The following is a 72,089-nucleotide window of genomic DNA, read 5'->3' on the forward strand; positions in this document are numbered from 1 at the left end:
CTCCTCGTTGGGATCGACATTCTTACTTATCGAAGATACTACGATACACCCCCTATACTTGTGGGTCATCAAGACTATTTTCCGGCGCCGTTGCCTGGGAGTGAAGCGCTATTGGTAAGTGGAATTGGTAAGGAAAACCTTTACTTGTTGTGCTGATTTTATTTCACGCTCGTTGCTATAAGTCATTATGGAGAGATCTTCTCTTCATTTTCTATTTGGGAAATCTACTACTACCGCAACGGTAGTGGATGAGGCGCCGAGTGAGGAAGTAATACCATATAAAATACCTATGAAAATTATTGAACGTGTTATGGATAACCGCTATGAGGGGGATGGAACTGTCCACCCCGGTGATCATTTACTGTTTTTGCATGAATTATGTGGGTTATTCAAATTTACAGGTATTGCTATGGATGAAGTGAGGAAGAAATTATTCTCTTTATCGCTGTCCGGTAAGGCGGCGCATTGGTATAAATTACTGGATAATGGGGATTCTCTTGAATGGAATGATATTGTGCCCCGGTTTTATTCTAAGTTCTATCCTCCAAGTGAAATTCATAAGGATCGGAATCGCATATATAATTTTTGGCCTCATGATGGAGAGAGTATTGCCCAAGCTTGGGGGAGATTGAAGTCTTTAATGCTCAAATGCCCCATTCATGAGCTTCCCGGTAATGTTATTATTGATAATTTCTATGCAAGACTTTCTTTTCAAGACAAGACCTTGCTGGATACTTCTTGTTCTGGATCATTTACACGCAACAAAGAAGAGTTTAAAAGGGACCTTCTTGATCGAATCCAAGAAAATACTAAAGGTTGGGAGAACGACAAGGATAGAGAATCAGGTATAATTTATGATTATAAATGCATTGAAACTTTTATGGATACTGATAAATTTCGTAATATGAGTGCTACATATGGTCTTGATTCTCAAGTTGCTGCAAATCTTTATAAAGCTTTTGCCTCTCATTATGAATTGCCTAAGAAGAATTTTGATAAGTATCATGAACCATATAAAGATAAAATTGATTCATCTATTAATAAATGCGTTGTAGTTGAAACTGCTGATCATGTTATTCCTGAAGCTTATATTGAAAAAACTCCTTTCCCTGCTAAAATGAAAGAGTACTCTGTTATAAATAGTGCGGTTCATAAAAGTGAAAAGAAACCTAGAGAACCCGAAGAACAAATAAAAATTGAACCTCGCTATTGCAATAGTTAAAGATCTTGTGATCGAAAATGTGGAGGATGGTCATATTATTTTCTGTGAAGATGCTTCTAATATTGTTTCACATCCTAATAAACCCAAACAAGCTAGTGTTCCTATGATGTCTCGTTAAAATTGGTGATCATTGCTATTATGGATTATGTGATATTGGTGCAAGTGTTAGTGCTATTCCGTATGAGCTTTACACGGAGATTATGCACGAAATTGATTCTTGTGAACTTGAAGATATTGATGTGGTTATTCAGCTGGCTAATAGAGAAACTATTTCACCAATTGGTATTGTCCGAGATGTGGAAGTTTTATGCGGTAAGATTAAATATCCTCGCTGACTTTTTGGTACTTGGTTCTGTCGCTAGTGATTATTGTCCTATTATTTTTGGTAGACCTTTTCTAAATACTTGTGGAGCTATTATAGATTGCAAGAAAGAGAAAATTTTGACTAAATTTGCTGGTGAATCTTATGAGTTTAACTTCTCTAAATTTACTAAAACTCCTTATAAAGCTGATTTGCCTAGTAATGATTTTAAAATGGAGCAGTGTGCATCTATTGCTCTTGTTCCTAACAATCCTTTGCAGCAACATTTGGAGGATAGTGAGAGTGAAATTTTTAGGAAAGAAAGAGAGGAACTTGAGGAGATTTTTCTTCGCCAACCTATTCTCAAGCATGATTTACCGGTGGAAGACTTGGGTACAACACCGCCACCAAAGGAAGATCCTGTTTTTGATTTAAAGCCTTTACCTGATAATCTTAAATATGCTCATATTGATGATAAGAAAATATATCCTGTTATTATTAGTTCTAAGCTTACAGAGTTTGAAGAAGAAAGATTATTGCAAATATTGAAGAAGCACCGAGGAGCTATTGGCTACACTCTTGATGATTTGAAGGGGATTTCTCCGTCTATTTGCCAACATGCTATTAATATGGAAGATGATGCAAAGCCTCGTTGTTGAACCTCGGCGTCGTCTAATCCGAAGATGAAGGAAGTGGTAAGGAATGAGGTATTACGACTTCTTGAAGTCTGGTATTATATATCCTATTGCCGATAGTAGATGGGTTAGTCCTCGTGCACTGCGTTCCCAAGAAAGGAGGTATGACTCGTTGTGCCTAATGATAATGATGAGCTTATTCCTCAAAGAGTAGTTGTAGGGTATAGAATGTGCATTGATTTTCGAAAAGTTAATAAAGTTACTAAGAAAGATCATTACCCTTTACCGTTTATTGATCAAATGCTAGAAAGATTGTCTAAAAATACTCATTTTTGCTTTCTTGATGGCTATTCTGGATTTTCACAAATTGCTGTTAAAGCTAAAGATCAAGAGAAAACCACTTTTACTTGTCCCTATGGAACTTATGCTTATAGGCGTATGCCTTTTGGTTTATGTAATGCTCCCGCTACTTTTCAAAGATGCATGTCTGCTATTTTTCATGGTTTTTGTGAAAGTATTGTAGAGGTATTCATGGATGATTTTTCCGTTTATGGGAATTCTTTTGATAGTTGCTTGCGAAACCTTGATAAAGTTTTGCGGAGATGTGAAGAAACTAACCTTGTTCTTAATTGGGAGAAATGCCACTTTATGGTTAATGAAGGAATTGTATTGGGACATAAAATTTCTGAGAGAGGTATCGAAGTTGATAGAGCTAAAGTTGAAGCAATTGAGAAGATGCCCTATCCGAGGGACGTTAAAGGTATTCGTAGTGTTCTTGGTCATGCTGGGTTTTATAGGAGGTTTATTAAAGATTTCTCCAAGATTTCAAAACCTCTTACTAATCTTCTTCAAAAAGATGTACCATTTGTTTTTGATGATGATTGTAAGGAAGCTTTTGAAACTCTTAAGAAAGCCTTAACAACCGCTCCTATAGTTGAACCTCCTGATTGGAATTTACCATTTGAAATTATGTGTGATGCTAGTGATTTTGTCGTAGGCGCTGTTCTTGGACAACGAGTAGATAAAAAATTGAATGTTATTCATTATGCTAGTAAAACTCTTGATGCTGCTCAAAGAAATTATGCTACAACCGAAAAGGAATTATTAGCTGTAGTCTTTGCTTGTGATAAATTTAGATCTTATATTGTTGATTCAAAAGTTACTATTCATACTGATCATGCTGCAATTAGATACCTAATGACAAAGAAAGATGCTAAGCCGAGGCTTATTAGATGGGTACTTCTTCTGCAAGAATTTGATTTACATATTGTAGATAGGAAAGGTGCTGATAATCCTGTTGCTGACAATTTGTCTAGATTGGAAAATATTGCTTATGATCCTCGTTCCGTTAATGATAGTTTTCCAAATGAACAATTGGCTGTAATAAAGGTGAGCTCGCGAGACAGTCCTTGGTATGTCGATTATGCTAACTTTATTGTTTCCAAGTACTTGCCTCCAACCTTTTCAGCTCAGCAAAGAAGGAAATTCTTTTATGACTTGAGGCATTATTTCTGGGATGACCCACACTTATATAAAGAAGGAGTAGATGGTATTATGCGAAGATGTGTTCCCGAATATGAACAACAAGAGATATTGAGTAAATGTCATGGCAGTGCTTATGGAGGACATCACGGCGGAGATAGAACCGCGCAAAAGGTTCTACAATCAGGTTTTTATTGGCCAACTCTCTTCAAAGATGCAAGGAAGTTTATTTTATCTTGTGATGAATGCCAAAGGGTTGGTAATATCTCCAGACGCAATGAAATGCCTATGAATTATACTCTTGTTATTGAACCGTTTGATTGTTGGGGATTTGACTTCATGGGACCTTTTCCCTCTTCAAAAGGTAACACTCATATACTTGTTGCTGTTGATTACGTTACTAAATGGGTGGAAGCTATACCTACAAAAAGTGCTGATGGTGAGACCTCTTTAAAAATGCTTTTAGATATTATTTTTCCTAGATTTGGAGTACCTAGATATATTATGACTGATGGAGGTTCACATTTTATTCATGGAGGTTTTAGAAAAACTCTTGCTAAGTATGGTATTAATCATAGAATTGCTTCCGCTTATCACCCTCAAAGTAGTGGTCAAGTAGAACTATCAAATAGAGAAATTAAATCTATCTTGCAGAAAACCGTTAATAAATCTAGAAAGAATTGGGCTAGTAAATTGAAGGATGCACTTTGGGCTTATAGAACTGCTTATAAAAACCCCATGGGAATGTCACCTTATAAAATGGTTTACGGAAAAGCTTGTCATTTACCTTTAGAGCTAGAACACAAAGCTTATAGGGCTGTTAGAGAATTAAATAAAGATCCTAAACTTGCCGGTGATTAGAGGTTGCTACAATTGAGTTCTCTAGATGAATGGAGAAGTGAAGCTTATGAAAATGCTAAACTCTTTAAAGAAAAAGTTAAAAAATGGCATGATAGAAGGATCATCAAAAGAGAGTTTAATATTGGGGATAAAGTCCTATTGTATCGGTCTCGTCTCGCATTCTTTGCAGGGAAATTACTCTCGAAATGGGAAGGACCATATGTTGTCGAGGAGGTGTATCGTTCGAGAGCAATCAAAATTAGCTCTCTCCAAGGCAATGCTACGCAAGTGGTGAATGGACAAAGACTCAAGCATTATATCTCGGGTGATTCTTATAATGTTGATGTTGATATTATTCAAGTGGAAACACCGGAAGCCTTCATTAAAGGGCAAATTGACAGCCCGCCAGAACTCGACTTTGAATAGGTAACAGTACTGGTAATGAAAAGTACGCAATTTACTTTCCGAACTATATTTTTGCTGTTTTTGGAAAATATGAGAAATTACGAGTTCGAAACGGAGTGGAAAGGACGCACGAGGGCGTGGCACCATAGGCCGGCGCGGCCTGACCAGGGCCCGCGCCGACCTAGGGTTTGGCCGCCCCGTCGCCCCTTTCCGACTCTGGTTCGATCTGGTGCTTTCCTTTTGTCGAGAAATTTTTTGCTATATAATCCCCGGACCCTCGGAGGTCCGTATATCGTGTTTTCGACGTGTTTTGTTTCGAGCCGTTTCTGCCAGGATCTGTTTTCAGTTTAGAAGCACCATGGTCTCCAAGAACAAGGGCAAGGAGTTTCCGGATGAAGAAGATCGAGATCTTGGGTGGAAAGAGGAAGACAAGGACGTCAAGGAAGAGGATGAAGAAGAGGTGGAGGAAGATTCGCGCGCACACCCGCGTGCTACCATTGCAAGCATCAAGGTGGTGGACAACACTTTTAGTGCAAACAAGAGCGCAAGAATTCGCACCGGAGGAGCGGTTCCACGTCATTATCTAGCTCCGAAAACATCTCCATCGTGCACTCATCACCCCTTCCGCAATCTAATTTTCAATAATCAAATTGAAGGGACTCCCAAGGCAGCATTGCCTAGCCGAATGGGATATAGATCGTTCTAACACCGCAGGAGAGAAGGAGCCTCGAAGCCGAAGAGTGGGGAAATAACTCCAAGAGCTGGAACTCGCCATTAGACGGACTCTCTAACCGCGTCGAGCACAATTCGGAGATGATTCGCAATCTCATATACGGGATTGACGAGCTTCAGGAGCTTATTGAGAAGCTTGTCGGAATTCATCACCACCATCGCCGAAGGAGTAATTCATCATCGGTATTGGCATCCCCTTGGTTTGTTCCAAGCTTGGGGGAGTGTCGCGGTATCACATTATCACTACCTTTTACTTTTTATTGTCAAGTAGTGTCATATCATGAGTAGGGAAGTTATCGTATAAGATGGGTTGCGTTTGGAAGTATCTCTCCTTTAGTTGTCTATGTATCCCTTGGTGTGAGTTATCGATAAGGAATATTAATGAGAAGTCTTATCATTTACATATTGCACATCTTATTTTAGTTTGCAATCTCTATGATTCATCTTGTTGTTAGTATTGGTATCACTTTGGGAGCATTGAATAAATCTATTTAGTTTTGGCAAACTTAGCATTGGTCAATAGCAACAACACTTTGAGGTTTAAATAGAAAAGAGAAATACATGTAGATGTTTCATTGTCTTTCTTGTTAGCTCATAGCTTATTATTCTGAAGTTAAAATTGTTTATGCTTACAAGGAAGATGCATGATTGTTCCTATCATATGTATATTTGTTTGTTTCCCTCGACTCTTATGCTTGCTAATTAACCTTGCTAGCCAAAGACCTGTACTGAGAGGGAATACTTCTCGTGCATCCAAACCTTAACTCAAACCTATGTCATTTGTGTCCACCATACCTACCTATTACATGGTATTTTCTACCATTCCAAGTAAATACTTCATGTGCTACCTTTAAATAATTCAAAACTTAGTATCTCTTATTTGTGTTAATGTTTTATAGCTCATGAGGAAGTATGTGGTGTTTTATCTTTCAATCTTGTTGGGCAACTTCCACCAATGGACTAGTGGCTTCATCCGCTTATCCAATAATTTTGCAAAAAGAGCCGGCAATGGGATTCCTGCGTCCCAAATTAATTAAACTAAATAGACACTCCTCCATGGTATGTGATTGATGGACGGCACCCGAAGGATTCGGTTAGCCATGGCTTGTGTAAGCAAAGGTTGGGGGAGTGTCATCATCATCATAAAGCTAAAATAAAAAGGCACTCCTTCGTGGTATGAGATTGTTGGCGGTGCACCCGAGGATTCGGTTAGCCATGGTTTGTGAAAGAAAGGTTGGAAGGAGTGCCACACAAAATGAAAATAATATGGGAGCCGCTCTTAGAAGGTTGTCCGGCAAGGGGGTTAGAGTACCCGCTACTAGATCGTTGACAACAACAAACACCTCTCAAAATGTTACTTTTATTATCTTTACATGATTTCAAAACTCGAAAAAGCTCTAGCACATGATTTAATCCCTGCTTCCCTCTGCGAAGGGCCTGTCTTTTACTTTATGTTGAGTCGGTAAACCTATTTCCCTCCATCTCAAGCAAGCATTTGAGTAGTTGTGATCAAACCATTATATTGTGATTTGCTTCATCATGTCTTTTATTCTTCCTTGTTTAGTACAAGTTTTATCTGAATGAATATAGCTTTGCAAGTTATCAATGATTATGAGAAGACCATTATGATTGAGTATGCAAGTTGTGCCTTATAAACTTTAACATGAGAGCGCTGCTCAATAAGATAAATATAATATATTAATTGTTCTCTGACCAAGAACGAAGTTTGCCATCACCAATTATGATTTCTCATGCACCTTTACTTGTGATTACCTTATACTTGTTTCAATATGAGTTATAAGAGGTTGTTTACTATAATGTCCTGTGTGAATGAATATGATGCTTCTTGTCCGTATTTTATTTATCGACTCTTCACTCCATAAACATGTGGTCCTGTCTATCGAGCTCAGTTTCGCTTGGGGACAAGCGAAGCCTAAGCTTGGGGGGAGTTGATACGTCCAATTTGCATCACTATTTTATATCATAATTTGCTGTTATTCATTGATATATTTCATATTGGGACACAATACTTATGTTATTTCATCTATTTTGCATGTTTCATCATTATTGGAGGATCGAACACCGGAGCCGGATTCTACTGGAAAAAGCACCGTCGAACGCAATATTTCGGAAGATCAACTGCTGGAAGGAAATTATACCAAAAATCCTATTTTTCAAGATGACGGAGGAAGCCGGAAGGAGGAGCCGGGAGGAGCCGGGGTGGGCCCACACCCTAGGGCGGCGCGGCCCGGCCCCGGCCGCGCCGGCCTATGGTCCGGGGGCCCACGACCCTTTCGCCTCCTTTTCTTCGCCAAACCCTTCGTCCCGAAAACCTAAGCCGGAGGGGTACCTCACGAAGAGTTACAGCCGCCTCGCGGGGCGGAGAACACCAGAGAGAAAAGAGCTCTCCGGCGGGCGAGGAATCCGCCGGGAAATTCCCTCCGGGAGGGGGAAATCGACGCCATCGTCACCGTCATCGAGCTGGACATCATCGCCATCACCATCATCATCATCTCCACCATCATCACCGCCATCTTCTCCGCAGCACACCGTCATCGCCGTAGCAATTTGGGTTTGATCTTGATTGTTTGATAGGGGAAACTCTCCCGGTATCGATCTATACTTGTTGTTGATGCTATTGAGTGAAACCATTGAACCAAGTTTATGTTCAGATTGTTATTCATCATCATATCACCTCTGATCATGTTCCATATGATGTCTCGTGAGTAATTCGTTTAGTTCTTGAGGACATGGGTGAAGTCTAAATGTTAGTAGTGAACTATGGTTGAGTAATATTCAATGGTGTGATATTTAAGTTGTGGTGTTATTCTTCTAGTGGTGTCATGTGAACGTCGACTACATGACACTTCACCATTTATGGGCCTAGGGGAATGCATCTTGTATTCGTTTGCTAATTGCGGGGTTGCCGGAGTGACGAAACCTAAACCCCGTTGGTATATCGATGCAGGAGGGATCGCAGGATCTCGCAGTTTAAGGTCTGTGGTTAGATTTATTCTTAATTACTTTCTTGTAGTTGCGGATGCTTGCAAGGGGTATAATCATAAGTATGTATTTAGTCCTAGGAAGGGCGGTACATTAGCATAGGTTCACCCACACAACACTTATCACAACAATGAAGATTATTTAGCCGTATGTAGCGAAAGCACTAGACTAAAATCCCGTGTGTCCTCGAGAACGTTTGGTCATTATAAGTAAACAAACCGGCTTGTCCTTTGTGCTAAAAAGGATTGGGCCACTCGCCGCAATTGTTACTCTCGCACTTTACTTACTCGTACTTTATTCAACTGTTACATCAAAACCCCCCGAATACTTGTCTGTGAGCATTTACAGTGAATCCTTCATCGAAACTGCTTGTCAACACCTTCTGCTCCTCGTTGGGATCGACATTCTTACTTATCGAAGATACTACGATACACCCCCTATACTTGTGGGTCATCAATGTTTTATCCCTAGTGGCAACAACACGTCCACAACCTTAGAACTTTCTGTCACTGTCCCAGATTCAATGGAGGCATGAACCCACTATTGAGCATAAATACTCCCTCTTGGAGTCACAAGTATCAATTTGGCCAGAGCCTCTATTAGCAACGAAAAGCATGCAAGAACATAAACAACACATATATGATAGATTGATAATCAACTTGACATAGTATTCCATATTCATCGGATCCCAACAAACACAACATGTAGCATTACAAATAGATGATCTTGATCATGATAGGCAGCTCACAAGATCTAAACATGATAGCACAAGAGGAGAAGACAACCATCTAGCTACTGATATGGACCCATAGTCCAAGAATGAACTACTCACACATCAATCCGGAGGCGATCATGGTGATGAAGAGTCCTCCAGGAGATGATTCCCCTCTCCGGCAGGGTGCCGGAGGTGATCTCCTGAATCCCCCGAGATGGGATTGGCGGCGGCTGCGTCTTTGGAAGTATTTCCGTATCGTGGCTCTCGGTAATAGGGTTTTCGCGACGGAGGGAATAAATAGGCGGAAGGGCAGCGTCGGTGGAGGCACGAGGGCCCCACACCATAGGGCGGCGCGGGCCCCACCCAGGCCGCGCGACCCTGTGGTGTCGGCGCCTCGTCGCCTCACTTCGTATCCCCTTCGGTCTTCTGGAAGCTCCGTGAAAAAATAAGACCCTGGACGTTGATTTCGTCCAATTCCGAGAATATTTCCTTTGCAGGATTTCTGAAACCAAAAACAACGAAAACAACGAATCGGCTCTTCGGCATCTCGTCAATAGGTTAGTGCCGGAAAATGCATAATAATGACATAAAGTGTGTATAAAACATGTGAGTATCATCATAAAAATAGCATGGAACATAAGAAATTATAGATACGTTTGAGACATATCAATCTGTTCATCCACAAAGTCCTGAAAGAGCAACTTACAGGGTGCATGTTCTGGACCTTCTAATGAACAAGCTATTCAAGAGCTGCAACCAGATCCATGGCAAATGAAAGCTTCGGTGGTAATTAGAACCTGCAGGCACTGCATCAGCAGCATCATCTTAGAAAAAAAATAAATCACATTCTAGTATACAATAGAAAGAAGAAAAACACAAACTAACATGTAAGATCTAACAATCCAGAACATTGTGAAGAGAAGGGAAGTTGTTGATTGGCTACCAGGGATGAGGAGGGAGATGAGACTCACCTTTGTCCGAGGAGATCCACGGAGGGAGAAGAAGGGGTGGGTGTGGCAGCAGCAGTTGGGGACAATGACGCCGTCGGCGGCGCTCCTGGTGGCATCCAGCGGAGGTTGGGGCTGCGAATCCGGAACAGCACGCCACGATTGAAGTCGGGGCAGAGGAGGCCGCCGTCGTGCTCGGGACGTCAGTGCGTCGTATACCGTGAGGCGTGGCCCTTCCTGTCCATCCGCCGTTGCCCTGCAACGATCTCAAAGGTTGTGGCTGAGGCGGCCGCGATGGGGAAGAAAGCAACGCCCGGCGCCGGCGCAGAGGAGGAGCCGGAGCAGGAATCGGCATCCGCGCGGGGGCGGAGAAGCGCGCCGCCGTTGCCCTGCAACGATCTCCTGCAGCAAAAGCTGCGGCTGAGGCGACCGCGATGGGGAAGAAAGCAACGCCCGGCGCCGGCGCAGAGGAGGAGCCGGAGCAGGAACCGGCAGCCGCGTGGGGGCGAAGAAGCGCGCCGCCGTTGCCCTGCAACGATCTCCTGCAGCAAAAGCTGCGGCTGAGGCGACCGCGATGGGGAAGAAAGCAACGCCCGGCGCCGGCGCAGAGGAGGAGCCGGAGCAGGAACCGGCAGCCGCGTGGGGCGGAGAAGCACAGGAGGTAGCGGCGGGGACATCAGGAGGCGTACGACTTGGAAGTCCGCCGGTGCAGAGGTGAGGGGAGGCCAGGGCCGCCGCCGGCAGTAGTCACACGCGAGAAGCAATGTGGATAGGGTTTCGCTAGTTCGGGACCTTTTCTTGACCTCGTTCTGATATTTTTTTTTTCCTCTCTTAGATTAGCCAATCAGGTTATGACACGTTGACCAATCGCTGTAGATGAATGGAGGATAGCGCCCAGCCCCTGCTCGGCTCGTGGCTATCGTGGAGAGCCCTGAGATAGGGCAAAGGGGTATGCACTTGCTTGTTCTCAATGATACTAGTACTACATGATACTACCCACTATGATCAGCCTAATAGAGTGTTAAAGTAAACTGAGAAAAAAATTCCCTTTTTACTCTGTCCGCGCCGACCGAAACGTCTTTGGGTGGGCCCGTTAGGGCTCGTTTGGTTAGTTGAATCCCGGCGGGTTCCCGGCCTTTTCCCGGGGAGATTTTTCCCCTAGTCCGGAGGTCGGGAATAGAATCCCGGAATTTTGCTCCTGTTTCAGTCTATTCCCGGTCGGGAATATTTTCCCGGGGAATTTCAGTCCCAACAGCCAAACGAGCCCTTAGAGATGCCCTTGGCTCCGCTGCGGAATCGCATCATCAGAAAACAATACCCTTGTTTGCACGAACGAGAGTAGACGAGCGTGCGGAGCGTAGGGTTTGCCGCCACCGCCAATTCAGGCCGTCCTCCGGCGAGGACGCCGGAGTAATCGGTCCGTCCCCAGCTTCTCCAGGGACCTCTCGCTCCATCCCATCTCCGACCGCCGCCGAGGTAGCTCCTCCTCCGGCAGCGCCTCGTTGCTCCGTCACCGGATCTGCACGACGCCGCGCCGCTCCCTGCTACTCGTCCTTCCCACGGTTCCAGCCCATCCGATGATTCCTCTCGAACGGTAGCCCCTGTGGGTCTGGGCCTCCCCACGGTTCCCCCGCCCTTGCAACTTGTCTCTGCCCCCGTCTCCACCCAGCTCTTTCTCAATCGAAGGTAAAGACAGTTGCTTTTACTTCTATATACTACTGTAGTTTGTTTCATACCCATCAATAGAATTGATTTGGGATATGCAAACAGACAGTTTTCTTCTTCTGTATTGGTTGTTCATGTGTGGTGACTATTGTATGCACAACAGGAATTGATGGGTGATAACTATTGTATATGCAGTAGGAATTGAATGTCTGATGACTATTTGCATGCAATAGGAATTGATGCGTGATGAATTTTTTTTGTATGCAATAGGAATTGATGCAATGCCCTGCCATAGAACACTATTCACACTATTTGATGCCATGCCATAGCACACTATTCACATTGTTTGATGCCATGCCATGCCATAGATGCATACAATTTGATACCAAATCATTACATTAGTTTAATCTTCTTTGTATCATTGACTGAACCATGACACAGAATTATACTCTACTTGCCTGCAGTCTGCATGAATTTCAATAAAACACTTTATTGACATAACATGAATGGTGATTAAAATTACCCGACCAACCTTCGAGCAAACATGAAAATTCTGGGGAAGGGAGAAGAATATGGAGCATCTGGCAATCAATTAGACAGCGATTAATTTCTTCTCTTTTCCTTCCATGCCAAAAAACCCTACACATAAAAATTGGCTCAAGTGTTTCCTTAGTGCCTGTTTGGATGTAGATATTCAGGCTTGGAATTCAGAATTGTTATTTATTATGGACGGCTGTTTGGATGGCTGTGGACTTGAGAGCTGGAAACCGACCCAAATACCAAACAGTATTCACAATGCTTGCGAGCCTAGCTCTACTTTTCCGAGGTCACACCCTCTGCATTTGCTAGTCACAACATGTTACAGAGCGTGCCGAGTGAGAGAATACCTGTTAATGACAGTGAAACTTCTGGAGAGGCGGTGGGGAAATAGGGAGTATTGGCTGCACGCTAGGTCATGTTCGCTCGACCTTGGAGTCGGCGGAGCTGCTGGTCGACCGTGGCGTGAGTGTGGGGTTAAACCATACGATCTGCTGGGGCTTCCAAAGGAATCGTAAGGAGGCTGGGGAGGCGTAGGAGGCGTGGTGGTTGGAGTCGGGGACGACATATGTTGTCAGCCGGAGTTGATGGTGAATCGAAGAGGGCTTGGGTGTTGAGAATGGAGAGAATATAGAGGCAGTTAACACTTGGGAGCATCAGAATGTGACAGCAGCTTAAGTATCCACCCTTATAGCTCCCTCTCTTAGCACGCTCTCCAGAGCCTAAACATCCTCCTCCAAGGAAAGGTCCATCTGCCGCTTGACTGGAGTCAAGAATTGCTCAAGTCCTTCTGAGCCAGTGGAGATCGGCCTGGTAACCCTGATTTTCAATTGCTCTTTTAGGAGGTAGTGCTTTAGGTTCCTCAAAGCCTACTTGGTATAGAGATGGCACCTTCTCAACAGAATAAGAGCCCTAATTTGGACCTTTAGCCTGCGTGCTTGTGCTTCAATCGTATCTTTCTATTCTCGTTTGCCCGTTTCTTCTCACCGTTGGTGATTTCATATCTGTTTTGCTCTGGGTATTAAGGTTAGCAGCAGCGAATTGGGTATTTGGTCCCTTCTATTTTCCTCCAAACCTAGTCGATTTCTGGTTTAACCTTTTTCCAGATTGGACCAGGCCGGCCTTAGGGATTTGATTGTGTAATTGTGTTTCCCAAGTCAAATTCTACTGTTTACAACAGCTGAAAGTTAGGATTTCCTTCCACATTTTCAGGGTTTGAAAGATGCAGAACGTAAAAAAAGCTGGTCTCACTAGAAGCTCAAATCAGGGGCAGCAAACATGCAAAGGAGGCAGACAGGCCAGTGAGTCACTGATTTCAATCATTTCACCTCTTTCTCTAGTTTATAAAGTTCTTTTCAAATCGCTCACAACTGTGACGTATAATGCTGACGTAACTAGGAATGAGCTCAAGTGATTTGGGTGAAGATGGATGGTGTGAACTTAGTCAAGAACTTGCTTCCAAGTTGTCTCCAAACATCGTCTCACTTGCTTCATTTCATGGTAATTGTACTGTTGTATGCGAATGTCATTTCCATTTTTGTATTTAATCATTAGTAGTTAACGACTGAAATTTTGACCTTATGTAGATGGGGCGATGTATTCACAATGCACAGGCATAGTCATAAGAAACAAGCAATCTGGTGCATCTTTCCTGACATCGTCAGATTTGCTTACTATGAACGGCAGGTTTAAACATTCATTAAAGGTGGGTGCTACCAAATTTACTCGTCTTCTTTGCTGGCTTATTTTTTAAGAGCATGCACTTAAGCGCATATTCATGACTGTGACTGAAATAAAACGAAGAGGTCTAGTGACATAAAAAAGAAAAGCTACTGGATATATCCTTGCTTCCTGATTTAGGCTGTTTGTAACCATCTGCTAATCATTATGTATACCTCTTGTCTTATTGCGTTGTCACAGATCAAAGTGCGTCTACCAAATTGCAGACTGCTTGATGGAGTTGTGCAACATTACAGATTGCCTTACAATATGCTTGTTATCACAACCGAGTACTTCCCTGATCTTCGCAAAGCATGCCTCAGTGACAGCGTGCAAGTTGAGTCGCTCACTGAGTTATTAGCTGTCAGGCGTTGCTATAACTCAAGCAAATTAATGGCCAGAAGTGGGGTAATGATGGAGGGTTCACATGGAGTTGAAAGCGAAGGATTCAAGTTTTCCACATGCCAAATCACTGCGGTGTGATGTCCATTTATCTCCTTCTCTAATTCTTTCTTTTGATTTTTCACAATTTATAACTTTCGTTTGTTATACTTCATTTCATGCTAGACTGGAAGCGGTGGACCTCTTGTTGATCCTGATGGGAATGTTATTGGGCTTAACTGGTATAACGATAGGGAAATAACCACATTTGTACCAACAAATCAGATTCTTGAGTGCTTGGTCGCTTGCGGATTCCGGTATGTCATCTAGACTTAAATCATTTAATCATACTGATGAAAATGCAGATTGCATTATGCTAGACTAGTAAGTTATTTCCGTGAAAGGTTGATCATATTTATCAAAACACTGTTTGCCTTAAGATGAGTTTATACACTCTGTTTCAGGTCCTCTATGCGAAAAAAATCCACACCCTCCAACTTCTGTTCAGAAGGTGATCTAAGAACAATCATTCCTTTGCAATTATTGTGCTAACTTCGATTTGTTTATCATTTCACAGCAAAGTACAAAGGCATACTGTATGAGATGTATTCCAACATATAGCTCAGTGTGCTTAAATAACGTCTCTTTTTCATTATAGGTAGCTATTGTCGAGATAGCTCAAGTCGGGGAAGTGAAAATGAGAAACAGGAACCTGGTGGCGTATGGTGTGAGCTTGATCAAGAACTTGCTTCAAAGTTGTCTCCAAGTGTCATCTCCCTTGCTTCATTTGATGGTGATTATTAATTCTAGCACATTTTTCATGTTTTATTTAACCACGGGTAGCTAATAACTCAAAATAATGATCCTGTGCAGGAGAGACATTGCATTCTGAATGCACAGGCATAGTTACTGATAGCAAACTATCTTCTCCCACTTTTCTGACTTCAAGAAGTTTGTTTAGATCTGTGTACGGTGAACACATCCTCACAATGACGGTTTGTACTGGCAGTTTTTCTGTACTTTGCCTGCTTATTTAAGATATTGATAATCATTTGTGTAACTCTTTATCTTGCTTTGCTCTGGTATTGTAGATCAAAGTGCGCCTTCCAAATGACAAAGTGGTTGATGGGTCGTTGCAGGATTATATGGGTTCTTATAATTTGGTTCTTGTCACCACTGACCCCTTGCCAGCCTTACCTGATCTTCGTCTAGCATGTCTCAGCAAAAGCATGCAAGTAGAGTCGGCTGCTAAGGTATTGGCTATAAGGCGGTGCTTCAAGTCAGGCAAATTAATGACCACCACTGGGGTGCTGATTGACAGTCCAAGTGGAGTTGTTAGCAATGAGCTTAAGTTGTCCACTTGCAAAATCACTGAGGTGTGTTGTTGGTTTCATCCCCCATTTTTCTACATGGACAAAATCAATGATTGTGCTGTGAATTCATGATATTAGCGGGTTATGTGCACTGAGCATGCGGGGTTCACCCAAGGTTGCATTTTCCCAGTATGTAGAATTGATTCATTTGTGCCAGACTGAGTTTAAATTATTTTTGTGCTAGGCTGCCAGTGGAGGACCACTTGTTGATTTTGATGGGAATATTGTTGGCATGAATTACTATGATACAGAAACAACTTCATATGTACCAACTAATTTTATTTCTGAATGCGTGGGGCCTGCTGTTTTCTGGTAAGATTATGCCCACATTTATGGTGCAACTTCTCCAGTTGCCTTGCTGTCTTCGTTGTTTTATATTCTGTAATATAGTACGACAGTATGCTAATTGGTTGAGAAAACATGATGTCTGCATTAGGGTCTTTGTGCCTATTAGCACCCATTCCTTCTGAGCTTGCTCTTCTCCTCACTATGCAGTATCTGTCCGGTTGCAAGTTCAGCATGCAGGGCCGAGCCAGGGCAACCTGTTTCTCCTGTGTTTCTCTCCCTACTGCTCTTCGTGATTACACAAACACAACCTAACTGGTGTAGAGAATAAACCAGTATAACACAAGTTATTCCTTGTAAACCATAAATTGGTGCTGATTCCCAACTAGAAATGAGTGCTTAGATGAGAGACCAAAGATAGGATCTGAAATAGTAGGAGTCATTACATAACCTAAACCTCCTATTCCGTCCGACCCAAATTAATTGACATGGCTCATGAACTAGGCAGTGCGGTTGCTCAGTTCACAGTAGTGATGGTTCTTCAGTAGCATCTATTGGATCTTCACATTCATTGCTCACATCCTTGCCATCATTCATGAATCATGATTCTTCTTTGTCATCGTATTTATTTCCTGATTCCTGATGTTGCTCTTGCTCATCTTCTTCCATGTGTGGGCAACTATTTGCATGACAACTGTTACCAATTATCATTCTTAAGTATATTCACCTTTCGGTAATAAGATGAGTAATGCCAATATCTGTTGTGAAGCATTCAACAAATAGTAAACAATTTGTTTACTGTAATTGAAAACCCTGCCCATACCAGATTAGGATTCATCTGAAAGTTTAGTCAAAAGTTCGTGCTCATACTAATATGGGACAATGGACCTCACATTTTCATCTTGAACTTCCGTATAATGTTTTTTTTTTCTATTTTATCATGAACTCTAGTTTTCTGATCTTGCCCTTGTTTTACCGTTCAGTTGATCTAGCTATTTGACGTCCATGCCTGAATATGACCCCTCATTTTGCATGGATTACTACATTCAGGTCGGGAAGTAAGGACGATGGTTGTAGTACAAGTAAAAGAAAGATCAGTGGGATAGAAACATCTGCAACACCCTATAACCGGTGGGAAGGTATGCTAAGCACAGTCACTCTTTAAGACTGCTATATGTGCACTACTGCACTGTTAGGCAGTTATTCATCATCGTCCAATGCTACGTTGTTTTTGTGTGAAATTTTCTTATATTACTCCAATATCCTACTTGCCTTAAGACCTCTAAAATTATGTGCACCATTTAGACAGTTCATCATTTTCCAATGTTACTTTAAGTCGCGCGAATTTCTTATTTTTGTGAAATCATCATATTTAGGTCACTAGCATGTTCCAGGTTGCTAGTTTATGGTTGTAATTTTTATCCTCACATATGTTCTGGCAACTAGTTTGTCCTAAAGCACATGAATGTAATGAAGTGCTTCCACAATTTCTAACTCCAAACCACACGATGACTTGAGGAAAGTCACTTATAGTGATAACTATCATAAATTATCATGCTAAGTACATGCAAAGTTCTCGATTATTAATCATTTCATTATATTGTACCAGAAGTCACTGATCACGTCGAGGCATCTCCTATCCTTGAGCCAACAGGTGAATTGAGCATGGTCATTTCTCTTATGAATTGTTATGCAAGTTGTTATCATATTTTAATATTAGGTTTTGATCATCACTGGATCATTTGTTGTTTTATCTTGTGATAGCAGAACTCACTGACAATGATCTCAAGCATACACTTGATCCCTGGCCATCTGGTGATAATGATGACCATGAATTGTTTCACCTTTGTTGCACTAGCGTTCGTTTTGATTTGCCTTAGCCATGGTGTCCGCATGGGAGTTGGACGGCAGGGTAAAAATACGATGATCTCCAGCGTGCCATTTTTTCCAATAGAAAAAAATAGCTAGTTTAGGAAAGAGAAGGATCGAACTAATGTTTTCCGAGGATTTTTTAGATGCACTACATTTACGTATGCAATGGGGAACCAAATAAATGACCATGGCAATACACCGGCATTCAACTAATCATTTTCCAATGTTATTTTGGGCCGCATGATTATTTCTCAAATTATCATATTTACGTCTCCTGCAAAAATTGCAAGGAAAGGCTGCATACAATGACCCAATGTGGTCCGACCCCTCCCCGGACCCCGCGCAAAGCGGGAGCTTCATGCACCGGGCTGCCCTTTTTTAATCATATTTACGTCGCTATCATGTTCTGCATTGCTAATTGTTGTCCTCATGTATGGTTAGTAACTAGTGAAGTACATGAATGTAATGAAGTGGTTCCACAATTTCTTATCCCAAACTACACGATGACTCGATGAGAGTCACTTATAATGATAACTACTTCCTCATCCATAATAAGTGTTGGGGCTTTAGTTCAATTTAGTCCAAATTTGAACTAAAACCTTGACACTTATTATGGATTGGAGGGAGTATCAAAAGATTATCATATTCATGCTAAATATAATGCATGTTCTCGGTTATTAATTATTTCATTATGTTGTACCAGAAGTCACTGATTACGTTGAGGCATCTCCTATCCTTGAGCCAACAGGTGAATGAGAGTGTTCATTTCTTGTATGAATTGCTATGCACGTGGTCATCATATTTTAATATTAGGTTTTGATCATCACTGGATCATTTATTGTTTTATCTTGTGATAGCAGACCTCACTGACAATGATCTCAAGCATACACTTGATCCCTGGCCATCTAATGGTGAGTCAGTGCTCCTGATTTTGCCATTCTTACTTCCACAAAGCCTGATGACCATGAATTGGTTCACCTTTGTTGCACTGGTGTTTGTTGTGATTTCCATGATCATTATTAATAGTATCATGAATCGCTTCACCCTGTTTTACCAGTATTCACGAGGAAAGTAAATATGATGTTAAGTTATTCTGGATACCCATTGCCAAGTTTTGCTGACGGTGAGCCAACTGCTATAGATTTTGATGAATATTTTCCTTTTCTTCACTTGTTGACAGTTTTGTTCTCACATCTCAACTATTGTGCCATGCATATTTAACCAGGAAGCATGTATTTGAAGGCTGATTTTGAAGAGAAATTTGACAAAAAGGGCTGTAGTAAATCTATTAATAGAGTTGCTTCAAAGATGTCCCGATATGTTGTCGCACTTGCTTCATTCGATGGTGATTATACTGTTGCATGCCATTTTAATTCTCTACATTTCCTTTTGTCTTGTTTGATCACGTGGTAATGATTGAATAACATCATGTGCAGACGAAGACAAAAGATATTTTGCTTGCACAGGTATGTTGATAAAATGCAAGGACTCCAGAACTAGAGTTCTGACTTCACTAAGTTTAGTTAGAACTTCTGGTGGTGAAAACAAGATTCGTAAGCTGAGGGTTGGTACTGCTAGTCACTATTTCATCTTGTCCATTTAAGATACTGGTTAAGTACTTAAGTCCCACTTCATTATTGCAGATTGAAGTGTGCCTTCCAAGTAAACAATGTGTCCCGGGGACATTGCAATACTATGATCCACACTATAATATGGCTGTTGTCAGCTTTTTCTCTGGTGTCAGCATCCGGGGTGTCAACGTCTTGGTTGCTCGTCGCCATCGAGTGACAGAACTCAGTGAAACGCCTCAAACTAAGGTAGTAGCTCTAGGACGTGGCTTTCGATCAGGCGAGTTCATGGTCACAAATGGGGTGGTGACTGGCGAACGAAGTAGGTTTGATTGCCAAGAGCTTCAGATGTCCACTTGTAAAATCACCAAGGTACACTGTTGACTTTTCGTATATCAGTTTGCATGTTCCGAATAAATTGTTGCATCAGAATGTGAATGAATATGAACTATCAACAACTATATCTGCAAGGCATTGCAAATATCGTACTTTCCCCATGTAACCCTTTGTTCGGTACCACATTGTTGTTCTGCTATAGGCCGGGATTGGAGGACCTCTTATAGATTTTGATGGGAACTTTGTTGGCTTGAACTTCTATGACGTGGAAGAAACTCCTTACCTACCAAGGAATGTAATTCTGAAATTATTAACTCGGTTAAGTGCAGAACGGTATGCCCTTTATATTCATTCAATCTCTTTTATTCTGAATGGTGCTCAATTACTTTTCATATGTTCTGTATAGTCGTATAGTTCTATTTTTTCCTTGAATACACGTGCTCAAATTCTTTCTGTATGCTCTATGTATTCATATAATTTCCTTTTTTCTTTGTCTGAAATGCAAGTGCTCAAGTGCTTTAGATGCACACGGTATTCAGGTGTGTTGGGGGGAGTGGGATTGATCATCTTCTATAGTTGAATCTTGGGCAATATACTTTACATTTGGCAGCTACAGAATGTGGATCAGTTTGGTTGTTAGTCCGTCTTTGTTCTTATATGACTCGGCGTTTTGAATTCGAAACTCATGGTGTATGTTCTTTACTTCATTTTGCATTTAGTGAATGAAATTTGACATTATAGTTTTGTATCGTTTGGAAATATATGACTCTTTGTGCAATGGTATCACATGGTTTCAACCATCTTTGCCAGGGGCTTATTTGACCTTTACTCTATAGATTGGAGGCTTGTTATTATATGTATTACATTAGATAATAAGTGATAGCTGATGTAAACTCATTATATATTATATATATTAGAGCCCAGCTAGTGTTTTCCAGTCTCACTCTACCCCATGCCATTAACATATTGCAGCATGCTTGACTAAAGGCGATTCAGTTATGTTTGGATTTAATAACCTTTGTTTGGTCTATTTGTAGGACTGTTGCTACCAATGTTACGAAGAAGTCCCATTTGAATATGGATGTTAGGAAGAAGTCCCATTTGAATACGGATGTTAGGAAGAAGTCCCATTTGAATAGGTACCTCCCTGTGATTCCTCCCAGTACAGTTTGTTTAACATAAACTATTCAATGTCTAACTTCAGAAAATATTCATGGACAGATGGCCCGTCCCAGACCCATACTGGGTTTATCCGAGCCGTCACCGTCAAGCGAGTCATCTGTCAGATGGCCATCTGTCAGATGGCTACGAATAGAAGTCTCGTGCTTGTATGAACGCCTATGTACTTAATGTTGTGTTGTGCTTGTATTTTGTATGAACACCCATGTACTTAACTTAATGGCAATATGGTGGTAGCATGGTTACATCATTTTATGACAATTAACTGCACGGGGCGAGAGTTTATGATAATAGAAAGCATTGAGAATCGTATTCCAATTTCTGCTATAGTAGTTTTAACCTTTGGAAGCGTGTATCAGGAAACCTGACGTGTTGTTACTTGGCTTGGGAGATAGGCGTCCGCATTGAGGGGCCTGACGTGTGACATTGCCGCGCTACCGCACTGGTCGATTGGGGTTGACTTTGCTGAATCTCATGTGGAAGTGTTCAACTGATCAACTGAAATTTGAGAATCGTATTCCACTTTTTGCTATAGTAGTTTTAACCTTTGGAAGTACGGCACCTGACGTGTTGGGAGATAGGCGTCCGCATTGAGCGGCCTGTCGTGTGCCATCGCCGTGTTACCCGTCTGGTCGATTTAAGCTGACTTTGCTATCGCTGTGTTACCCATCTGATTGCTTGAGGTTGACTTCGCTGAATCCCAAGTGGGATTGCTCAGTGAATTTGAGATCTTATTGATATCGTGCCCTTTTTCTTTTGGCTGAATCACTAAAGGGGTATAAGACAACTTAAATCAGGATATTTGAAAAGAAGAAAAATAGTCAAATAAAGATTCTACTAATAAATTAATGATTGGGACATTTAAAAAGAAGCAAAAGTAGTTCAATAATGATTTTAACGATAGGTGCATTGGAAGTTCATACTATGATCAACTGTTGATACCAGCTACACCTTATTTTTTGAGGATACACCCTGAAAAGTGTATGATAGTTCATTGAAGATATCCCAGACGGCTAATACAATGCCAAAAAACTATACTATACAAACACGACCACAACACAACCAAATAAGGGGAACGCCAACATTGGGAAGGCACAATCTAATGCACAGCCAACCCATAACCGCCTATACATGCATTTGGTTCCTAACCAGACCATGTATGGGATGGGATCGCGCTTGGTTGTAAAAGAGAGGGATGCAACGGATCACCGATTAGGATGGAGTGCTAATTTCCTGTGAGAAAATCGCTTCTATAAAAAAAAACCATTGACAACCTACACAATGGCTCGTTTGCCATCCAATTAAACAAAGCTTCAGTTCTTATGTACCAAACACAAGCAAATTCCAGTGCTTATTTGCCATGGCAGTTAGTCCATCGTTATGTTGCCTCCGTTTTTCTCAGTATATCCGAATATTCGAGTTTTGAAAAATAAAGGGAGTGATTATAAAGCTAGCTGTTTTTCAATTGAGGAACAGGCACATTTTTGCATGCAATCAAATGTAGACACCTGTTAAGGCTACACAATTAAGGTCAATTAAAAATAAGTGTGCTGGTAAGCTTCCCTCTTGGAACGGGAAATGCACCACGACAGGTGCTCACCTCTCAAGCTATCTACTATTTGACGCCCATCTCTATACCGCCGGGAACCTTCAACTACATTAATAAGATTGAGCGCGCCTTCCTTTGGTCGTCCAATGACCACACAACGGGAGCTATGCAAAGTAAATTGGGATATGGTTTGTCGCCCGAAGAAGTTTGGTGTCTTTGGTGTGATTAACATGGGCAAGTTTGCTATGGTCCTTCGGCTTAGATTGCCTTGGTTGAAATGGAAAGACCCAAGCAAGATTTGGGTGGGTTCCGGATTCCCATGCATGGTGGAAGATATGGATTTTTTCTATGCCACGACCATCATCACGGTTGGTAACGGCAAGAAACACCTTTTTAGCATGCTCCGTGGCTTGGTGGGCAAAAACCAATTGATATCGTGCCTCTTATATTCTCATCTCCTATGCACAAGAATTGAAAAGTGGCGCAAGTTTTGCAAGGCAATGCATGGGTTGGCAAAATTGACTTGGAGCAAGATTTCTCCCTAGAGCATTTATCCCAATTTGTGGAGCTTTAGGGCCACATCGACAACTTCAACCTCAACCAAGACGTGGACGATGACATTGTTTGGAGGCTCACCTCCAATGGCCAATACACTACAAAATCCACCTATGAGATGCAATTCTTGGATTCCACTTTATCTAGCCTGAACAAGTCGATTTGGAAGGCATGGGTCCCTTCCAAGGTGAAAATTTTCTCTTGGCTTGCTAACCAAAATAGGATTTGGATGGCCGACCATTTGGCTAAGCGAGGGTGGCCCAATTGTGGACTATGTCCTTTATGCAAGCAACGCGTTGAGTTCGTGAACCACCTCTTCGTCCATTTTCACTACACTAGTCTTTGTGAGAAGGCTAAAGAATGGTTGGGCATCTCCGAGCTCAATGTAAACCGTTGGGTGGACCTCTCCTTCCCGGTGTGGTGGAACATGATGTCCACGGGAGAAAACCGCAAAGCCATGGCCTCGCTCACCATGCTCATCACTTGCAAAGTTTGGAATAAGCGTAACGATAGTCTTCAACGACAAGCATGTGCCCTCGCAAGTCGTCTTCGGCAAGATTACAAAGCAAGCTAGACTATGGGTATTGGTCGTGCTAAAAGTTTGGGCCTTTTGATGCCGCGAGATAAAATTTGTAACATGTTATTTGTGGCAAATTTTTGCTATATTGTAAAACTTCTTCTTAATCAATAGATCGGGGCAGAGTTTTTGCCCTCGTTTAAAAAAAAAAGTCAATAAAAAACTCAGTTCTCAAATGTTTCTGTTTCGTTTCAACATAACAGCCAGTTTTTTAAGGCCACGTCCAATTTGAGTCACTTTGCTGTTTCTTCAATTAGTTGATCTGCAGGGTCTTTTGAGTCCACGAAAGGAAAATTCCAAGAAATGAAAGAAAAACACTGAAGACTAAAGAATATATGAATGAAGACTGAGAAATAAAAATTGACTGAAATACCGAATAAAGATAGAAAATGAATAAAACAAAGGAACTAAATATCCTGAAAATTATAATAATGAGAAAATTCAAAATTAATAAATGAGAAGCAAATAAAACGCCTAAAGCGGTCCATTTTCTAACATGAAGGGGGGGCGCCTTAGCGCCTAAGAGCATCACTAGTAGTACCCCTAAACCCTCAAACCCTCAAACCGTTTTAAGGGTTGAGAATGGGCATTTTTTGGCACGTTTGAGGGTTGAAAAACTGGGGCAAAGACTAAAACCCTCAAACCCAATCCTTAAAACGGAATATTCTGTTATAAGGGTTGGGTTTGAGGGTTCTAGTCTTTGCCCCAACCCCAACCCTTGAAACTGTCATATGACATATCACAAATTTCATCATCTCAACAACAGTTTGAAAGAAACAATGATCATTCTAATTATTATTACAACACCGAATAATTGTTTCAAACACATAATAAAATCATTCAAGTTATTACAACAATGTTTTTGCAAATGACAATAATATTTCGAATCAAATAGGACATAGAAAAAGTAAAACAATGGTAGATCATTGGCCTTGCCGCCGGCCATCCAACTGCCAGTGGTGCTCTACTAGATCATCCCGGAGCTGGGCATGAGTCTTTTCATTCTCAATCCGACGATGTGCTTCAAGAAAAGCTTGTACGGGAGAACTGTTTCTTTCCGGTTGCACACGGGTACCAACATTGTCATAGAAACAAGGCAGGTTTAAGCCTCTCTCATCCTCGAGGATCATGTTGTGTAGATTCACACACCATTTCATGATGTTCACCAAGGTTTTTTTGTCCCAAAAACGAGCTGAACCCCGAACTATGGCAAACCTTGCTTGCAAAACACCGAAATCTCTCTCAATATCCTTGCGGGCAGCCTCTTGTGCCTTGGTGAAAAGAGCCTCTTTTTTGGTTAATGGCACCCCATTTTTCTCTTTGATGGACTTCACAAGAGTTTCCCACTCGGGATAAATGCCATCGATGAGATAGTATCCCATTGAGTACTCATTGTTCATGACCTTGTAGTTGCAAGTAGGAGCATCCCCGGAAACTAATCTTGCAAACAAAGGAGACCTATTGAGCACATTGATATCATTGAGTGTGCCCGGCAAACCAAAAAATGCATGCCAAATCCATGTGTCCTCCGATGCCACGGCCTCAAGCACAATGGTTGCATCACGGCTTTTACCACAATACATGCCTTGCCATGCCTTTGGATAATTTTTCCATGTCCAATGCATGCAGTCAAGACTACCAAGCATCCCCGGCCATCCCCTTTTTTCATTCATCTCCATCAATCTCTTTGTATCTTCTTCATTGGGTGCTCGAAGATACACATCACCATACAACCGGATGACCAATTTTGCAAACCTACGGACGGACTCCGTGGTTGTATCTTGTCCAATGCGAAGATACTCGTCAGTGTAGTCCGCGGGTATGCCATAGGCGTGCACCCGCATTGCCGCCGATATCTTTTGGTACCCACTAAACCCCATGATACCGGCGGCGGATCTACGACGCTTGAAATAATCTGAGGAGACCGCACAATCATTGACAATCTTCACGAACAAACTACGTCGCATTCGGTACCTTCTCCGGAAGAGGCGTGGTGGGTATGTCGGTACCTCCGCGAAGTAGTCGTGCATCAATTGCTCGTGGCCGAGAGCGCGGTTCCGGTAGATGGTGACTCGCCCCATCTTCGACCCTCTCCTCTGATCCATCAGCTTCTTGCGGTCTTCAAACTCTTGCACGTCGATGAGGAGGCTCACCATCTCGACATCGTCGTCTTGAAGCAACTCCTCAATAATAACTTTCTCTCTCGGGCCACATGGAGGAGCACCTCATCTGAGAGGCGGCAGAGCGACGCATCGGCGCACCGCGCCAGATGGGTGCCGGAGCGCCACACGGGATGGGCGCCAGACAACCACACGGGATGGGCGCCGGAGCTCCGCGCCGGGCAGGCACCGCAGTGCTGCATCACCGCTACCGAGCACGCCGCCGAGAGGGGCAACACCGAGCGCTAGGAGAAGGCCCCCAACGACGAGCACGAGGAGGAGGCCACCGGCGATGAGCACGAGGAGGCCACCGGCGACAAGTAGATGGAGGCCCGCGACGTGTACGAGGAGGTTCGTAGCGACGAGCTGATGGAGGATGCTGATGTCGATTCCAGAGGCTGGCGTGATTTCTTGAGTTTTTCCTCTCTTTCACCCTCTCGATTTGTTGATTTTCTGATGCGAGTAGCATATGTTGGTTACCTACCTCTCGATTTGTTGATTTTCTGATGCGAGTAGCATATGTTGGTTACCTACTGATTGTGTTCCTTCTCCTACTCAAGTTTTCTTGTGAACACCCTTTTCAAATTGATTGCTGGTAGTTGATTAGTGGCGTGGTGTAATCCTATAGCTGCAGGGGCATTTTCTTTTGGTAGAAGATGGATTTCTCCAACTACGGCTACAGATTTTCAAGCTCTGAATGTAGTCAACCGTGTTACGAGCACCAATAGAAAACATGCAATTAGGCTTAATTAACCTAGAAATTGCGATTAGCAATCAGTATCTGATGAAAAGTTTAACCTGGCAACTAGGCATTATGAATCTGCAATTAGGGTCCAGATAATCTGGTAATAAGTAACGAACTGAACATGGCAGACTAGACTTAATTTTTTCATAATTTGTAATCTGGGAGCTAGGCATAATTAATATGGCAGGTAGGTATAATTAATCTGGCATTTTGTACATACTTTTAACACTATAGTTTGATGTGATAATTTTTATGGAGACACGCATGTGATAAATTTTCCTAGAGTAATATGTTTGTGGTACTATGACATTGACATTATAGTGCAAGGAATAGTGAAAAGTGGAGCTGACACACTGGGGTCTTTCCCGTATGAAAGAGCAGCTGCACGGGAAGTCTTTTGTGCGGCGCCGCTACATAGTAAAGTCCAACTTTAAATTAGTGCAAACTCAAGATGTAGCCTCCTCCTTTAGAGCATCCCAGCCGCTGGGTTCCCCACGCCCAAATCCGGCGAATGGATGTAAGTTTTGGCCCCGGGAGCCCATTTTTTCCAACGGCGAGCCCAGGATAGATGTAAGTTTTTGATAAAATACGACGAATTCAGATAAAAATGAGCGAAACTCAGTCAAACATAAGAGAAATTTAATGGTATTTAACACATATAGGCGAGTTCGTACATAAGTAGGCCGAATTCGTACAAAATTCGGCGTTAGGCAAACTAAAACTTAAACTAAAAGCGGCCTTCTACATGCCGAAATGGCGGTAGAAGGCCGTGTAGTCGCTGCCGCCGCCGTCGTCGCTGGAGTTACCGGTGTCCTGGGGAGGCGGTGCCTCGTACCAGCGGCTCGAACCCTGACCAGGGTTGCCGGCGCGTGGCGACGTCGGTCGGTAGAGGTCGTCGTCGCTGCTCTCCTCGAGCTTGACCAGCTGGACGGGCCTGGACGGGGCTTTCCTTGCCGAGGCGGCGAGTCGCCGTGCGGCGGCTAGGTCCAGCATCCGCTGCTGCTGCTCTGCCTCCTGGCGCTCCCAGTCCCGCCGGGACCACTCCAGCGCGGCGTCCATGGGCAGGGTGTTGTCGGCGGGAACCAGGTCCTACAGCGACCTGGCGATCGCCTCCTCCATCGTGGCGTCGTCCGCGCGCTTTGCCTCCTCCTCGGCGAGCTGGTTGGCAGCGGAGGTGGCGGCGGCCTCCTTCTTTGCGGTCTTCCTCTTTCGCCCGCGCGATGGAGAAGTTGGCGCCGGCTGGTTGCGGATGACAAGGGCGCCGCTGCCGCGCCGTCGTGTCGGCGTCGGAGACGCCGGCTCCTGCTTGACGGGGTAGCGTGGAGACACCGACTCCTTCTTGACGGGGTAGCGCGGGGCCGATCCGCCAGACCGAGAGGCGGATTTGGATCCTGACGAGGAGGAGGACGTCGCCATCCTCCTCGGCGTCCAGGAAATACCGTGTCGACGCGACACGGTAGCCGCCTCCGGCGTCCAGGAATGGGTGTCGATGTGTGCGAGCACATTGGCGAGGGTGCGGTTAGGCGCGCTCCACCACCGGCGGCGGCCGGCAACGTTGTTCCTTGCCGGAGGAGGAGGAGGGCCGTCATACGCGGCGAGCTCGCGCTCGTACCTGCGCCGGAAGAAGTCGCTCCACGAGTCGTAGTTGTCGGGGAAGAAGCGCGGATCCGCGCGCTGCTCGTCACTGAGAGTGACGAGCACGCGTCGATCTCCGTCTCGAGGGCGGCCCGAGTCGTCGGCGGCGGCGGGATCGGGACGCCGCCCGCGCTGAATCGCCACCCTCCCGGCGCGCGGAAGTCCGGCGGCGCCGGGTTGCCCGCCATGTGGAGAAGCCAGCCCTCCCATTGGTGGAGAGAGCGACGGTCGAAGCCATTGTTGGCCGCGCCGTTGTTCGCCATTGTTTGTTCGCCGCTAGGTCTCGCTCGAGGTTGGGGAAGATTGGGGAAGATTGAGCACAATGAGCGTGGTGAATGCGGCCAGACGTGGTAGTTCAGCGATAAATAGAGGATGACGCGCGTGAAACCGAGGCAACGACATTAACTCGCCGCGTAAAAACGACGTGTCCGGCGAAGACTGACCGGCGGCAGCCTTTTCTAGCGCGCGGAAGATGATGCGATGAGGACGACGATCGGTCTCTCTCGCTGACAATTTGGGGCCTCCATCCGTGCGGGAAACTTTCTCGGCGGTTCCCACGCTTTTCTCTCGTCCGGAGTCCCTGAGCGCTCCCCGGGGGGCCGGGAATGGCCTGGGCTCTCCGGACGGATGAAAGGCCTAATCCGGACGAAATTGAGGAGTCGGGGGCGCGACTGGACCGTTTTCGTTCATCCGGATAAAAAAAGACGTCCTGGGGGTCTCGTCGGGGAGACGGCTGGAGATGCTCTTACCCGGGTTTGGGACCAGCTATCACAAAATACATGGAATATACATGTGATAGGAAAAAGCTGCAGGAGAGTAACATGTACTAGAAGAATAGTTTCAGTCTGAAAAATTAAAATGCCCCAATAGTTTTCCCTGATTTTTTTAATTGCAGGAACAAACTCTCCAGCCAATAAATCATCAAAGAAGAACAAGAAAACTAAGGATGCAGCTCAAGTAACTCATCAACCGCAAGGCAGATATAGCTGAGAAGCATCTACCTCAAGCGTTCCGAAATGAAGACAAACAAAAGTGCAAACAAAGACGCAGCGGAGAAGCATCTATGTAAAGAGTTGCAATATGAAAACACATAAAAGTCAGATATCATAATGTTCCTTTTGTTCCTAGAGAATTTATTTTTGTACTAATAAGCAAATAAAATGAAAGAAAAGTTTACTGGATGCAACAAAGTATGATTCAACATCATATAAAAATGTTTGTAGTTCTAGGTGGCTACAAAATGTGCACATTGTCAGTTATTTTACATTGCAAGTTATCTTAGAATCTTTCTATGGTTATACGAAAAACTGAACAAAACGTGAACTCTTGTATCTTAACATATTTCTAGATTAAAAAGCAAAAAATATGTAAAGTCTCCATAACAGTAATGTTACCAGACAGTTTGAGTATAAAACCCTGTGACCACCGAAAACAGCACAGATCCAAATCCAATAACATGTTGCAGACAAAAAAAATAGCAGTCTGCCTAAGAGCATCTCCACTCGTCTCCCCACAGAGCCCCCCACGGCCACTTTTTTTCATCCGGACGGCGAAAAACGGTCCAGTCAGGCCTCCGGTTCCTCGTTTTGGTCCGGATTTGAGCCTATTTTCGTTCGGACTGCCCATGCCATCCTCGGTTTCCCGGGGGTCTCCCGGGGACTCCGGATGAAGCTAAACCAACCGCTCACGCCCATGTGTCTCCTCTTTCGTCCGGATTCCCCGAGCCATCCTATTTTTCCCCGAGAAACGCCGCTTGGGGAGCACACGACTGGGAAACTACTCCTCCCCACGCCAAATCTTCCTCCAATCCGGACGAAAATTTCGCCGGATTTGGGCGTGGGGAGCGCCAACGAGTGGGGATGCTCTAACAACTTCCAGAAAGCAAATGCACAAAACAACTAACATGCATCAACTCCATGGAATAATCAAGCACATGGCACAAGGACGAAGGTGTTGACAAAAATACTAACACGGTATAATACAAGCACATGGTGCTGCTTCCTAGTGGTTTTTGTGTCGCCAAGTTTTGTCTACCAATTTTGGTAAAGTTTTAGTTATTTTGGTAATGGTCACTTTTGACAATTTTATCAGGATGCCTACTTTGAGCCCCTGTGGTTAATCTTTTCTAAACTAAACTTTCCCATTTCATTGCCCATCATCCAAGAACACATCAAAGTGAACAACTTGGTGTTGGCCAACCTTGCTGATTCATTTTCAAATGATTTTAAATAGCATCCAAAGTGGCAACTTTGAAACAGATTTAAGATCACCTCAAAATATGAATTTCACCAAATCAACTTCATTTTGCAAACCAATGCCACCAAGGTATGTCAAACAATATTAGAATAACACCCATAAAATAGTTTGGCAAAATTCAAAATATTTTCTCTTGCGGTCATTTCAACAAACACCTTGTGTGCAAGAATTAGACAATTGCATACACTCTAAAAACCAATGGGTTTTAGCCTAAACCCTAGCCCCATTTGTCACCCACAGTGTCCTCTGTCCTCCCTTGACCTCACCATGTCCTTGCAAACCCTATGCCTTGCTCATTTGCACCATGACATGGCCATGCCGTTCCCTTGGTCACCTCCACCATGCTCACCATGTCACCCTCCTTGCTAGCCCTGCTCCTCATGTCAAATAGGCTTGCCTCACTCCCACAAACCTGCTCGTGCCAGCCCAAAGAGAAGACGAGGTGTGAATCAACGAGGCAGGGACACGCCCATGCCACCCAGGCACGGCCACGTCCCAGAGCACGCCAGGGCACGGCTTCGCCCCGTCGCTGCTGACCTCCCCATGACCTCTCCTTTCTCCCACGCACTCGCCCCTGACCCAGCTACCCCCAGGACACCTCCGTTTCCCCGCCTGAGCCCTGTAGCCGTCGTCACTGTCGATGACCATCCGCCACAGTACCTCCTGGACACCGACGTCACCGCATGCTCCCGTCCACCTCCTGCTGCGCCATGCCGCGCACTAGGACCGCAAGGCCATGCTGCATCGTCCTTGCTCCTCGCCCATGTCCCTCCGCCGCTGTAGCACCGTCGCCACCATCCATCTGCCCGTGCCCCGCTGCTCCTCACCGAGCCTATATAAACTGGCCACCCCGGCCTCCATTCTTCACACCACTCGACTCCCCACTCCTCCCTGAGCACCCTCGACCTCTCGCCCTTCCACATTGCACCCTCCCGATACGTCCAAAACGTATCTACTTTCCCGAACACTTTTGCTATTGTTTTGCCTCTAATTTGTGTATTTTGGATGCAACTAACACGGACTAACGCTGTTTTCAGCAGAACTGCTCTGGTGTCTCGTTTTTGTGCAGAAATCCAACTTTTGGGAAAAACCTCGGAATTTATGCAGAAGGCCCTATTTTCCCAGGAAACTAACGGAGCCAGAAGGGCAATTGAAGTGGAGGCCCGAGGGCCCCACACCATAGGGCGGCGCGGCCCAGGGGGGGCCCGCGCGGCCCTGTGGTGTGGCCCCCTCGGCCGGCCTCCGACGCCCTCCTTTGGACTACTTATTCGCCTCGACCTAAAAACGCCTGGAGGGAAGTCGAAGTCGCCAGAAACCCTCCAGAACGCCGCCACATCGCGAAACTCCGTCGCGGGAGCCAGAAGTCTCCGTTCTCGCACTCCGCCGGGACGGGGAATTGGAGGAGATCATCACCGCCATCACCGCCAACGCCTCTCCATCAACCAGCAATGTTTCCCCCATCCATGTGTGAGTAATTCCCCGCTGTAGGCCGAAGGGGATGGTAGGGATTGGATGAGATTGGTCATGTAATAGCATAAGATTGTTAGGGCATAGTGCCTAGTGTCCGTAGATGGTACTTTTATGATATTGTTGCAACTTGTTATGCTTAATGCTTGTCACTAGGGCCCGAGTGCCATGATCTCAGATCTGAACATGTTATTGATTCATCAAGATATTCATTGTTTATGGTCTTACCTATAAGTTGTATACACATGTCGCTGTCCGGAACCAATGGCCCCGAAGTGACAAATCGGGACAACCGGAGGGGATGGTAGCGATGTGAGGATCACATGTGTTCACGGAGTGTTAATGCTTTGCTCCGGTACTCTATTAAAAGGAGTACCTTAATATCCAGTAGTTTCCCTTGAGGCCCGGCTGCCACCGGCCGGTAGGACAAAAGATGTTGTGCAAGTTTCTCATTGCGAGCACGTACGACTATAATTGGAACACATGCCTATTGATTGATTAGTACTTGGATACCGTTTTATTATTATCTCGCAAATGCCCTGCTATGATTGTTACATGAGTTTCTCTCATCCATGCAACGCCCGTTATCCGTCCCCGTGCCTACAGTATTTTAATCCTGCTGTTTACTAAAATCACTACTGCTGTCTTTGTTACTCTGCTACTGTTATTTCGCTACTACTACTGCTATAAAACTGTTACTACTGATAAACTCTTGCGAGCAAGTCTGTTTCCAGGTGCAGCTGAATTGACAACTCCGCTGTTAAGGCTTTCAAGTATTCTTTGTCTCCCCTTGTGTCGAATCAATAAATTGGGTAATACTTCCCTCGAAGACTCGTTGCGATCCCCTATACTTGTGGGTCATCAAGACTATTTTCTCGGCGCCGTTGCCGGGAGCATAGCTTTATTTGGAAGTTCACTTGGATTAATATTGTTCGCTGCAAATTCTCCATCATGGGTAAACCTCGCGATACTAAGATCGCCATATTACCATCCACTACAAGAAAAGGTACAATTCTGAGTACCTCCGCTACACTTGATTCACCATCTGTGATTGATAAACTTGTTTTCACCGCCGCATGCTTCGCATGTGGGTACATCTGCTGAATCTGAACACTCTCATAATATTGATAATGTTTCTGCTGTGCTTGATGATAGTGGTTCATTGGGATCTTTTCTAGATGCTACAATTGCTAGGTCTAGACAAATTGAAAATACTGAAACTCCTAATGTTACTACACCTGTTAGTTCACCTGAACTTGATTATTTTAGTGATGATCCTGAGGAAGATTATGTGGAGCTTGATGATGATTTTATTGAAAAATGCAATGCTACTACTGATGCAAGAAAAATTAAAAAGTTACTTGCAGAACATACTGTTAGATATAAACTGTCTCCTGATCCTAAGTTTGCCACATCTCCTATAAACATTAAGGATAAAGATTATGATTTTTCTCTTGATCTATCTCATATAGCTATTGTTGAGAAAACACCTTTTTGTGGTACTCGAAAAAGAAAGTGCTCGTTGAACACATGACTGAGTTATCTACTTTGAGTAGCTTGTTTTCTGATGATGTTAAGAAGCGTACTTACTTTGTTGCTAAAATATTTCCATTCTCATTGAAGGATGACGCTAAAACTTGGTATAATAATTTGCCACCTAGTTCTATTAAAAGTCCAAAAGAATTGCTTGCTCGTTTTCTTTCGAAATACTTTCCTCCTAGTGCTCAACATGCTGCTTTGCAGAGAGTTTATAATTTTGATCGTGGAGATGAAGAGAAATTGCCTGAGGCTTGGGCGAGATTTTGCTCTCTTATTAGAGCTTTGCCTGACCATGATTTAGAAAAGCATGAATTACTTGATTTATTTTATAGTGGACTAACCATTGATTCTAGGGCATACCTGGATAGTTGTGCTGGTTGTGTTTTTAGGAAAAGAACTCCAGACGACGCTGAAGAATTATTGGCTAAAATAGGCCGGAATTATGATGATTGGAATACGCCTGAACCAACTCCAACGCCAATAGTGAAGAAGAGGGGTTTAATTAAATTGAATGATGAAGATATGAGGGAAGCCAAGAAGTCTCTCAAGGAGAAAGGTATTAAATCTGAAGATGTGAAGAATCTACCTCCGATAGAAGATATATGTGAGATAATTCCCCCTTCATCCATGGTTGAGGTAAATTCCCTTCAACGCTTTACTAGGGAAGATATTCCGTATTCGAAACCTCCTGCACAATGCTTAGATGAGTTTGATAATTATATTGTTAAGCAAGAAAATTTTAATATGAGAGTAGAGAATCATTTAATGGAAAATTCTCAAGCTATTAGTCAATTGCATGATATCGTGGAGAGAACCTCCAATGATGTTAAGATGCTTGTTAAACATTTTCATATGATTCAAACCCAAATTGATCAACTCACTAAAGTGCAAAATGACTTGTTAGGGAATAATTATAAAGAGAAACATGCTTATGAAGTAACAACTAGAGGTGGTGTCTCTACCCAGGATCCTCTATATCCTGAAGGGCATCCCAAAAGAATTGAACAAGATTCTCAACGCATTGAACCTAGAGCTCATTCTAAGAAGAAAAAGAAAAAGAAACACAAAAATGTTGTAGAATCCTCTGAACCTGTTAATGATCCTAATAGTATTTCTATTTCTGATGCTGAAACTGAAAGTGGTAATGAACATGATAATGATAAAGATAATGATAAGAATGATACTCTTGATAAAGAAGAGGTTGAAGAAGAACCTGAAAAGCATGCTAAAAATAAAAAGTATACTAAAGAAGACTTTATTGCTGAGAAACATGGTAATGAAAGAGAACCTTGGGTGCAAAAGCAAATGCCTTTTCCTGCTAAGAAACTAAAATCAAAGGAAGAAGAACACTATAATAAATTCTGTGATTGGATGAAACCTTTATTCTTGCAAATTCCTTTGACTGATGCTATTAAATTGCCTCCTTATTCAAAGTATATGAAAGATATTGTTACTAACAAAAGGAAAATCCCCAATGAGGAAATTTCCACTATGCTTGCTAATTACTCATTCAATGGCAAAATTCCAAAGAAGTTGGGCGACCCAGGTATACCTACTATTCCTTGTTCTATTAAGAATAATTATGTTAAAACTGCTCTATGTGACTTGGGAGCCGGTGTTAGTGTTATGCCTTTTTCTCTTTATAAGAGACTTTATCTAGATAAGTTGATACCTACCGATATATCTTTGCAAATGGCTGATAAATCTACTCGCTATTCCTGTTGGTATATGTGAGAATGTTCATGTTCAAGTTACTACTAACCGCTTGATATTAACCGATTTTGTTGTGTTGGAAATGCCTCGAAGATGATAATATGTCCATTATTCTTGGGAGACCTTTTCTTAACACCGCAGGGGCTGTTATTGATTGCAATAAAGGAAAGGTTACTTTCAATGTTGATGATAAGGAACACACCGTTTATTTCCCCAAGAGGATTGAGAAAGCGTGTGGAGTTAATACTATTTCTCATGTGAGAACTATCAAAGTGGGAACCATCGATTGTCCTATATATGAGCCTAAAGAAGAATATCAAACTCTTGTGATTGGATCCATATCAATACAATTCAAGGTAACATGATTGATTTGAGGTTTATTTCTTCATATGCTATGTAAAATTTATTTGGTGGCAAGACTTGATCAACCTTGTTAACAAATACCTTTTATATGCATAGAGGAGGTAAACAACATCTCTTTCTTCCTCCACTTGCTTTAGTTGCTGTAGCATTTTTAATTTGCAAAGTTTCTTTGGTTATTTGAAGATTTCAAAAAATTTCCTGGCCAGTAATAATAAACTTAATACCCAGAAAATGTGCATTTTTCAAAGTTTTCAAAAATTCGCGAAAATTATACCGTTGGTCCTATTTTTCGACGAGGCACCTGGGAGTACCAGAGGATGACCTGTGGGGCACCGGAGGGTGCCACACCACCGGCCGGCGCGGCCAAGGAGGTGGCCGCGCCACCATGTGGTGTGGGCTCCCCTCTGCCCCACTTTGTCATCTCTTTCTCCCAAGCACCTTCTCTCTCCCGAAAAACTCGTACCAAGTTCATCTCTCTCGCGTTTTTGCTCCAGAGCTCCAGATTTCTCGATCTCTTTGCTCAGCCCAGATTTCTGTCTGAAATTTGGCACATTTGCTCTTCGGTATGTGACTCCTCCACCCATCCAAGTAGAATTTCGTTTGGTTAAGTATATCTTGAATATTTTGCTGCTGTAGGTGACATGTTTAGTGAGCTTGCATGCTTGTTCTAAGTGGTAGAAACTAGTTTTGATGCATGATTAGTACTCTAGCAAGTTCCTATGGTAGTTTCCCTCAATTTTATGTCACCAAATCAAATTTTTATGTCATTTGTTGAAAATTTCAGAGAAGCTATGAAGAAGTTTAGCTTTGGAGAGTTGTTCAAGAAGGGGACAACCAGCACCGGGAGGCCTTCTAGGGCCGCCACCCGGATTAGGCAATCATACAATGAAGACATCCTCGCGCCTAGCTTCGCGCCCGAAGAGGACCACGGTCCCCCTAATGCTTCCACTTTTCCATGTTATGATTTTCTAAGGAATGCAGGGATACTGGAGGATTTCTTGACCCTTGTCAACAGGGCAGGGTTAACCACCTATATGAGCGATGAAAGGGAGCAATACCACATGCTCACCAAGATCTTTGTCGAGAGTTTCCAGTTCGACAACAAACAATATGAGCCAACGGTTGCATTGAGAATCTATGGTAAGACTGTGACTATGCCGTTGAAGGATTTTTGTTGTGCCTTGGATATTGCCCCTGTAGGTACAGCAAGTAGGATTGATGACAACCCCCGGGACTTGCTGGAGCTCTACCGAGGTATCACCGATGATGACTGTCGCACCATTCAGCGGGGGAAGATAAGGAACATCCAACTTCCCGCCATTAAGTATTTTGCATACTACATTGCTACTAGCATTCTTGGTAGGGAGAACACTAGTAATATTTCTAGCTACCATCTTGCTTTCTTGAGCATTGCACTTACTGGTCATACCTCCTATCACCTTGGTGCTCTTATTGCTCGCCGCCTGACTACCAGGGGGCCTATTTTTGGAGGAACTATTGCGCTGCGTGTTTTAACATTTCTTAATCTTCCTATTGATCCTAATGATGTGCCATTGGCCCCTAGGAGACTTGATATTACTGCTATGAAGAGTCATCATTTTGTTACAACTGACTCTACTTTAGAAAATATGGTGTATAGAATGTTGTTCTCTGACGGGGAGGAGAAGGAAATCCCTCTTCCCCAACCTGGTTTGTTAAGTATTGACAGGCAATCATGGTCGTGCACCAAGGAGGAGGTGGATGAACATATGAAGATACAAGACTTCCACCAGCAACATGACTCCGAGGACGTCGAGCCCTCCTATGATTACACCGTCACATATCCGGGTGCTTCTTCTAGCACATACCCGGAATACGACCCATCTTCGTCATATTACGGAGACACTACTTCATGGGATCGATGGGATTGAACTCCACTTAGGCCAAAAGCCTAAGCTTGGGGGGAGGTATACCGGCATCACTCATTATTTGCATAATATGGTTGCTGGATACTTGTATATACTTGTTTAGTCTCTTTGAGTGGTTTTCTAATGAGAGGAAGATGATATTTGGGGAAGTGCTGCCTGAAAACAGATTCTGGAACGTTACCGTAAAAATTCTCAAAAATAGCCAGAGCGTCATTTTGAGCTGCAAATTTCTGTGCAGGTTCCCCAGGTTGTTATCTAACTTTCATTAGTTGAACACTTTTCGCTCTGAGCAACGTAAGATTTTTGTAAAAATCGATTTCTGTACTGCTGTCAGGTTTTGGCAGATTTCTGCCATCTCGTTTTTCTGTGTTTCTTTTAGTTTGCTATTTCTTTTTTTTGCTTTGTGTCCTTTCCAAAACACAAAAAGACCAAAAATATTTCTGTTGTTTCTCTTCACCATTTGTTTGCTTTGGTTTCTTGCATTTGTTTCACTTTATTTGCTATTGCTAGTTTGCTATAAGAAAACCCAAAAAGATTTTGCTTTGTTTGCTTGTTTCCTCTTGTTCTTATTTGCAATTTGAAAACACCAAAAATATTTGTTGTTCTTCTTTGGTTTGTAAAGTTCATCATGAGTTCAATGGTCTTCGGTGGCTGGAGCGTGGTTTTCATTTCATATTATCCAAGCTACACAAGTGAAAAGGCAATAATGACGATCTACGACAATCTGATTGTGGTGAGAGGCTGGTATGAACTCTATTTGTTTTCATTTTTGTACATATACTCATCCATGTGAGCATGCTTAGTTGGTTCATGTGAGGTATATGTTATTTGAGAAAGTCTAGTAGTTTATGATCTCTCATGTTTAGCTCCAATCTATTAATATGAGTAGCATGTCATGGATGTTTGCTTGCATTGTTTTATTCATAAGTAAGTATGGCATTGTGGTATCCTCCTCTGAATAATTCATTTATATCGACTTGGCACATGCTCACGCATGCATATGACTGAACAAAAAGTCAATTAAGCCTCGATGATTTACATTGTTTCAGAGTTCTTGTATCACTTTTATGCCTCCGTTAATTTATTTTGCCGCAAGCATGATTATGACAGTTACTGCTCTCTTGATTTGTCGCTCCCTAGTCTATTGCTAGCCTTCACTTGTACTGAGCGGGAACGCTGCTCGTGCTTCCAAACACATGAAAACCAAGTTATTCCAGAGTGTCCACCATAAATACCTATGCATGGCATTTCAAACCATTCCAAGTAAATTCTCATGCGCTACCTTTAAAAAACTTCAAAATGCTTCTTAATTTGTGTTAATGTTTCATAGCTCATGAGGAAGTATGTGGTGTTTAGCTTTCAACCTTGTCATTTACTTTTGACGGACTCTCATATGGAATAGTGGCACATCCGCTTATCCAATAATTTTGCAAAAAGAGCCGGCAATGGGATTCCCGATCCCGAATTAATTAACTTAAATAGACACTCCTCCATGGTTTGTGATTGTTGGACGGCACCCGAAGGATTCGGTTAGCCATGGCTTGTGTAAGCAAAGGTTGGGGGGAGTGTCATCATCATAATAAAACTAAAATAAAAGGGCACTCCTTCATGGTATGAGACTGTTGGCAGGCACCCGAGGATTCGGTTAGCCATGGTTTGTGCAAGAAAGGTTGGAAGGAGTGCCACATAAACATGCAAATAATTCATGGGAGCCGCTCTTGAAAGTCCGGTTGGCGAGGTAGTTGGTGTACCCATTACCATTCGTTGACAACAACAAACACCTCTCAAAATAATTTTACTCCTGATTTATAAAAATGAAAAGCTCTAGCGCATGTTAATCCCTCGCTTCCTCTCGCGAAGGGTCAATCTTTTACTTTTATGTTGTGTCTCCATTATTTCTTTGAGCACTATCTTGAGAGCACTAACCTGTCATTCTTAGTACAATATGCTTGTCTCAAAATATGATTGATTGTGGTATAACCTTGATGCATTTATCCTTTGACAATCACTACTTCTAGTCTTTCTATGAACTCCAGAGGTGCCCGGGCATTTATGTTTTGCCAATCAAATACAGGCAAGCGAGATACCACTTTATCATACTCTCTTATGAACATCGCAATCCTGCTTATATACATGATTCATGATGCTTATTATTAATTGTTGGTACCTCTTCATGATTGACATAGCTGTTAGATGATCTTATTTGCATGTACCTTATTATGAACTGCTCAAGTATTAGCCATATCATGAGAATATATACATCATATGAACAAATGTGTTCGTGAAAGTTCTTTTATCGCTCAGTTGTTAACTGAATTGCTTGAGGACAAGCAATAAGCTAAGCTTGGGGGAGTTGATACGTCCAAAACGTATCTACTTTCCCGAACACTTTTGCTATTGTTTTGCCTCTAATTTGTGTATTTTGGATGCAACTAACACGGACTAACGCTGTTTTCGCAGAACTGCTCGTAGTGTCTCGTTTTTGTGCAGAAATCCAACTTTCGGGAAAAACCTCGGAATTTATGCAGAAGGCCCTATTTTCCCGAGGAAACTAACGGAGCCGGAAGGGCAATTGAAGTGGAGGCCCGAGGGCCCCACACCATAGGGCGGCGCGGCCTGGGGGGCCCGCGCGGCCCTGTGGTGTGGCCCCCTCGGCCGGCCTCCGACGCCCTCCTTTGGACTACTTATTCGCCTCGACCTAAAAACGCCTGGAGGGAAGTCGAAGTCGCCAGAAACCCTCCAGAACGCCGCCACATCGCGAAACTCCGTCGCGGGAGCCGAAGTCTCCGTTCCGGCACTCCGCGGGACGGGGAATTGGAGGAGATCATCACCGCCATCACCGCCAACGCCTCTCCATCAACCAGACAATGTTTCCCCCATCCATGTGTGAGTAATTCCCCCGTCTGTAGGCCGAAGGGGATGGTAGGGATTGGATGAGATTGGTCATGTAATAGCATAAGATTGTTAGGGCATAGTGCCTAGTGTCCGTAGATGGTACTTTTATGATATTGTTGCAACTTGTTATGCTTAATGCTTGTCACTAGGGCCCGAGTGCCATGATCTCAGATCTGAACATGTTATTGATTCATCAAGATATTCATTGTTTATGGTCTTACCTATAAGTTGTATACACATGTCGCTGTCCGGAACCAATGGCCCCGAAGTGACAGAAATCGGGACAACCGGAGGGGATGGTAGCGATGTGAGGATCACATGTGTTCACGGAGTGTTAATGCTTTGCTCCGGTACTCTATTAAAAGGAGTACCTTAATATCCGAGTAGTTTCCCTTGAGGCCCGGCTGCCACCGGCTGGTAGGACAAAAGATGTTGTGCAAGTTTCTCATTGCGAGCACGTACGACTATAATTGGAACACATGCCTATTGATTGATTAGTACTTGGATACCGTTTTATTATTATCTCGCAAATGCCCTCGCTATGATTGTTACATGAGTTTCTCTCATCCATGCAACGCCCGTTATCCGTCCCCGTGCCTACGATATTTTAATCCTCGCTGTTTACTAAAATCACTACTGCTGTCTTTGTTACTCGCTCTTGTTATTTCGCTACTACTATCGCTATAAAACTGTTACTATCGATAAACTCTTGCGAGCAAGTCTGTTTCCAGTGCGAGCTGAATTGACAACTCCGCTGTTAAGGCTTTCAAGTATTCTTTGTCTCCCCTTGTGTCGAATCAATAAATTGGGTAATACTTCCCTCGAAGACTGTTGCGATCCCCTATACTTGTGGGTCATCACCTCCCTCACCGGAATTTGGCCGGAGCTCGCCACGGTAGTAGCCGGATGGAAGCGATGCTCCTGACCTCCTCAGCCTCTCCCCCGACCCTCGTTTTCCTCGCCTTCGTCTTCCACGCCGATTGCCCACCTCGCCGACCCTCGCCGGAGCCCCGGTAAGCCCTCAGCCAACCTACCTCGCCGCCAGTAGGGTTAGAACTCGCCGGATCCTGTTCATAGATGGAGACGAGCCTCGACCGTTGATCGCTAATCTAATTCGACGGCCTAGACTGCGTACCGTTTCGGGGCGTGTTAAGTGCCGCTGACAGGCGGGACCCTCTGTCAGGCGGCCCGCTGCGCACTGGAGCGTAGCTGGGCCGGCCCAGTTAGTTTCCCGCCTTAGCCCAATAATTCAAATTCGATTTATTTCGGTTAACCAAAATTTAAATATTGCTGCCCTATTCAAAATTAAATAGAAAATATCTTCTGAGCCAAAATTTATGAAATAATTATTCATGGAAAGCCTATGAAATTATCTAGCCAAATAAATTTGTTCCAGCCTCAGAAGAATTGTAGAACACTTGCAGTAAAAATAACAAGACAATACCTTTTTAAAATTCAAACATTTTTATAAAATCAACCATAAATTATTTTGAGTTGATTCCAACTCTGAAAAATCACATTTCATATTGTCTATCTGAATATATAAAAGTATGACATGGTTGTTTCCTATGATCATGGGCTAGATCCAAATAATTGCTATGCAGTCATTTCTAGCTCATTTAAATTACTTAAAAATATTAATAAAACCTTATGAGAGGTATCCTCTCATTTAAATCACCTTTCCAAGTAATTCAATGTGAGGTGATGACATTAGTTTACATGACCTCATAATCTATTACTTGAGAATATTAAATCTTTTTCAAAGGTAGTATTTTAAATTGTATGAGATGTAGTATCTCATTTAAATCATTTTCCCAAATAAATAAATATGAATTGGTGACTTTGGTCAGCATGATCCATACTTTATTATTTGAGGATATTAAATCTTAGTAATATTAAATGAGAGAAAATTACTTTTCAAAAGAAATAAATGGAAACCCTAGTAGGTATTAAATCCTAGCATTTGTTTTTCAATGAGAGGAAATTATTTTTCAAAAAGAAAACAAAACCAACCACAACATTAATAATGGTGTGATGCTAGAGTATCTTGTGTGAGCCGTTTGAGTGTTAAGTCTAGTACTTCAGTATTGTTTGGTGATTGTGTACCTCGTATCCGTTTTTAGACGCTAGTACCGAAGGCTACGAGGAGGAGGAGGTCTTCTACGAAGAAGAGGAGGAAAACTTTTGAATGGATCGTAGCGAACAAGAGGGGGGGGGGGTGAATGGCGCTACAACAAGTTTTAGCCTTTTTCAAGTTTTAGCGCAACGGAAGGTAAAGGTGATAGCTTTAGCGATAGCGGTGTTCCTACAATGATCCTAGGACAAGTGCAACAAGTAAAGGAATCAACAAGATAGTAAGAGTAAGGAGCGAGACAACTGGGGCCGCGGAGACGAGGCGAGGTTTGTTTCCCGCAGTTCGTTCCACAATAGAAAGTACGTCTGCGTTGAGGAGGTGCTAGTCTCACACAAGAGACTAGACGGCCACACCACGAAGGAAGGCCTCACCTTCTTCCTCGAGAGAGCTCCACGAAGGTGCTATCCCTCTTCCACTAAGGCACCGGTCGAGGCGGTGATTCCTTCACAAGGTTGGGGCGAGCTCCACACACAAGGATGCTCCCAACACCCTATGGAGCTAGTACATCACCAAGCTAGCTTTCATAGCTGCACATCTCCAATGTCCCACAATAGGAACCCTACCACCAAGATCTACTAAGGAGTATCACGAATTGGCGAACTTTCTCTCGGTAGAATGATAGATCGGGGTCTCCTCCACCACTCCTCAAAGTATGAGCAAGATTGGTTGGATGGATAGGGAGATCCCCTCACTTTGAGCTCAGCAACAATGGAGGAGAGAGAGAGGAGAGCTAAAAACGAGCTGGAGAAGAAGGGGCCTTTTTATAGGTCCCTCCAAATCCAACCGTTATGTGCTGTTTTTGCCTAAGCGGTACTACCGCTTCTGGGAAGCGATACTACCGCTCTGAGTTCGAATCCCCAAAGAACTTATCCACGTGGACACATAGCGGTACTACCGCTCGCGGTACCGCTTGAGGTACCGCAATAGGGTCCAGACCTTACTGGATCCAAAGCGGTACCGGAGCGGTACCAGAGCGGTACTGCCGTAACGTGTTACGGTACTTGAGCGGTACCGTGGGCGGTACTACCGTTTGCAAGCGGTACTACCGCTCAAGGTACCGTAAAGGTACCGTAACCTGTTCTGTGGGACAATCTCGTGTGCAATCCTCAGAGCGGTGTCTCAGGGCGGTACCAGTAGGGGTAGCGGTACTACCGCTCCTGGTACCGGTAGTACCGCTATGGCTAAAACAGCTTTTTCTTCTTTTCCTCTCCTACCATGTTACCTCTCGACACACACACAAAACCAGAAAGCCTAAGAACTACGCTTCGGTCTTCTGATCATAATGTGTCCGGCGAGGGCACCGTACACCTTGCAAACCTATCAATGACAAACTTTGTGCATGGTTAGAATTGTTCGAGTGTTGTTATCAAACACACAAAACAAGGGATATAGATCTTGCTCTTACAATCTCCCCCTTTTTGGTGTTTGATGACAACACACGAATTTGCAATAATTCATAGGATATTATGATAAGGTATTTGGTTTGCAAGAGTAGACGAAGCTCCCCCTAGATGTGTGAATATTTAGAATATGCATTTGTATACAAATGCACACATCCTAGAGAGAAACTCCCCATAGATTCTATAAACCAAGCACAAGTGCTAAGAAGAACATATGACAAGATCATGTAGCACAAGCACACTATAGAGGCAAGTATAAGTGCATATAGGAGAGTTTGGGTGAAACTTTTCATACCTTTGCCTTGAGAAAACCCAAACTCATAATAATGAAAGCCTCCATAGAATTGATGTAGCCAATCAAAGGATAAATAGTGAAGACCATTAAGCTACGAACGATTAAGTCTTGATACAAACCGGGGGATCGGGAGATCCACAAATAGAGTAGCAAGCACACATACAAATTAAGTTCCAAATAACTAGGGGAAGGTTTGATGCGAAGGCCGAAAGAACCAAAACGAAACACCAAGCCCTTGGCATCCCCATGCAAATTCCCGTCCTAATAGATCAACTTCTCCCCCTTTGGCATCGAGACACCAAAAAGGGAGAAGGAGCATACTAACGCCCCAAGGGGATCACTCGTCATCACCATCATCCTCCTCGTCGTCGTCATCTTCATCCTCATTGCCCTCATCCTCAACATCTTCCTCCTCTTCATCGTCTTCATCATCGTCGTCTTCATCTTGAGCAAGACCCTTGCCGTGAGGTGGTGGAGAGGGACGAACAATGTGCTCGGGGATGGAGTCCTCGGAACTTGACCAAGTAAGCTTGGACTTCCACTCACCGGGAGGTGTGATGTTGTCCTCGGAGCCCTCGGAGACAGGAAGCTGCATATGCCTCATCATCGCCTTTTGGCGTTGGCGGATCTTCTTGTTGTCATGGTGAGCTTGATACATCCTATCTTCAAGGTCCCTCTTGAAGCAAAAGGACTTCTTGAGGCGAGTGGTGAGTCTGGCGAAGAGGCCCTTGCTCTTGATAGAGTTGGGCACATAGTCGGAGTCATCACTATCGGATTCTTCGTCCTTGTCCTTGGGAGCCCCCTTGTCGTACCTTGGAAGGTCATGGTCCTTAACAAGAGGAATCTTCTCCTTGTGGATAGTGATGTTGGGGCGGCATTGTTGAAGAAGATCTCCACGGCCCTCTCGATCCCACTTGAGACAAATGAGCCTCATGAGGTAAGGAGCATACCGAGGAAGCTTGCGAAGAAACGCACAATCACGCATCTCATGCCAAATGTAGTCCATGACGTCCAGTTGCCTGCCGCTGCCCCTCATCTCATGAGTGCGCACAAGAAGGTTCACAAGGAACCCATGCACTTCATCATGGTTGGTGTGCTTGGGGTTGATGGTGCTGCGGTAGATGCGGTTCATGATGTCGTAGACCGGTAGGAGGCCTTTGGTGCTTCCACACAACATCCTCCCTCGAATGTAGAGATCGGCCATTTTATCCTTGGCCATTGGCTTGGCTTGGAGATGAATCCGGAAGGTGTTTGAGTCATTGTCGGAGAGCTCATAACCAATGCATCTAGCAAACTCCTCCCATGAGGCCTCCATCACATGTTCCCTTGTCATCCACTTCAAGGAGCGGAAGCCTCCTTCATCCTCAAGAAACATGACCGTGGCATAGAATTGGCATATCACCTCCTTGGATAAATTGTGAGAGAAGGTCATCAGAGGTGTAAGTCCTTGTTCATCACATATCTCTAGCGCTTCTCCAAAGTACTCGAGGTTGGAGTTGAGCTTGTCCATGCTGATGGAGTATTGGGGGCAACATTTGAACTCTTTGGCCCCATAGACCTCATTGTAGATCCTCTTTTGGTTGACATGATGAAAATAGTTATTGGGGCATTGACGAGCGTTCCTTGGTAGCAAATAAGGATTGGCCCCTCGTACTTCCATGAACTGGCCTTTCTTGATGTCAATCATTGATCTTGGAGGGCCCCTTGCCCCCGCTGCTGCATCCCTCTGTCGCTTGGTGGTTCTTGCCGGTACAATCTCCTCTTGCTCGTCTTCATCTCGATGATGACGAGAGGGTGGCTTGACCTTGCCACCACGGGTCCTAGGTGCTCCTGTGAATAGCAAAGGTTTGGGAGGGAATAGGGGATAAGTGCACAAGCCACGAAATTAAGGATCAAAGAGGACACTAACAAGCAACATAGGTGAAACTAGCCAAAGCGGTAGTACCGCAATTTCGAACCGGTAGTACCACTCGTTCACGAGCGATACTACCGCTCAAGCTCAGCACATCTAGATCGAGATTGAGGACATGGCAAAGTAGTTCATAGTGTCACACATTGTTGCTAGCTAGTATCCCCGCACATGTAGAGCTTCCAAGAGGGCTTATCCACCATAAATCTCCATCAAACCCTAGACTATGCATCTAGGGAGTTCAACACACCCTAGAGAGAGATATTAGGGTTCATACCGGAGGACATGACGGAGAAGAGGGTGGGGAAGCTTCTCCACGGAGGAGATTTGGCCGGCGGCGGCTGGAAGAGGAGATCGGGGCCGATCTCCTCGAGTTCTTGACCTTGGAGGCACTGTTGACTCGAGGTGGAAGGGGGTTTTTGGTGGTTCGGGATGAATCCTGACCCTAACCGGTACCTCTAGTCAAAATCGCAAGCGGTAGTACCGCTCGTAAAAAGCGGTAGTACCGCTTACCGATACTTACCCGGTACCTCGGGCGGTAGTACCGCTCTGAGGACAAAATTCAGTTTCACCAGATTACTTCCCAAAGCGGTAGTACCGGCCTGAGAAGCGGTAGTACCGGCCTCCAAACTCAAAGACACTCAGATTTTGGTGTAGACTTGTGCTTTTAGACTGAGTTGGCTCGAGAGATAGATGATGGCTTAGGATTAGATGACGGAACTATTAAGGTACCACCCAACCAAGCTTGCAAGAATCAAAGCAAGAAAAACCAAGCTTGGGTGAATCTCCCATGAAGAAACAAAGAGAAAAGAAGAAACGAAAAACAAAAACAAAAAGAGAAAAGAAAACAAAAAGAACAAAAACTCCTCAAAGAGGAGGTTGGTGGCCGAAGCCACCGTGTAAGAGTTTGGTAGTGTGAGGTCGCGTAGACACCTAGGACTCACGACTACAACTCAACATGAAGCTCAAAAGTCACTTAATTGACGAATAGCATATGCTTTGGATTTCTTTATGCATTATGGGGGGAGGGATAGCTCAATAAATTTAAACCGCACTCCCCCTATGTTCATGCGTTCTTTACATCTAGACATATGGCACAAGAGTGGTATAATTACCCACTTTTGACACAATGTCCGGATGAGAAGCACAAAGGTGGAGAGGCAAACCTTGATGATTATCGATAGAGAGTGTGTCCATTGTCTTGTCGGACTCATTAGTTGATCCTTGGGGTTGCTATACCGTTGGACCCCCTCATATCTTGCTCTTGAGTATGTCTTGTACTTTGCTTGAGTTATGAAAGAGTCTTGATGCTTTAGCACCCCCGGCGAGAATGAACCAAAAGGATAGGTTCTTGTGAGGTCCCTTGATCTTCATCATGATTTGGGTCCTCGCCATGACCTCATTGTTGTTGATGCCGAACTTGAGGTTGTGGAAGAGATGATCTAGCACTTGGTTGTCTAATGGAAGAGACTTGGCCTTGTGGTGTAGATGGCTCCACATAGGTGGAACTTCGTCCTTCCCCGGCACACATAGAAGGTAGCTTTTGAGATCGGCGAGTGCCAACACTCATCCTTCCTATGGTAACCGGGGGAATTGCATCTCCTTTCTCACAAGAAGCACTTCGCCTCCTCCAAAGAGCTATCATATCCATCGAAAGGTCTCATCACTTAAAACCACAAACCACACAATAGACTCATACTCCATCATCATGTTTGAGTGTCTTCTTAGGTTTGTTTCTCACTTCCGGCAACCCCATGAGGTTAGGGTAAGAGTATGGCTAGGAGTATATAGTGGATTCCTTCTTTGCCAATGAAGATATCCAAGATCTTGAGCACAAACTCCATTCCATTGTTGATTCTTCTAGCAAGGATTATGTCATAAAATTTGTATTGAAATTGTTTGAGAAACTTCATCATGGTTCATTTCCTTCAACACAATTCCTACAAAACACAATCTCTACACAAAGAAGCAAATTCCATTAGTCCTAGGCCGTGGCCTCTTGAAGAGACAAGCTCCACAAGAGAACCACTACATGTTCATAATAGTAGGTACAAAGACCCAAGAGTGTAAATGAACAAAGAGAACATATGCAAGAGTCTTGACAAGGTAGGACTTGATCACCACCTCGTCAAGGCTCCAATACCTTTAAGCTTGCTTGTGTTGTCGTCATGAGAAAGATAGAGATGAGTGACTTGATGACGACAACGAATTCCTTGCTTCCGGACATAAGACTTGTGGCTTCAAGATTAACCACCCAATAAGCGCCTCCGAAAGCAAGGACTTCCATGGATCAAGAGTTGGAAATAGGAGCCCATTTTTCAATGGGCCCTACCTTCACATTCTTCGCTTCATTGATCCTTCTTCCTCTCTCGATCTTCTTTGGCATGATTGCCACTTCTCCTTCATTGCATAAGTCCTCATAGGCTTCAATGACTCCTTCCAAGAATTGGGTTTGGACTTGGAGACTCTCAATCTCGGACTTAAAGTGGTTAGCTTCATCTTCACGATCCGATAGAGCTTCCTCAAGAAGAGAATTTCTTCTCAAGAGTGAATGCTTGTGTCTCTCCAAAGTGGCAATGTCGTCTTCATGATTACGACAAATGTAATCCTTTCTTGAGCGTTTGTATTCTTCTATGGCTTCATCTTGCATAAGCTTGATCACCATAAGTTTGTCCTTGCTTCTCTTAAGATACGCAATTTCATCCTCATGGTTACAGCAAGTGACATTTTCTTTGCTCAAACGGATCCACTCCAACAAGGATTCATGTTGCCTCTCATTTGCTTCAAATAGCTTGGCCTTGTGTTTCTTTAGAGTGGCAATCTCTTCTTCGTGATCACAACATTGCACCTTCTCCTTACTCAAGCGATAGTATTCATCCAAGGCCTTCTCTTGAGTTGAGATGACTTCCAAGAATTTTGCATTGTGTCTTCTCAAGAAGCAAACTTCATCAAGGAGCTTGTCACAACATGAATTAGGACCTTCATCTTCTTTCTTCTTGGCAAAGGTTGCAACATCCTCAAGCAGCCATTCATGATTTTCTTCAAGATAACACTTCTTTGCCTTGAGCTTGTCCACCCAACCAAGAGCACAATCTCGTTCCTTGATGAGTTGGGATATGAGAGAATTGTTGAAGTCTTCAAGAATAAGAGCACTAGCTTCAAGAGTCATACGCATGCACATTTCTTCCTCATAAGCTTGGGTGAGAGAGATAAGCTCTAATTCCTCCTTCTTTTAAAGCCTTTCATTTTCCACCCTATGGTCGTCATCTCCTAGCATGTTAGTTCTAGGCTTCTCGGTGGAGGAAATCTTGGTGTCGTCGTTGTTGGAGGAAAGCTTGGAGAGCCCTTTGGAGAGAGATCTAAACCCGCTCTTGCGAACGAGCATTCCATCATTTTCGTCCCTTCTCTCATAGATACACTCCGCAACAAGGTGCCTTTTGTCACCACAATTGTAGCAAGATGATCTTGAGCTTCGTCTCTTGTTTCCATTCCAAAAACTCTTGGCGGCAAGAGCCATGTGTTCATGATATTCGGCCTTGAGATCATCCGGACTCCACTCAATGGGATCCACATTGATTTAACTTGCTCCATAGTCCTTCATCTTCAATGCAAGGTTGAGCTTGCGGGTATTGTGGGTGCGAGCAACACGGTCTTCCGCATTATTCTTAGATATGGCCATTGACTTCGTCATGGCCATGTTGTTCACTTCATTAAAACGAGAGCTTTGGATGTTCCCATGTCCAAGGAAGAGCGTGTCAAGTTCGTCCCAAGCTTCCTTGGCGGTCTTGAGCGAGCGGATATGAGCGTGGCCCTTGGGAGTAATGGCCAAGTGAATCATGTTGATGGCGATGGCGTTGAGTTGGTCGTCCACCACTTCCCTTCTTGTCAAGTTCATTGGGTCTTGTGGTGAATATCCCTCTTCAATGATACGCCAAAGCTCGGTAGAAGCACTGCGCACATGAGAACGCATTAAGAATTTCCAATCACCAAAGCTATTAGATTCAAGTAGTGGTGGTGAACCATGAGGCAAAATGCATGGCATGGGTATTGGGACATTTACGGCATAATCACTTGGTGGAGACACCGCATGAATATCTCTTAAATGTCCCGCAACCGGAGATTCATCCTTCCCTTTTGATGAGGTGTCAACGTCCTCAAGATCCTTTTCCCAAGGTGGATTTGTCGATTGCTCAACAAATCCAACTAGAGGAAAAGTGTTAACTTGTGGTGAGGAAACATCGACACTTCTCTTAGTATCTAAGATGGGGTTTGATTTTGGAGTAATCAACTCCATCATCATAGCCTTCATTTGAGATACAATGGATGACTTCAATTTCTTGAGGTCATCCAAAGTAGCCGGAGTATTATCGGCAATTGATGATGGAGATGATTGCTCACGGGGAAGGACTCCATTCACAACCACCTCTTGTTCGGCCATTTCTTAGGCGGTAAAGCCCGAGCAAGAAAACCTCGCTCTGATACCACTTGAATGGATCGTAGTGAACAAGAGGGGGGGGGGTGAATGGCACTACGACAAGTTTTAGCCTTTTTCAAGTTTTAGCGCAACGGAAGGTAAAGGTGATAGCTTTAGCGATAGCGAACAATGATCCTAGGACAAGTGCAACAAGTAAAGGAATCAACAAGATAGTAAGAGTAAGGAGCGAGACAACTGGGGGCGCAGAGACGAGGCGAGGTTTGTTTCCCGTAGTTCCTTCCACAATAGGAAGTACGTCTGCATTGAGGAGGTGCTAGTCTCACACAAGAGACTAGACGGCCACACCACGAAGGAAGGCCTCACCTTCTTCCTCGAGAGAGCTCCACGAAGGTGCTCTCCCTCTTCCACTAAGGCACCGGTCGAGGCGGTGATTCCTTCACAAGGTTGGGGCGAGCTCCACATACAAGGATGCTCCCAACACCCAATGGAGCTAGTACATCACCAAGCTAGCTTCCATTGCTGCACATCTCCAATGTCCCACAATAGGAACCCTACCACCAAGATCCACTAAGGAGTATCACGAATTGGCGAACTTTCTCTCGGTAGAATGATAGATCGGGGTCTCCTCCACCACTCCTCAAAGTATGAGCAAGATTGGTTGGATAGATAGGGAGATCCCCTCACTTTGAGCTCAGCAACAATGGAGGAGAGAGAGAGAGGAGAGCTAAAAACGAGCTGGAGAAGAAGGGGCCTTTTTATAGGTCCCTCCAAATTCAACCGTTATGTGCTGTTTTTGCCTAAGCGGTACTACCGCTTCTGGGAAGCGGTACTACCGCTCTGAGTTCAAATCCCCAAAGAACTTGTCCACGTGGACACATAGCGGTACTACCGCTCGCGGTACCGCTTGAGGTACCGCAATAGGGTCCAGACCTTACTGGATCCAAAGCGGTACCAGAGCGGTACCAGAGCGGTACTGTCGTAACGTGTTACAGTACTTGAGCGGTACCGTGGGCGGTACTACCGCTTGCAAGCGGTACTACCGCTCAAGGTACCGTAAAGGTACCGTAACCTGTTCTGTGGGACAATCTCGTGTGCAATCCTCAGAGCGGTATCTCAGGAGCGCTAGTACCGCTATGGCTAAAACAGCCTTTTCCTCTTTTCCTCTCCTACCATGTTACCTCGCGACACACACACAAAACCAGAAAGCCTAAGAACTACGCTTCGGTCTTCTGATCATAATGTGTCCGGCGAGGGCACCGTACACCTTGCAAACCTATCAATGACAAACTTTGTGCACGGTTAGAATTGTTCGAGTGTTGTTATCAAACACACAAAATAAGGGATATAGATCTTGCTCTTACAACTTTGATCACTGTACCAATCAAGGCAAGCTATTACAATTGCAAGCTCTACTAATGCAAGCTACTAGTGCAAGATACCATGACACTATTATTGTTGTTTAAAGATTTATTCTTCCAAGCCCAAGTTTTTATCTTGCAATATTTTAATTTGGTTATCAAAGCTTATTTGTATAGTTGACCTTTGTCTTATTATAGAGTACTACAAGAGCATCACACTTAGCCTAGAGAGCTAAAATTTAGTTTGCATCCCTCATGACTTGTTGCTAGTGCTAAAACTAAAATGGACTGTTCTAGGTGGTAACTTTTGAATCAAATGACTTTGAAAACCTTAGAATGATGAGTCATTCTACTGAAAGTTTTGAAGGTGAACATGACTTTTGATTGACAAGGTGAATTGGACAAAAACTGATGGTTGGGTTCGGATGCGATACCATTCCAACTTTAGAGTACCCCCACAATACCTGATAATGGGTATGGCTTAACTGGAAATTTATGTATTTTAGTATGGGTTCCCTCTGAACAAGCGTCGTAGAGGTTATGCTGAGGCTGCCTCCGTTGAAAGTGAAATGACGTGAAAAAGAGATGAATGTCCTACCCAAGCCCTGTGAAGTTCCTAGGAAGGCAGATTGCCATCACTAGGAGGCCAAGCTCATAGGGGAGGTGCCTATACTAGGGTATGTAAGTGAAAGGTTAATGGTTGATGATCCGCATACTGAGTATGATGATTCAGGGCTATCCCTGACGGATGTAATCAAAAGTTGTGGCACAAGTGTACAACCTCTGCAGAGTGTTAAACTATTCGAATAGCCGTGTCCGCGGTCATGGACGGTTGGATGGCCATACTGTTCCGTTGTCAGATGTTTTCTAAAAATGACTTGTGACTTGAAAGGTGAATTTGACTTGATCACACAGAGTTGTGGGAATGACACTAATGTTCCCACTTGAGTAAATTTAGACAATTAAAGAGTTTTTGACTATTAAGTATTTATGAAATGAAACTAGCTTTGTGCAAATAAACCTAGAAGCTTAGAACCATGATTAGAGATATTAGTACTTCTATTAGTGGTAGTTTGCGAGTACTTTAAAAGTACTCATGGCTTTGTCCCTGGCTATTCAAATGGCCAGACTATGAAGAGGAGCACCAGTACCAGGAAGATGGACATCAGGACGTCTATGATAACTAGGATCACGTCCCAACGTCAAGCGTTGCCTGTGGAACAGATGGACCGCTACTATGTTTCTTCCGCTATATATTTTGTATCTGATCTTTAGATCAACTGTTGTTTTAAGATTGGATCATGAGATCCCGTGTTGTAAAACGATTATGGTTTGTAATGAATAATGTTCTGAGATATCAACTATTATGTCTCGCAAAAACAATATTCCTGGGATTGTGATGTATGGCATAATAGGCATCTGGAATTAAAATTCTGGGTGTTGACATTAAACCTTGAATCAATACCATGAAGCCAATTGCCATAGACATTGGTGACACTAGTCGGAGGATACAGGGTAGACGCTACTTGGATGACTGACCATATAGATCTCGCGAACTGGCACTGGAAGAATAATTGTTTGATGGTTTCATCCTGATGACAAAAAACACACCGTGTACTTCCGTGCCGATTCCGCTTAACAAGATTGTCTTTGGTGAGAATAGCCCCGCGACGAAGATACCATCCAAATTTTTTAATTTTTAATGGTATCTTCATCTTCCAAATCTTCTTATTGTTATCAACTGGTAAATCATAAAGGAGGATCGCATTGTAAAAAGATTTTACGGAAAAAGTACCATCTACATGAAGATTCCATCTAAATTCGTCTGGCTCCGGCGATAAATGAATATCTCTGAGCCGGTGAATTATTTTATTCCATGCCACAAGTCTTTGTCCAATTAAAACCCGTTTGAACGTCACATTCGGAGGTGAGGTAGCCATTACAGTGGCAATGGTATCACCTTGTCGACGAGCAATCCTATACAAAGCAGGATACTGTTCACTTAAGGGTGCATTTTCTAGCCAAGCATCTTCCTAGAACCGTATCTGTGCTCCATTCTTAATCGAGAAAGTACCATGGCAAAAAAAGACTTTTTTTTGTCACCATAAGACCAGCCCAGAAGTGTGAATCCCCGGGTTTCCAAACCACTTGGGATAATGTCTTTGAGACGACATACTTTCTCCGAAGAATAGTTTGCCAAATCCATCCTCGGTAAGTAGCTTAAACAGCCATTTACCCAGTAGAGTTGAATTCTTGACCTCCAGGTCATGAACTCCAAGCCCTCCTTGATCTTTGGGACTACAAACTATACTCCATTTAACCATTCGATATTTCTTTTTCTCGTTGTCCCCTTGCCAAAAGAATCTGGATCGATAATAATCGAGTTTATGCAGAATTCCTTTCGGTAGAATGAAGAATGATAACATATACAGTACCATATTTGTTAGTACCGAATTAATGAGTACCAATCTTCCTCCTAGGGATAACAATTTACCTTTCCAACTACTTAGGCGTTTTTGTAATCTTTCTACCACTAATTTCCATTCCGCGATTGTAAGTCTCCGATAATGAATTGGAATACCCAAATAACGAATAGGAAATTGGCCTTGCCCACAACCAAACAACTCTGCATACAAAGCCGTATCATTTTGGGCATCACCGAAAAAGAACAATTCACTTTATGGAAATTGATTTTCAATCCCGACAACTGCTCAAAAGCCGCCAAAATTAATTAGATTTTGAGCTTTTTCAAGATCATGATCCATAAACAGAATTGTATCATCGGCATATTGAAGGATAGATAAACCACCATCAACCATATGTGGAATCACACCTTCAATCTGGCCATCAGACTTGGCCCGCTCTATGAGTATAGCCAACATATCCGCCACAATGTTAAACAACATCAGTGATAACGGATCCCCTTGGCGTAACCCTTTTCGTGTTTGGAAATAGTGGCCGGTGTCATCATTAACCCGGATTGCTACACTACCTCCATACACAAAATCATTTATTAGAGCACGCCACTCTGGAGAAAATCCTTTCATCCTGAGCATCTGCTGAAAGACCACTTTACTTTATCATACGCCTTTTCAAAATCTAGTTTTAAAATAACCCCATTTAATTTCTTAGATTGCATATCATGTACCGTCTCATGCAAAACCGCCACTCCATCAAGGATGTTCCTTCCTTGCATAAAGGATGTCTGTGATGGCTGAACAACATGATCCACTACCGTATTAAGTCTAATGGTGGCCACTTCGTGAAAATCTTGAAACTTACATTTAAGAGGCAAATAGGTCTATATTGTTGAATCCTTTCTGCCTCATTAACTTTCGGTAGCAAGATTACTTCACCAAAATTTAGATAAAATAATTCTAGTTGTCCAATGTGTAAAGCACTAAACAAATCTAGAAGGTCTGATTTAATCGTATCCCAGAAAGTTTGATAAAACTCTGCTGGAAAACCATCTGGACCCGGTGCTTTGTTGCATTCCATTTGGAAAATTCCCTTCTGAACCTCTTCCCTCAAAGAAAAGGATGAGTCCATTGAGGAATTAAAATATCATTTGAATGAAAAGGAACGGAGATTCAATCTCCTAAGACAAGAGCTAGAAACCGAAAGGCGCATATCTCAAGGTCTTAAGCAAAAAATTGAAACCTATGATCTAGATAAAGTTAAGGATCTTGAAACTATTGAAAGGGCTCAATTATTGGCCCAAGAGCTTGATGCTTCAAATAAGGAGCTTGAAGTTGCTCATGCTTCTCTCACTAGGGATCTTGACCACCTTGAAAGGGCTAACAAGCTCGTCAAGGATGAGCTCAAGAAACTTGGAGAGAACCATGACATACTTCAAGAAACCTACAAGAAGGCTCTTGATCAATGAATGATCCCATTGTTGTTGAAAAGGTTGCTAGTTCCTCCACCTCTTTTACTAGTGAGCATGCTAAGCTTGTTGCGGAACATGTTCGTTTACAAGAGGAACTATCGTTGCATGTTGAGACCAATACATATCTTGAATCTTTGGTGACCAAATATGGTCTCAACTATCATCCTAATGAATCTTCTTGTGAGAAAGCAACTATTCTCGAGGAAAATGTTAGGTTAACAAAGGAACTTGCAAAGTTCACCACCGCCAAGAATAAGATGGGATTGGATGACCTCTTGAGTAAGAAAATGTCAAACAATCAAAAGTTTGGACTTGGATATGTTCCCAAGTCCCACAAGAAGAAGAACTACAAGAAGGAGAAGCCCGCTCAAGAAAAGAACAAGAAGGTCACTAATGATGGCAAAGCCTCAAAGGGCAAAGCCACTAGTTGTGACCGCACGTGGCCAAACAATCACTATGCTTTATTTGTTGATTATTATGGTGATGTTTATGCTAACTATGTTGGCCCTCGTAGTGGCTATGCTTATAGAGGGTACTCAATTTGGGTACCAAAAGATATTGTTGCCATTGCAAAGAAACCCATTAATCAATGGGTTCCTAAATCCTCTACTTAATCTTGTAGGGATATTCCTCCGGTGGTCCAAAATGGGTGTTTGATAGTGGATGCACCAATCATATGACCGGAGGAAAAGGTGTGCTTGACCAATTCATTGAAGATATAAACAAGAAGTCAAGCATCACCTTTGGTGACAATTCAAAGGGAAAGGTACTTGGGTATGGCAAGGTGGAAATCTCTAAGGACTTGTGCCTTGAGACGATCATGCTTGTTGAATCCCTTGTCTATAATTTGCTTTTTATATATCACCTTGCGGATGTCGGTTACAATTCATATTTTACTAATTATTGTGTGAAAGTCTTTAGGAGTGACAATCTCAAATTGGTCCTTGTTGGATATGTGGAGAACAACCTTTATGTGGTTGACCTCTCGAAAGAGAGCCCCTCTCCCTCCACATGTCTAATGGCGGCCAAACATGACGAAGGTTGGTTGTGGCATCGCCGCCTTGGTCATGTTAACATGATAAATCTCAAACAACTCCTAAAGGGTGAGCACATTGTGGGACTAACCGGAATTTCTTTTGAGAAAGATCGTGTTTGCAGTGCATGTGTAGTCGGAAAGCAAGTCAAGAAGAAACATCCTATCAAGAGTATCGTCACCACATCTAGGCCTCTGGAGCTCTTTCATTTGGATCTCTTTGGGCCATCACATTATGATACTCTTGGTGGGAGCAAGTATGGACTTGTCATTGTTGATGATTACTCAAGATACTCTTGGGTCTTTCTCCTTAAGTCTAAGGATGAGACCAATAGAAAGTTCACCACCTTCGCCAAGAAAGCTCAACGTATGTATGAATCCGAGATCAAGGCGATTAGGACCGACAATGGCACCGAGTTCAAGAACTACACCATGCAAGAGTTTGTTGATGATGAGGGCATCAAGCATGAGTTTTCGGCGCCATACACCCCTCAACAAAATGGTGTTGTTGAAAGGAAGAACCGGACTATCATTGAGATGGCAAGAACCATGTTGAGTGAATTCAACTCACCCCACAACTTTTGGGGAGAAGCCATCTCTACGGCTGTCCACTACTCCAACCGGCTCTTCCTCCGCCCCCTCCATAACAAAACGCCATACGAGCTTCTCACAGGTAACAAGCCTAATGCCATGTACATTCGTGTCTTTGGATGCAAATGTCTTGTTAAGAACAACAAAGGGAAGCTCGGTAAATTTGAAACTAGAACCATTGAGGGCACATTTGTTGGATATCCGGAGAACTCTAACACCTATAGATACTACAACAAGTCCACTGGGGCTATTGAAGTATCTTGTGACATGGTGTTCTTGGAGGATAATGGCTCCCAAGTGGAGCAAGTTGTTCCATGTGTTGCAGGTAATGATGATCCTTCTAACGCCATCAAGCTTATGGGCATTGGACACATCCGACCCATAGAAGTTCATACTGATGATCGAAGTGATGAAGTAGAAGTATCAAGTACAGCTCAAGTGGAGCCTAGCTCAACTCAAGCTGAATCATCAAGTGCAACTCAAGAACCATCCTCCACTCAAGATGAGTCACATTCCGAAGAACAAGAAGAAAGTCCTGATTCCACTGAGCAAGACCAAGATGATGATAAAGAGACATCATCAACTCATGATCAAGCTCAAGTGGTCCCTCATGATCAAGTACTAGCAAGAGATGAGTTCATTGATCATGAAGGAACCATTCGGAAGATCAAAGCCGCTACAAGGGCAAGTGACATGAAATTAGATCAAGTCCTTGGTAGCATCTCAAAAGGAGTGGTAACTCGTAGACACCATGAATTACTTATCACTTATTGTCAACACCATGCTTTTGTGTCTAGTTTTGAACCACTCAAGGTACATGAAGCCTTGGTTGATCCGGATTGGGTAATTGCCATGCAAGAAGAATTGGAGTTTTCACTCGTAATGAAGTATGGTCTGTAGTTGAGAGACCCAAGGATCATTGCATCAATGTTATTGGGACCAAATGGGTATTCAAGAACAAGCAAGATGAGAATGGCATTGTCATACGAAACAAAGCAAGGTTAGTGGCGTAAGGGTTTGCCCAAATATAAGGTATGGATTTTGAGGATACCTTTGCGCCAGTAGCCCGTCTTGAAGCTATTCGCCTTTTGCTTGCACTTGCATCTTTCCACAATTTCAAACTATATCAAATGGATGTGAAAAGTGCATTTTTGAATGGTCCCCTAAAAGAAACCTCTTATGTGGCTCAACCCCCAGGTTTCGAAGACCCACGCCAACCCAACCACGTGTATTTACTCCATAAGGCACTCTACAGTCTCAAGCAAGCTCCACGTGCATGGTGTGAGTTCCTTAGGGATTTCTTACTACATGATGGGTTTTGCATGGGTACGGTCGATTCCACCCTTTTGACCAAACGGGTTAAAGGGGGTGGCTTATTTATACGTCAAATATATGTTGATGATATTATCTTTGGTGGAAATAACCCCAATCATAACAAAGCTTTTGAGCTATTGATGACTAGGAAAATTAAGATGTCCATGATGGCAGAGTCGACGTTCTTCCTAGGCTTCCAAGTGAGGCAACTTGCAAAAGGCACCTTCATCTCTCAAGAAAAATATGTGAAGGACATGCTCAAGAAGTTCAACATGACCAATGCAAGCCCAATGAACACACCCATGCCCGTAAAGGGGCAACTTGGCTCATGTGACGGTGAGAAGGATGTGGATATAAAGGTATACCGCTCCATATGGTAGGATCCTTGCTCTACCTTTGTGCCTCTAGGCCGGATATCATGCTAAGTGTAGGGATGTGTGCTCGTTTTCAATCTGCTCCTAAGGAGAGCCATTTGATGGCGGTCAAACGGATTCTAAGATACCTTGTTCTCACTCCTACTCTCGGGATATGGTATCCAAAGGGGTCAACCTTTGAACTCATTGGCTATTCGGATTCCGATTGGGCCGGTGATAGGTTGACCGGAAGTCTACCTTCGGGGCTTGCCAATTTATTGGCCGGTCATTGGTGAGTTGGTCATCCAAGAAACAAAACTCCACCGCTTTATCCACCGCCGAAGCCGAATATATATCCGCGGCATTTGTTGCACTCAGTTGTTATGGATGAAGCAAACCTTGAAAGACGATGGTGTGTCTCTTGGTACGGCGCCTCTTCTATGTGACAACGAAAGTGCAATAAAGATCGCCAATAACCCGGTTCAACATTGTCGCACCAAACACATTGACATTCGCCATCACTTCCTACGTGACCATGTTGCCAATAGGGACATTGATCTCACTCATGTGGGGACAACATACCAATTGGCGGATATTTTCACTAAGCCTTTGGATGAAGCCCGATTTGTTAACTTGAGAGGAGAACTTGGTATTCTTGATCCTAAAAACTTAGATTGAATAACTTCTTGCACTATATTCTTGCATTTATCTTGCTATCTAGCTTAGAGGCACAGAACATATGGGCATAGTCATCTTACCATGTCTTGGTATGATGCATACCTATGTGTGCAACATAAATAGACCCAATGTCATTATATGGACCCAAGAATGTCTCTTCGAGGTCTCATGACATTTGCGCTTTCACATAGGGGGAGTAATCCCCCGCCCCTCATTAAGCCTCAATTGCAACTTGATTTGACTATATAAGGCTAAATGATCTTATTGAAAAAATCACTTCAAAAATGACTTATGATTCTTGATATATATTTCGAATCATGCCCATTGTTGCTATTTACATCTTGTTTGGATTTCCACTCCAATGGGTATGCCTAGAGAATTTGTGTTTCCAACCCCATGTCTATGCTCATCTCATCATCGTCTATCTATCTATATGTACATGTCATCATCTGAGCATTCATACACATTTCCACAAAGAATAGGGGCAAAACAAGGCAAAACAAGACAAAACGGGGCAAAACACTCTGGCCGGTCTCTGGCCCGGTTGGACCGGCCTCTGCGCCGGGACATCCGGCGTCTGGCCCGGTCAACCGGGCGGCAAACCGGCCATGCGGCTGGTTAAGTGGGGAGGAGGTTACCCCTTGGGGCTCTTCTTCCTCACTTCCCCCCTCCACCATACACACCATTGCCGCCGGCCTTCCCACCACTAGAAACCTCTCAAACTTCACCAAATCATAGATCGGGACCCTTCCATCATCTCCACCATGGGATTTGGTCCCTCTCAAGCTACTTTGGGAGATCTTAGGGATTTGGCTCTCAAGCCCTACCTAGGTGTTCTTCTTGTTCCCTTGAGCAAGGAGGACCATGTCTTCGGGTAAATTGTTCTCCCTTTCCCTCTTTCTCTAAGTCCTCCTCACACATTGCATTTTTCTTGAGGAAAAGTTGAGAAACTTAGGGTTAGGGTTTGTAAGTCCTCATGCCATTAGAGTGTCTCACACCACTATGCACATATTCCACTCTATTGCTATAGTCTATGTTCAACTTTATGAGTTTTTGCATGATATTGTGGTGGAATTTCTGTGCAAAATCTCACAATTCGATTGAACCCGGCCCCAGGCCCGGTCAACTGGCCACTCAACCGGCCGGTCCGGCGCGTGGCCCGGTCAACCGGATGGGAAACCGGCCCGCCTGGTCTCTCGTCCGGTTGGACCGGACCGTACGCCGGGTCGCCCAGTTTTTCGCACAACTCCGTCAAAACACTTGAATATATACTATGCTCTTTGGCCTCTCTATTTTCTGATGACATGTACACTTACCCCACTGCTATCCTCGCTCTATTTGCTGATTCACAGTTGGTTCGAGTAGTGATGACCGTGGTAGTCTTGCCAAGAGAGGAAGGCCTACGAGGCCTCCAGGATGTCGTTCTAGCGGTCGCGTGCCTTCTAAAGCAGCTCAGACTACTGGCCCTGGCAGCTCTGCTGGGGGAAGAAGCAAGTCAGTTGCCACTAAGAGGAAAGATAAACATGCAGCCCAAGATGATGATCTTGTTGAGAGGGTGCCACAATTCAATGTGGTCACAACACATCTTGGTGATTGGAAAAGTGTTAGGGAGGAAAATCCGTATCACTTTGTGCAACGGACTTACACTGGTGGGGACAAGTTTTTATGGACCAAAACTCAAGCGAGCCTATGGGAAGATTTCTACAACACTAGAGAGTGAATGAAGAATGGTGCCATTGTGATGCCCAAGGCCATCAACAAGGAAGAACTTGCCTTGCATGAAGCCACCAAGTACGGCTTTGTGGTTGATACCTTGAGGAATTTGGGGCTGTATGATCTTGTGTGCTTGAAGCCCGATGATGAACTGAGAGAAGGCAACTATTGTCCCCTTCTTGTCCGTCAATTCCATTGCATAGTATTCTTCCATGATGATGATGATCGCACTATGACTTGGATGACTGACAAAGAGAAGTACTCATGCACCTATTCTCAGTTCTGTGAGGCCTTGGGTTTTGGTGGTGGTCGTGCTCGTGGGTTCAAGCTTCATTCTCATGATAAGTTCACTAAAGGTGACATTTCCTTCTGCTATCCCTCGAACCCTACAACTGGTCCTCCCACTATCTCTGGGATGTGTTACTCCTATCTTGTGCTTGCCAAGCTGTTCCATGAGAATCTCATCAGCAAGTCAGGCGACTCCAGTGAAGTCAGGAACTGCCACCTGAATCTGATGTACTATTGCCGTCCTGACAACATAAGGGCAATTGATGGTTGTGATCTCATTTACTGTGAACTGAGGCGTTCTGTTCTGGGCCGCATGACTCCCAACTATGCTCAGTACGTTCAGTGGCTCATCAAAAAAGTGGTACCTTCTCCCAACAACAAGCTAGATCAAATGATCAAGATGGAACCATTCAAGTTCATCAACACTCGTCCGGAAGTCCCAGCCATGATGCCCTCTGAGCGCCGTTCCAAGGAACGACATGATCCTGCAGCTAGCTCCAGCTACTCTAGGCGCCCCAAGCGCGGTGCCTCTCCCTTCTTCTCCAGCTTGTGGCAAATGTGCAAGAATACCAATGATGTTGCGCATCAAAGTCTTGCTTTGAACCAGGAGACAAGGAGGCGCCAAAATGAGTTCATGGCTGCAAGGAATGCCCCTGTTCCTCCTTCTGGACCTGAGATGGAGCCTGTGGTTGCACCTTCTTGGGAGATGCCTCCCATTACTGATGAGATGTTCCAGAACTTTGACCTCTCTATGTATGCTCATGGTGGTCTTCCTCCTAGGCCTGCTCGTGCCCCTGCTAATGCTGCTGATGATGATGATGAAGCGAATGAAGGTGATGAGGATGATGATGACGAGTGTGATGCGAGACCTCTACATCCACTGGGCACGAGTTCTACTGATGGGAGCTCTAGCATCCCTACTCTTTTCTTCGCCTTTTTGGTGTTGCGATGCCAAAGGGGGAGAAGAGAGTAGAGTCTAGGATCACGGGGTTCTTTGGTTGGAACAAGCCATGGTTGTTAGTTTATTTGATTCTTATTTGGCTTGTGCTTATTTGCTTTGCTTTCTCAAGAACCATTTGCTACTTTGAATAATTCGTGTATGGACGAGTATTCGTATGCTTAATCACTCTATTAGGATGATCATGCTTTATGCTTATATATCTTGATATACAAGTCCACACCATGCTTGTTTCCTAAAGATATTATGGGAGCTTCTCATATTCCACAAATGGTGCACTTTGCATTCAAACGCAAATTCTCCAAGTGCACACATTATGGGGGAGCTGTCGTAATATCTTATATGGAATCAAGGTTTAGAGCTTATCAAAATATCTATATGTGACTCTAGCTCGCTTTGTCATCGTATACCAAAAAGAGGGAGATTGTAAGGGTATTTTACCCTTATCCATTATTTTGGTAACAATGACACCGTGCTAGAGTATTTGGCCTAATACATGTTTGTAAGGATAATCCGAGGTATTAGCCAAAGAGGCATCAATGGTGTATCAAAGGAACAAGAAGGCTAAAGGAGAACCCCCACTTCAACAACAATCAAAAAGGGGTCTACAGCATCCTGCCGGTCAGAGGCCCGGTCGGACCAGATCCTGCGCCGGCCAGTTCTGGTCTGCCGCCCGGTCAACCGGGCGCAGGGCCAGGCGCCAACCAGCCCCTGCGCTGATGCCATCCGGGAGGCGTACTGGAAGACACGAAGCTGCCCCGGTCAGCGGTCCGGTTTGGACCGGGCACTTCCGGTCAGCCGCCCGATCGGACCAGGTGCAGGACCGGGCACCCCGGCGCCAACCGGGCTCTGTGCTGATGCCTTCCGGGAGGAGTACTGCGCGACACTTCAGCGCTCCGGTCGCGGTCCGGTCTGCCGCCCGGTTTGGACCGGCGGGTCCGTTCCCTGGCCCGGTCGGACCGGGCCCTGCGCCGGACGCTCCGGTCTGTGGTCCGGTTGACCGGGAATCTCGAGGAGAAAACTGAGGTGGCAAGTTGACAACGTCCATATTTCAAGTGACACTATATATACCCATTCTTCTACCTCTGAAGGGGTAGGCACTACACTACAAGCTGTTCTTGAGCTCTCTCTCTCATACTCCATTGTTAGAAACACCAAAAGCCTCATATCTCCCTCCTCCTCCACCCAAACTCAAATCCCTTCGGGAAAACGATAGAGGAGGACCCGATGTACTTTCTACCAAGTCAAATCTCATTCCCCCTTGTATTCATCAAGAAGCTTGCTCTCTAGGGTTCCTTGGAAACCCTAGGTGGGCAAGAGTGGTCCGGAAGCATCCGGGCTGTGGATTTGCTCCTGACAAGATTGTGAAGGTTTGGAAGCTACCTCAAAGTCTACCACAAGTGAGAGAGCTATTCCTTCGTGGGATAGGCTACGGAGAATAGGGTGAGCCTTCGTGGCGTGGGGAATCCTTCGTGGGACCTCCACCCCTCCAAACGTGACGTACCTTCTTGCAAAGGAAGGGAACACGGGAATAAACCCTCGTCTCCGCGTGCTATCGGTTATCTCTAACCATACTCCTTACTTGTGATATAACTGCCTGTGATAGCCTTTGTGATTGACTTACTTGTATCCTCATATAGGTTGTTTCACCTAGTTTTCATTAGGCTCATCTTTATATTCCGCAAAGCCTAATATTGCAAAGAAAGAATTAAAATATGTAGAAACCTATTCACCCCCCTCTAGGTTTACCATCTCTGAACTTTCACCCTTTAGATTTATAATAAAGAACCTTATAATTGTTACTTTATTCTGGTCAAATGAAAACAATGAGTTGTTCAAATTATGACAGTATTCCATGTATGATGGATAAGTTATTATAAATCTTTATGGTGAAACACACGCATAACACTGACGCTAAAATGCCATAAGGAAAATGATGTGAATTCCACTTATTTGTGGAACCGCCATTTAGGTCATATTAGAAAGGAACGCATGAAGAAACTCCATGCAAATGGATTTTTGGAGTCATTCGATTTTTGAATCGTTCAGCGCTTCCAAATCTCTTCTAAAGAGAATGACTGAAACACCGTTCATAGGCCAAGAGTTGAACGGTTAACTAGCTTAGTGGAAACATACATGATGATGCATATGATTCTTAGGCATAGTTGTGTGCGGAAGATTCCTCTACTTCATGAAAACTTCCAACAATGAATTGAGTGTATATATAAGGATATATTCAATAAGGAAGAAGTTTGAAACATTTGAATAGATTCAAATAAATTTCAGCATGAAGTGGAAATCATCGTAATAGAAAAGTCAAATATCTTTGATTGGATCATGGTGGAAATATTTGAATTACGAGTTTTAGCGAACATCTAAGAGAGTTATGGAATTTTTCTACAACTCACGTTTCTTGGAGTATCATAGTGTCGTGGTATCGTCACGGCATATGCCATAGGGTGGCTAAAGAGAGTGGTTCCTAGATGATCTCACGGCGGTATCCGGATGCGGGTATGGGGACGAGCGACACGGCGACGTACCCAGGTTCGAGGCCCTCCGATGGAGGTAACACCTCTACTCCTGCTATGAGTGTATAAGATGATCACACAGTACAATGGTGCTCTTAGAGCTGTGTCCGGCTTGCCCTGGGAAGCTAAGGTAGACGATGGTCTCTCTCACAGGGCAGCGCTAAGGGTGGAATGAAGTGAGAATGATCGATTCCCTGCACGAGAGGGGGTAGTGCGGCTTATATAGGCGCCGGCACTTTACATAAAAGACCCTATAGTCTACTGGCCGGCTTGGCCGGCTCCGGTTTCCACTCCTTCCCGAGGCGTTGACGTCAGTAGCCGTTGAGGCCTCATGGCCTATCCCATCCGACTGCCTGAGTCAGCGGTATGGAGAGGAAGCGTCTCTGTCGCCATCATGCCCTGTAGCCGGTACGGATCGACGTACGCCATGATGGCCTGTCCGGCGCGTGGCACTATTGCTCCACAGTGCCCGCGCTTTACGGGAGATGAGGTCAGCGTGGACTTCCGAACCCGGACCACCTACCCAGTTCCTTCCGGTGCAAGACTCGCCAGCCTCGAGTCGGTCTGAGGCATAAACCCCAGTCGGATATGGCTTGTGGAAGCCGGCCCAGCCACAGCGGAGTCGGCTGCGGCCGGGCCGGCTAGGACTTAGAGCCATACGGCTTCCGGACCAGCCGGCCACGGCTCCAGCCGGCTGCTCCTTAGCCGGCCTTTGCCGCGAGCCGGCCAGTGGCCAGCCGGCTGCTCCGCGTCCATTGCCCTACCCGGGGTCTTCCCCCCGACATTAGCCCCCAAAGCTGGCAAGGTCCTGCGTTAAGAGGGACCTAGGCAGGTTTTCCTGGCTTTTAGATCTCTTGAGTACGTTTGACGGCACTCGGAGGGGCCGCTGAGAATTTCCATTCTGCCGGCTGCGCCCTCATCCGGCTCGTCCTGTCCGGCTGCTTCTAGCCGGATGCTATTTTCGCCTCTGCAGCTTTTACTTTTTCATAAGTCTTGGCGACGTTTCCGCCTTGCTGGGAGAGTTTGGGGCCGGATCGAATTTAATGTCCGGTTCCGGCTTGGGTGCGCCGGAGTCTCCGCCTCCTCGGGCCCTGCGCCCGACTTGACTGGTCTGACGTCTGGCTGCCGCCGCCGCTTCGTCTGGTCACATCAATGTCGCCTCCGGATCCGATGCGGTTGTGGGGGACGTGGTGTGGCAGTTTCCGGTAACCGCTGCGGTCGTGGGGAGCGTTATGGCGCAGTTAATCCTGGGAACGTGGCCACGTCTGCCACTTGGAGGCCAACCGTCCGCGGCAGATGGCTATAAGTGCCGCAGGGAGGCACCGAGGCGGCCACTGTGCCATCTTTGTCTTCCTCGCGCCCCCGCTCCGCTCTCCTTCTGTGCTCGAGCTCCTCGTTGCCTCGGCGAGATTTCTTCACCGTCTCCCTGGCGAACTCCGGCACCCAGCAGCCTTGACATTTCTCCGCCGATCCGCCGCCGCCACTCCGTCAAGCCAGCGCCACGGGGCCGCGCGTGTCCACGGTACGCTCTCCGCCGCCGCCGTCGCCGTCGTCGCGTGGTTCCTCCTCGCCTTTTCGCCTTTCTTGGTATTCTTCTTCCTCGTCCTCGTCGATGGCCCAACCAAGCGGATCTTGGAGGGGTTCGTACATGCGAGAGGACGACGTCGAGCGCCTGGTACGCCTCCGCCGGATTCCGCCGGAGGTGATCACGAGGGTGCCTGGCGAGGAGCTGGAGCCCAGGACGAACCCCGGCGAGTGCGTGGTCTTCGGCGCGCACCTCGACCGCGGGTTGGGCCTGCCGGCTTCTAACTTCTTCTGCGAGTTCCTGGACTATTTCGGCTTGCAGCCTCACCACCTGCCGGCCAACGCCTGCGTCCTCCTCAGCTGCTATGTGGCTTTCATGGAGGGGTATGCCGGCTTGTGGCCGGATATCGACTTCTGGAGCCGGCTCTTCTACATCAAGGCGCAGACGACCGACGGCCACCTACGGGCCTGCGGCGCCGCCTCGATCTACTCCCGGCCGGGCACGCCCTTCCCGAAGATCTCGACGGTGGACTCGGTGAAGAACTGGCAGATGTCATTCTTCTACGTGCGCAACGAGAACCCGGCCTTCGACCGGATCAACCTGCCGGAGTACAATCCGGCGCCGCCAGTCGGCCGGATCAACTAGGGCTACAACGCCAGGACGACGGACCCGGACGCGGAGGTGAACCAGCTGTGGGACTTCCTGGGGGCCTGCGTCAGCGGGGGCCGGCTGAGCGCCGAGGACCTCCTCTGCACCTATACGGAGCGCCGGGTGCTGCCGCTCCAGCTGCGCACCCACAAGATTGGGTACATGTCCAGCCGGTTCGATCCGACCCGGACGTCCAAGGCGGAGCTCTCCAAGGCCCAGGTGGCTCGCCGGGTGAACAACATCACCAAGGCCAACCTGCCGGACATCTGGAACTGGGGCCTGGCGCCCTTCAGCCGGGAGATGCCGCCCGAAGTGGTGAGTTTTTGTGTTTCGGCCAACTTCCGGCTTACGGCTGCGTGGCTGACTTTGCTTTTTGCCGACTTCCGGCTTGCAACTTATTCATGTCTTTTCCTTTGTCTTCTAGCTTTTCAACCGCCAGGGCATTGAGGACGGCGACCTGGCGCAGAAGGTCTGGACGCCGGATCACGCCGACCCGGCTGACCAAGCCGGCGATCAAGCCGGCGACGACGAGCTGCTGCAGGTGCCCGACCAAGGCGTCCAAGGGGAGCACAACCCGCCCCCTTCGCCAGAGCAGCAGGAGGAGGACGAGCCGGCGACGTCCACCACAGGGCCGATCCCTGCGGTGCCCCTGCGCATGAGGCCTCCTGGCGCCTCGGCGACTTCGGCGCCCAAGGGGAAGAAGCGGGTCAGCGACCGCTCCACCGCTGCCTTGGAGGCGAAGGTGAAGAAGCAGCGCCGGCTGGGGCCCAAGAAGGTTCCAGAGCAGGCCGGGTGAGTTTTTCTTCTCCGCTGTTTGATTCCTTTTCTTTCCTTTCTCTCTATATTCATCTTTTTCTTATTTGTTCGACTAGGGCTCCCATCAAGTTCACCCAGGGCGGCGGCTCCCGGCAGGCTCCCCGCGTCGTGTCGCCGCTTTCGCGACAAAGGAGGGAGCCGACACCGCAGCCTTCGGCCCGTGCGCCCACTCCGCCCCTCGTCGTTGTGCCGCCTGCGGGTATGCCGCCTTCCGCAGGGTCATCTTCTGCTGTGCCTCTTCGGCGCCTGGCCGCGGCGCCCAGGGTGAGCCGGCGCGCCGGCCAACTCTGGATGACATGTTTCCGCGCCGCGCCCGCCTCCTGGACCCAGCGGCTAGAGCCGGCAGGGGCATGCCGCCTGCGACCGGAGCCGGAGCCGGCGGGGCTGCGCCGCCTGAGACTGGGTCCGGTGGTGCCGCGCCCAGCGTGGTGGTGTTAGAGGAGAGCCCGGAGGGGGCGCCTCAGGCGCCGGAGACGGCTGCCCCGACCGGGCTGACTGCTTCGACCGAGGCGCCTCCATCTTCGGAGCCGTCAAGGGAGGAGCCGGTCGGGCAGGAGCCGGCGAGGGAGGAGCCGGCGCGCACAGGGGACACCGGCTCGCGGGCGCTGGTGAGGATGGAGGGCCCGTCGGCGCCACTTGAGGGCCTTCACGTGGCCAAGGGCGCCCGGCTTCTCAATGTGGCGTCCGCCTCCGACTCTAGCCTTGGCTCGGCTGGCACCATGGAGAAGGCGTGGCACAACGCGGACTCCTACGAGGTGACCAGCCGGGAGGGGAATCCATGCGTGGCGCCGATGAAGATGTTCTTCTCCGGCTTCCGCGCCAACCTCAAGGCCAGGGCCGCTGAGACCGCCGCCAACCTCGCCAAGCTGGAGGACGCTAGCAAGGTAGGTGCTTTTTTATCTTTTGGCAATTTTGTTATCATCCTGGTAGCCCTCCGAGGCATGGGCCGGCTGTTTGGAGCCGGTCCGGGTTTCGCCTGGATATCTGATTCTCTTTTCCCTCAGACGGTTACGGAGCGGCGTACCGTCTTGTACAACCAGGTCGTGACCCGCTATCACAAGGCCAAGATTGAGCGGGCCGGCTTGGCTCGCGAGCTGGAGGCCGTCAAGGGTAGGGTTTTCTTCCTTCTGACTTGATTTCTTTTTCTTTGATCTTGCTTGGCTAACGCTTTTTCCGGTCGACTTGCAGCTGAAGCCGCCAGGGTTCCGCAGCTGGAGGCGCACCTTCGGCCGCCCGCGCTCAATGCGCCGAGAGCGAGGAGGTGGGCCGGGTTGCTGCCGCCAAGCTCAAGGTGGCTGAGGGGGAGCTGGCGCGGCTGCGCCGGCTTGAGGAGAATCACCTCAAGGAGCTCTCCACCCTCAAAAAGGCTGAGGAGGAAGGGGTCCTTCGGGCACGCCTTGTTCAGGCTGGTGTAGTCGATACACATGCGCCATGAGCCATTCTTCTTCAGGACCAGGACCGGGTTCGCCAACCAGTCCGGGTGCAGCACTTCCATGATGAAGCTGGCTGCCAGCAGCCGGGCGATTTCTTCACCGATGGCCTTCCTTCTTTCTTCGGTGAAGCGCCTGAGAGGCTGCTTCACCGGCTTGGCTTCAGGCCGGACGTGGAGGTGGTGCTCAGCCAACTCCCTCGGCACACCCGGCATGTCTCTTGGAGTCCATGCGAAGATGTCCCGATTCTCACGGAGGAAGCTGGTGAGCTCGCTTTCGTATTTCTTGTTCAAGCCGGCACCGATGGTGACATACTTGTCCGGCTGCGCCGGGTCCAGCAGGATCTTCTTGGTGTTGTTGGCCGGCTGGAAGTGAGTCGTCCCAGCCGGGTTGCCTGCAGCCGGCATGTCGATCTGCGCGGCCTTGGCCAAGGCGACGGCGTCGTGGATGAGCTGCTTCTCGGTGGCGATGACCGGCGTCCGGGCCATCTTGGAGCTCGCGTGGCGCGGTCCATGGAGCGGCGATAGTCGCCGGCTATGGTGATGACCCCTTTAGGGCCAGGCAACTTCATCTTCAGGTACCCATAATGGGGCACCGCCATGAACTTGGTCAGGGCCGGCCTGCCCAGGAGCGCGTGGTAGGGACTGACGAGGTCCACCACCTCGAACTCGATTCTCTCAGTGCGGAAGTGGTCCGGCTTCCCGAACATCACCTCCAGCGTGATCCGGCCAATCGGCTGGCAGCAGTGGCCTGGCATGATGCCATGGAAGACGGTGGAGGTGGGACGCAGCTCGGCTTCTTGAATGCCTAGCTTGCGGGCGGTGTCGCGGTAGAGGATGTTGATGCTGCTGCCCCCATCGATGAGGACGCGCGAGAAGCGCACGCTGCACCGAGTCGTGCCAATGGTGGGGTCGAGGACCATGGCGTAGCTGCCCGGCTTCGGAAGGACAGCCGGTGTGTCGCGGCGATCAAAGGTGATGGCCTGCTCTGACCAGTTTAGGTACTGGGGGACCGGCGGTATGACCGCGTTGACCTCGAGGGAGCAGCTCTGCTGGCTCGTCTTGTCCTTGGGCTCAGAGGTGAAGATGATGTAGGTAGCATCTTCGGCCAGATATCGGCCATGGTGCACTTGGTTAGCCTCGTGGTGCTCGAGGTTGGCGTTCTCTGCGCCGGCTTGGCCACCCGCCCCGCCGGCTGGAGGGGGCGGGGGTGGAGGCGGGAGAGGTTCGCCGCTGGTCAGCCGCTTCATGAAGTGGCAGTCGCGGGTGGTGTGGTTGGAGGGGTTCTTGCCGCTGTGGTACTTGCACGGCGAGTCGAGCATCTGCTCAAACGTGTACTTCGGCTTCCATTGCCGGTCTTGCTTCTGGCACCGGCTTCCGCCAGCCGCGTTGTCCGACACGGCTTCCACATGGGCGGAGCCGTACCGGCGGTCCGGCTGGTCGCTATGCCACTTGCCGCGGTAGTTGTCCTGCCGGCTGCCATGAGAGGCGCCCTCTGCCGGCTTGTGCTCGGCCAACTTCTGGTGGTCCCGCCTGGAGGGAGCCGGCGTTGCTTCAGCCGGCGCCTTGCCGGCTTCTTCAGCCAGCGCGTACTTGTCGGCGATGGCCATGAGGGAGGCCATGGTCTTGGGCTCGCTGCGGCGCAGCTTGTGCCACAGCATGGTGTTGGGCCGACAGCCGCCCATGAAGAAGCTGATGGCCTGGATCTCGTGCACGCCCTCACAGGAGTTGCGCGTCTCGCACCAGCGCGTCAGGTACGTGCGATCCGTCTCGTCCGGGCCCTGCTTGCACATCTCTAGCTGCTGGGGGCGACCCGGCCGGCGGTAGGTGCCGGTGAAGTTGCTGATGAAGGCTTCCTCGAAATCAAGCCAACTGTTGATGCTGCCGGCTGGCAGGTTGTTGAGCCAGGTGCGGGCGGAGCTGACTAGCATCAGGGGGGAGTATCGCACCGCCCAGCGCTTGTTGCCCCTGGAGATGCCGACTGCGGTGGAGTAGTCCAGCAGCCAGTCCTCCGGCTTGGCAGTGCCGTCGTACTTGGGGGTGTCGCGCGGGAGCTGGAAGCCGTCCATCATGGGCTCGTTGGTGATGCGGGGCCCGAAGCACTTGGGGCAAGCCGGTCCCTCTTCTTCCGCGATGCGGGATTCGACCAGCCGGTCGAGGCGGTCTCTGGCGTCGGCGGGCTCGATGCGGGGGCCCAGCCGGGAACGTGCCGGCTAGCGGGTGTCGGTTGGCTCTGGA

At 45.6% G+C, this 72,089-nt stretch overlaps 1 protein-coding gene across 10 annotated transcripts; it reads left to right on the forward strand.

The window, feature by feature from the left end:
- Positions 1–11,599: 11,599 nt before the first annotated feature.
- LOC124678668 lies at positions 11,600–21,529 on the forward strand. Of its 10 annotated transcripts, none has more exons than XM_047214535.1 (22): positions 11,600–11,968; positions 13,697–13,785; positions 13,883–13,984; positions 14,071–14,189; positions 14,405–14,680; positions 14,771–14,901; positions 15,049–15,095; positions 15,243–15,377; positions 15,458–15,579; positions 15,676–15,960; positions 16,142–16,269; positions 17,293–17,381; positions 17,852–17,896; positions 18,818–18,862; positions 18,972–19,025; positions 19,172–19,237; positions 19,340–19,459; positions 19,551–19,678; positions 19,758–20,054; positions 20,221–20,351; positions 21,056–21,157; positions 21,240–21,529. In XM_047214535.1, exons 2-22 carry the CDS (start codon positions 13,707–13,709, stop codon positions 21,331–21,333), a joined length of 2,595 nt encoding a protein of 864 aa, XP_047070491.1. In that variant the 5' UTR covers positions 11,600–11,968; positions 13,697–13,706; the 3' UTR covers positions 21,334–21,529. The 10 variants fall into 10 exon arrangements, with proteins under 10 accessions (XP_047070491.1, XP_047070500.1, XP_047070493.1 ...); XM_047214544.1 differs by having other exon boundaries at positions 21,056–21,125; positions 21,238–21,529; XM_047214537.1 differs by having other exon boundaries at positions 18,975–19,025.
- The last annotated feature ends 50,560 nt before the right edge of the window (positions 21,530–72,089 follow it).

The sequence above is a fragment of the Lolium rigidum genome, chromosome 7 (assembly GCF_022539505.1).
Source record: "Lolium rigidum isolate FL_2022 chromosome 7, APGP_CSIRO_Lrig_0.1, whole genome shotgun sequence".
Taxonomy (NCBI): Eukaryota; Viridiplantae; Streptophyta; class Magnoliopsida; order Poales; family Poaceae; genus Lolium; species Lolium rigidum.

Bases quoted from the DNA above. Each gene is read 5' to 3' on its own strand.
- LOC124678668 (XM_047214535.1), top strand. From the start codon at position 13,707: ATGCAGAACGTAAAAAAAGCTGGTCTCACTAGAAGCTCAAATCAGGGG. The intron at 13,985-14,070 runs GTAATTGTACTG...GACCTTATGTAG, and splicing joins CTCACTTGCTTCATTTCATG to ATGGGGCGATGTATTCACAA. The intron at 19,026-19,171 runs GTGAGTCAGTGC...CTGTTTTACCAG, and splicing joins TGATCCCTGGCCATCTAATG to TATTCACGAGGAAAGTAAAT.